This window comes from Cupressus sempervirens, chromosome 9 (genome assembly GCF_028749045.1).
Source record: "Cupressus sempervirens isolate cs-2001-9-10 chromosome 9, ASM2874904v1, whole genome shotgun sequence".
In the NCBI taxonomy this organism is placed as follows: Eukaryota; Viridiplantae; Streptophyta; class Pinopsida; order Cupressales; family Cupressaceae; genus Cupressus; species Cupressus sempervirens.
Genome location: NC_143126.1, coordinates 5,219,724 through 5,291,812, shown reverse-complemented (window position 1 = coordinate 5,291,812; position 72,089 = coordinate 5,219,724).

Genomic DNA, 72,089 nt, shown 5'->3' with positions numbered 1-72,089 from the left:
GAGCTCACTTGGGCATTGAAGGTAGATCATGTGTTAACTAAGTTCACTTAGTTACCAAAGGAAAGTTAGCATAGATCCTATGTTGACCGAGTTCACTTGCTTACCAAAGAAAAGTCAATTCAAAATCAATATTGACCGAGTTTGGGTCAGTTAACAAAGAGATTCTTTGAGTTGGCTGGGTACTCAATTCTATATTAGCCGACTGACAACATATTGAGTCTAGTAGATTTATTGATTAATTCAAGCCAACTTAGAGGATGAAATTTGTTTAATTAGAAGTATATTCAAGCCTAATTGACAAAATTATTCATATAAGTATAAGGTTAAGTTGAGGATTGAAGATAATAAGAATGGGATTGAAGAAGATGAATTAAGGAAGCAAATTGGAAGGATATATGCAAGAGGATAGAGTATTCGAGTTGAATGAGCTGAAAAAAATATTATGATAAAAAAAGATCAAGTAATCAAGCCATAATAGAGATCTAAAATTAGGAAAGATAGTTGTATTAGTAGTTAGGTCAAGTCATTGTTACTTTCTAATAATTGTATTAGTGAATCAAATCTCCTAATAGAGTTATTCTAACAGTTGTTTGGTAAATCCTCTAACAAGGTGGCATTTCTAGATTGGAGTGTTTGAAGACCTCTAAAAAGGCCACTCCTAACAAGGTGAATTAAATGCTTTAATAGGGTCACACCTAACAGTGTGTTTTGTAACTTTAACTGGGTTGGCTCCTAACATGACTAACTTCATAATAGTGAAAACTAGTAATTAGTTGCAATTGGTGGCTATCCCAAATTGGGTTTCCACATTAAATCTTGGTGTCTCATGTGCTCATGTTATTTTCTTTATGTTTCTGCAACTAAGTTAATTAGGCTTAATCACATTAGTATCTTAAGATCTTTGTGCTAACCGATTGACAGTAATGCGTATGTGCAAGATCATGGTGTGCCGAAATGTAGCGATGTGAAAAGAATAGAGTTTTAAGACATTTAAAAGTGCTTCAAAATCCACTCTGACTTTTTTTCACCTATCCAGGTACCAAACTTGGAAAGTAAGGCCGAGTCTTATCGGATATCCGATTTGATATTAGATATCTGATATTATCGGATATCTGATCTCATATTGGATATCTGATAATTAACATAATAATATTATCATAATATAATTATTATAATTATTATACTATAATATAATATTATTATTATTATATTATAATAATATAAAAATATTATATTATAATAGTACAATATAGTATGTAATATTATATAATATTGAGTGAACCCCAATGGAAATGAACAAGCCCCAACAAACACCGCACAATAAAACACAATACGTAACACAGGATATGATATAAAATCCACTCTTTATTCATCAAATAACTAATTATATTCAATGTGTTAGGTTGTAATGTCTTCCTAGTTATAGCCAAATACAAAGAAATTATAGTAACATTTCTACAATATCTCACATGATCCAAATTACTCCTAGCTAGTCTAGATCTATATCAACACAACAATCTGGTAGAAACACAAAGAAAGATCTAACATGTTCTCTTAAGCCACCAAGAAATCTCCTTGTTCCCAAGAAAATAATCAACCACTAGCTCTACTCAAAAATTCATAACTCTAGATTCTTTCATGAATCTATACTCTTCAACACATTGAATCTACTCTACCCAAACCCCTCTTTTATACTTGCATGACCACAAGCCAGCCTATTGCAAATAGAATCATCTAGAACCCAAATAAACATAACATACATTTGTTACCTACAACAAGTATTAAATACATATAGAAGAAAGAACCAAGACCCCAATAGGTCATCACACATCCCATGATTTATCCACATCATGATCATGCACAACACATAATAAATGCACCAAGTTGGCTATCTCCAAGAACAACCAGTTAGTGAACCAAACCACCGAGCATTGGTAGCAACCACCAATCATGCCAAGTATACACCGAGAATACCAAGAAATCACATACACCGAGCTCCCACAAGAATCACCTTGCACCAACTCCACCAAGAAGATCATCAACCAAGATTCACAAGAATCACCAAGTTCCTTCAGTCACCAAATCCCTTAGGCAAAAATACAACCAAGAACTACCCAATAGTGACTAAGTATCACCTCCTTCCAACTAAGTCCACCAAATTCAAGGTCAAAACCACTCAAACATATAGGATTTCTTACTACCCCAAGATGCTCCAACATCAAACACCCTAGGTGCGAAAAGATGTTCTTAATAACTAGAAGAACATCTTCCCAAGTTGAACACATAAACCTTGAACTAGTTCTTCACATACATGTCCTCCAAGTCTTCAACTTTTACACTCTTGCATTTGATCCACTTTTGTAAACCCTTTCCAGCAATAGACAAGTTATTACTCCACTTCTTTACATCTTTCATTGATGTACCACATGTCTATTTTCCATGTCGATCTCTAACCCTTGAGAATCCTTCAACTCAACTTTCCTACCAAAAATTAGGTTCCTCCTACCGAGTTCTACATTTTGCAAAGGAACAAGGGAAAACTTCTTGGCACTCTTCTCAACAATAAATATATTATTAACATAATCATGCACTACCCTAGAATCATATTGCAAAGGTCTACCAAGTCATATGTGACAAATACTCATGTCCACAATATCACATAATACTTGATCCATATACTATCTAATATGAAAATCATCAAGACACTACTCCCTCACTTCCAAATCATTTTCATCCTGTAACCAATTGATCCTATAAGGACAAGGATGTCCCTATTGTGATGTGGAGACTAATCAAACTTAGAGGTTTATTCAATGCAATTTCCCTCCATATTATTTGTACGGGGGTTTGGGGGTAAGGCCCCCAAGACAGGGTCAAGGGACAATGCCCGTACAATGTCTTGGGACAGTGCCCTAGGTCTGTTCCCTATCACAGTACAGGGTGCAGTCGAGGGGCAATGTCCCCATGGGGGTCCTGAAGCCAAAAATGACATTATATTGTAAAAGGCATCAGCTACTATTTTTTCCATTGGATGACCTATTCTAGCACTAATTGTGTAAGCAGTAAAAGCTTGTATAAAAAGGCTTAGGGTTAGGGATTTCATAATGAATTGTGATATAATAGCTTCTTGCAGCGATATTAAGCTATAAGGGATTATGGATTGTAATTAGGTTGTAATCACTGGATAATAATAATATTGGACTTTTTGTTGGTGGATGTAGCCTAGGGATTGGGTGAACCACATTAAATCTTGGTATCTTGTGTTGTCTTTTATGCGATCCAATATTTTTTGGTATTGGTTATATTTGCATGTAACTATTTTTTCTATCTAAGGTTAATCCTAACAGTCCGACTCTCTTCAAACCAAGTTTCAAAACCATCTCCTCAGCAACTAGGTTATTAGTAGTACTACCACCATCCACAATCACATTCTAATATTTACCTCTAGACTTACATCGAGTCCTAAACTAATTTATTCTCTAACAAGGTTCCAACTCCTTCTTACCAAATAATACTTGTCGAGCCAACAAGTTATCTTCCAACTCAGACTCATTCACCAAGTCCTCACTTTTATTATCACAAAACTCTTATATAACTAGGCCCCCCAAAAACATTTGGACATTTTAGGTTATTGTTATGCCAAAAGATTGATCTCTCAATGCTTGATACAACCACTCAACTTATAGTACATAGCAGGCAATTAAGCCCTTGTCATGGATTGCAAGGGGAGTGTTGGAAAAATTTCCAACGATCCCTCCCTAAATGTTTCCCAAGGGCCAAGGATCTAAGAATTTGAACCAGTGACCAAGATCTAATACCACTTGTAAGAGTGGGGTAGTGTTGTCATTGCACCAAAAGATCAACCTATTAATTCTTGCTATAACCAATAGTCTTATAGAACCACAAGAGGTAGTTAAGTAATTTCATGAATCCTACAAAGGATGCTGAAAAATTTTCAAACATGTCCTTCTACACAACATCTGTAGAAAGTGCCTTTAATTCCACCTCTTGCTACTCTTCTCCTATTCTCAACATGTTTCAATTCATCCTCAACAATCAATTTATCTTTGACCAAGTGATCTTGCTTCTCCTTCTCTCGAGAGTTACCTTGACATCTTCCCTTATAGCTTATCTTCTACCTTTAGAGCATACTAATAAGCATCCTCAACTGAATCAATCTTTAGCATACCAATCTCATCCCAAATCTTGAGTCTCAAACCATTAATATACCTAGCCAACTTTTCTGTAGAAATTTCTCTATGTCTAGAATGAATTATTAACTTGCAAAACTCCTTGATACAATCCTTCACAATCATATCCTTATATTTTAGATTATACAACTTCTTAAATAACTCAAATTTATAATCAATAGGAAAGAACTTGTCCTTCAACTTCAATCTCCACTGAGTGATTTTCATTACACCTTCTTCTTCTCTATCTCTCTACAATCATTCTCACCATAAAGTAGCATATGCTTTCAACTTAATATGTACCAACCTCACTCTAAGAAGATCACCAATATCCTCTAACTTGAATTAGTCTTCCAATATTCCAATCAAATCAATTAGCTCTTTAGGATTCAAAGTACTTGAGAAATTAGAAACATCCATTTTATGCTTTAGTTTCAACCGAGTGTCAGATCTATCTAACTGGCTAGTTTTGTCTTTCACAATTCTATCCATTTGGTCATTCATATCCTCACCACTAGATCAAAAAACTTCAAAGTCTTTAATAAATTCATCATAAGAATCTTCAATACCCATGTTCCTTGGTGCACCAACTATATCTCTCTTGCTCTCAATGACCATAGCATTCTTCATCAACTCCATCTTAGATCTAAAATCTTAATCTCCATAGTATCACAGATATTTCTAATTTCCCTAGGGTTGAATCTTCTTGGAGGTGTCCTTCAAGATCTTTGAATACCCAAAGAAAGAAATCAACTACTAGAGAAAACCTTCACTTTGATACCACCTGCCAAAGTGTGAGGCTAAGTAAACCCCCAATAGAGGTGACTAAGCCCTTAACAAATGCCACACAATAGAAATTTACAATACTCAACACAAGGTTTGATAGAAAATCCACTATTCATTCATCAAATAATTGATTATATGCAATGTGCTAGGTTGTAAGGCCATCTTGGTTATAGCAAAATACAAATCAATTACACTAATAATTGTGCAAGATCAAAATAACTCCTAGCTAGTCTAGATCTATAACAACACAACAATTTGGTAGAAACACCAAGGAAGATGTAAAGTTTCACGCTCGCAATCCACCAAGAATTCTCCTTGTTCCTAAGCCCACAATCAACCACTAATTCTTCTCACAAATTTGTAACTCTAGATTCCTTCATAAATCTCTGCTCCTTGATGCATTGACTCAACTCTACACAAAGCTCTCTTTTATACTTATACAACCACAAGTCGACCTATTGCAAATAGAATCATCTAGAACTCACATAAACATAACTTTCATTAGTTTATTAGAATTATATTCATGACAACTTGACAAGATTATTCATATGAGTATACGTTCAAGTTGAGGATTGAAGAGAGTAAACATGGGATTGAAGAAGATGAATTAAGGAAGTGAATTGAAAGGATATCTTCAAGAGGATGGAGTATCCAAGTTGATTAAGCTGTAAAGAATATTCAAATCAAAGAGGATCAAGTAATCAAGCTAGATTATAGATTTGAAATTAGAAAAGATATTTGTAATGACAATCAGATCAAGTCATTTTTACTCTCTAATAATTGTACCAATGAAACAAATCTCCTAACAAAGTTAGCCTAATAGCTATTTGGTAAATCCTTAATTGGTTGAATTATGCTATAGGGGCCAATCTACTGGCTATGCTATAGGAGCCAATCCCTTGGCTATTTGGTTTCCCAAACTGGGTTCAGTCAAAGTTTTTCCTACTACTCATGAAATATTGAACAAGTTGAAAGATATCTATGGAGGTGATGATAATGTGAGGAGAGCTAAGATAGAAAGTCTAAGAGGTCAATTTGATCAGGTAAAGATGAGATAAGATGAAAACATTGCACAATACAGTGAAAAAATTGAAGCAAGTGTAACTACAATCAGATCCTTAGGAGGGAAAATAGATGATGTGATAGTAGTTAGCAAGATACTTAGAACTCTTCTTCTTGTTTATGCAATTAGAGTCTCAATTATTCATGAGATGAGATGTGATCTTATAAATGATATAACTTTGGGAGCACTAATAGGAATTTTGATAGCCTTTGAGTTAGATAACTTTGATAACTATGTTCCTAAATTTGGTAGCATTGAGTTTGCATTTCAAGCTAAACTATTACTCAAGAAGAAAAGTGGAAAATCCAAAAGCAAAAAGTCTAACAGTGAAGATGAAGACAATTATAATGATGACCTTGAAGTTATTGAAGCCCTGCTTGCAAGAATATTCCCTAAATGAAAAGGAATGTACAAAGGTAAAATACCTCTAATATATTTTCCTTGTGAAGAGTTTGGTCACATTGCTGCAAGTTTTTGAAACAAAGAAGGTAAAGAATAAAAGAAGTATGACACATATGAAGGAAATAAAGATTTCAAAAACTACAAAGACTACAAGGATAAAAGTAGGAAATCTTGTTACATAAAGACATTGATAGTATTGATGAAGATGAAATGGTTTACAATGCTGTAAAAGATGAATCAAATGATTAAAATGATAAGATGGCCCTAATTTCTCATATTATCACAAATGACACATGGATTATTGATAGTGGTTGTTCTCACCAAATGGCTGGTGATAAATCTAAATTTGAGCACTTGGAACACTATGATGGTGGGAGTGCCTAATTTGGAAATGATGAACCTTGATATGTAAAAGGAAAAGGTTGCATTACATTGACTGATGAACTTAGGTGTGACAATGCTTATTGGGTTGAGGGTAGAAACACAAACTTGTGTCACACTTTTGTAAAGGAAAATGCTAACAAAAGTATAATTATTCGCCTTCAATGACATAATTTAACTAGTATTATTATTTAGAATTTGAAGATGAAGTAAACTAATGAAATGTGTAGAAATGATTTAAGTTTAGGATTATAATTTTTAATAATTAAGAAATTATATATTTTCCTAATTTCTATAGATAATTTTTTAGTTGCTGAAAAACATTGAAAATTAGGGGTTTAGTTCCCACCACAAAAATATATGGAAAAAAACTTATTGCCATTTGAACTAAAATTATGTTATAGATAACACGTATAGGTAGAGAAATCAAAAATAAAAATTGACTTTAGACTTATAGTTTCTCTTTTATAGTGATTTAAATTTCAACTCACCTGAAATCAATAGTTTTCATCTCCCACCACATTTTTGAAAAAAAAAATTCTAACCAGGAGAAAAATTATACATTCTAAAAGAGGGCTCTCTTCTCTAGAATGTCATATAATTTTTTTAAAAAAATTGATATGATTTAATATTTTTTTCTTTCTCAAAATTGACATTTTTTTTAGTGTTAAAATGTGTGCTTGTTGAATTTTTTAATTACAATATGCTATATCTAATTGAAACACTATAAACTGTATATGAGAATATTTTTGACTTTGACCTCTGCAAAATGGTGTTTTATATTTAGCTAAAAATATATCATAACAAATAGTAAGAGTTATTGAAATGTAAGTTTTATGAAACAATTTTATTTCTTTAGTAATTGGATACAAACTAGTATAAAGCATGCATGTCATAAACATTTTCAATTGGAAAAGTGTGATACCATATATAACTTAACTAGAATAAATTTATCTAGATCATATGTTTGAGTGCAATTGATTTTTGGATCAAAATACTCAAACTCGTCCATTGTGATAAGTCAGCCTAAAAGATGACACAACTTTGTATTTTTAGCCTTGAAGGACTGGAATACAATCTACTTAGTGTGGCATAGTTGAGTAGCATTGGATTCAAGGTAGAATTCATGAATGGGAAGGCCAAGCTATTGGATGGAAAAGGAAATATAGTTGGGACTGAAAAACAAAAAAAAGTTAATTTATTCTATCTAGATCTAACTAAAAGTTCATGTTCCTAGCTCAAGTAGAGGAAACTTGGTTGGAGCATAAAAGGTTGTGTCATGTGAATTTTGATAACTTGGTCGGCATAAGAAAGAACAAAAGAGTGAGAGGCATTCCAAGTATAAATAAACCTTATATGGGCATGTGAAAAAATTGTCAAATTGGGAAGATGCGAAAGACAAGTTTCAAAAGCAAGAATTATCATTCTGAAGAAGTTCTGGAGCTGGTTCATACAAATCTTTGTGGACCCATTAGCATAGAAAGCTATTATAGAGATAAGTAATTTTTTTTATTTGTTGATAATTATTCCAGGATGATGATAGTTATGTACCTAAAAGATAAATTTGAAGCCTTTCAAAAATTCAAGTGGTATCTGGCTAGAGTGGAGAAAGAAACAAGAAAGAAACTAAAATGTCTAAGTTCAGATAGATGAGGACAATTCATTTCAAATGAATTCAATGAATTATGTAATGAAAGAGGAATCAAAAGATAGGTATTTGCACTTGGTACATCTCAGTAGAATGGAATATTAGAAAGAAGAAATAGATCCATTATGGATTGTGCAAGAACATTGATGATAGAGAAAAATGTTGCAATCAAATACTAGAAGGAAGCAATCAACATAGTAGTTCATACCTTGAACCAACTTTAGCTAAAGAATGACTCAAATAAAACTCTTTATGAATTATGGTATGGCTATAAACCTAATGTCTATTATTTCAAAGTATTTGGAAGCAAATGTTATATCTTGAAAGGATCCAAGAAAGGAAAATTTGATGTGAAAAGTAAAGAAGGAATATTCTTGGGATACTCCAACAAGAGCAAAGCATATAAATATTTGAATCTTTCTACATACAAAGTCATAGAAAGTGCACATGTGAAATTTGATGAGCATGCATAAAAGAGTGAAAAACAAAGCAGAAAATAACCTAAAAACTACAAAAACTTTTTCTACTATGAACTTGACACTTTACCTGAAGTTCAAGAAAATGCAATTGGAAATCAGTTTTCTTTATCATCTGAGTTTACCAAATCTTTAGTTTAACCCAAGTTGTAGCCAATGCAACTTGAGTCATGATTTGAAGGACCCAAGTTGTAGTCAAAAGGACCCAATTTGTGGTTAGAAGGACCCGAGTTTCACCAACTGCAAATTGAGTTGCAGTCTAATAGATCCAAGTTACACATAGTGGGACCCAATCATGATTCTAAGCATGATGAACAGAATGAAACAAATTCTAAATCCAAGGAGAAGGTACTTGTTCTTTCTAGATAGGTTAGAAGGAATAATGCACCTGAGAAAATCATTAGAGATTAGTCAAAAGGCACAATGACAAGGAACAAATTAAAAGGTACATGTCTTCTTACTAAGTTTGAACCTAGAACTAGTAAAGATGCATTAGAAAATGAAAGTTGTATTGAGGAAATGAATGAAGAGATTGATCAAACTGAGAGGAAGAAAACTTGGACTCTTGTTCCTAGACCCAAGGAAAAAAATATAATTGGCACAAAATGGGTATCCAAAACAAGTTGAATGAAAATGGAGAAGTTTCAAGAAACAAGGCAAGATTAGTATGCTAAGGTAATGCTCATTCATAAGGTATTGATTTTGGAGAAACTTTTGATCCTATTACAAGACTAGAAGGTGTTAGACACTAATTGTTTATGATGTACATAAAGGATTCAAAGTATATTAGATGGATGTAAGGTCAACTTTCTTGAATGAAATCCTAGAAGACGAAGTCTCCATTGAGCAACTTGAAGGTTTCATAGATCTAACCTAAAGGGATATGGTGTACAAACTACATAAAGCTTTATATGGTCTCAAACAAGCCCATAGAGCCTAGTATAAAGGATTGCATTGTCATCTTGTAATGCTCCACTCGGGAACCCAAGAGAAATAAACCTAACATGTAACAATGTTTACTAAACTATTTTTTTTAAAGTTTAAACAACATCAAGATAACATTAATGTGGAAGTGATAAGAACATACACATAAGCAATTATGAATAAAATTTCAATTCCTCAAGGGGTCCTTCATGTTGAGTCACATTTAAGAATTTTAAATTAATTAGTTTATGTTTCAAGTACAATGTCTCCTAATCATAAAGATATAGCAGATACATAATCGCATAAGAAAATTCATAAGTATACATAATACAATGAAAGTACATCCAATAAATAACATCCACTAGACATGTTGCAAGGTATGTGAGAATAGATACAATACATCAAAATACATGATAACATAAATACATCAACTAGAAAGAAATCTTCAAGGTAGAAATAAGAATGATAAAAATACACCTCTTGCAATGAACATCCAATAGCTAGAAATGTGAGGGGTACCCAAATGGTAAGAAGACAGTACCTCCTAACCCTGTGGTTACTTAGTCAGGCTTCCACTCCCACAATGCAGAGAAGATAATGAACGATCCACATATAGTTAATCCATCATAAAAAATTCCTAGGCAAGGAATCGTAGTAACCACATCTACCTCAAGGGTAACACATACTACTCAAGAAGATTGTTAGAGTAAATAATTAATTATTAATTATTTATTCTATTTACTTAAGTTTACTTAGGTTAATGCATTTAGTTAATAGTTGTAGTGATGAGTTGTTGACAACATGGGAGTTTGTTCCCTTCTAGCATGTTCCACCTTTTTGTGGAAGTATGCTCAGTTGTCAACCTTATCTTCTACCACTTTCCAGCATGTTCTACAAGCTTCCTTGAGGCCTTTATATTTGAGCCCTCTCTTTGTATTTTCTCAACTCATTTTCAATAGCAATACATTTTTCTTGTTTGCAATAACTTCTCTCTCAAGTCCGTTTAGGGTTTTTCCAAACTCTGCCTCTTTCTTCTTTGGTTTGCCTTCGATAGGTTATTTGCATGTAGATGATCTTGGTGAGTTGTGGAGTTGGATTTTATCAACTCCTACATGGTATCAAAACCTCCCTACTGCTTCTTAGTTAAAGGATTTTTAAAGCCATGATTCAAAGACACAAACCCAAATTTATTTGTGCATTTTTCTTTAATCCAGGGGAAAAGCATTTTTTTGGAGCACTTTGGGCCCAAAGAGACACTGTCGTTGGATCTAAAAGGCCAGTTACAATCAAGATTCATATAAAATTTGTCAATTTTGGCGACTAGAGCTCCGAGAGGAAAAACAATTTTAGTTAGGGGGCCATATGGACCTATTCGAATGAATTTTGGGCAAATTTTTTTTTTTTTAAATCAAATTTCAAACCATCGTCGAGTGGCTACCACCACACCACTGCAAGCCTACTACAGCTAGACATGCCACCACAACGCAAGTAGGCCCAGCTATCGCTAGTGGGCCACAAATCCACTGCCCCCACCAGTGATGACATCGAAGGCCACCACCTCTGCCAGTTTTGCACCTATTTCCTCTGCTCCAGCACTGCCACTTGTAGCACCCTACCAACTCACTAGCCTACATGGCATTTTTTCCAGTCAGCAACAATTGGCACACACAGTGGGTGACATGTGGCACTAGTGCCACATTGGCATTTGCCACATCACCTTCCTGCCATCCGGTATCCACATGGCATCTCTTTTTGCTATGATAGCTTGGAGGCCATCAAATTTATTGTAGTAGTTTACTGATGTTAGCATGATGTCACCCTACATTAGCACCCCTACTAGGCTCTCTAGGGTCTTTTTTGACCTACTTGCAATTTTTAGGCCATACCTTGAGCATACAGAGATATTTATTCGATCTGAAAGAAGTTTCAAAAAGCTAGTTCTAAGATGGAGACATTGGTCTAGGTATTTTTAGGTTTTGATGTAGTTTAGTTTCTTGTTTTTGTAGTTAACATCCAAAGTTCTATTTTTGACTCCAACATGCATATCTTTTGCATCCCATGTCCATTTTTTGAAAACGTTATATTTTTGGAAAGCTGGTTTTGTCATCTTTTCAAAAATGTTGTCATTTTCTTTAGATTCTACCCTATACTCTTTCTATCATTTTTTTGGCATTTTTTCTCTATGGTGGATATCTTGGGTGTTCTCAATCTGAGGATCATTTTCATTGCATGGGTTCTTTTGTTTTGGGCTATACTATCTTTTGTACTAGCTTTTTTTCTTTTTAGATTATTTGAAGAAATTTTATGTAAACGCACTCAGATAAAGTGTCACTCTTGAATTTCAGGTTCATGAACATTGTTTTGAGATAGTTGTACTTGCACTATTTTCATAAAGCACCATGGGGGGGATAGTTCTTTGCCATTTTTGTGCCCTCTTCCTTTTGTTTTCCCATGCAGCATTGGTGTGACCATGTCTTTAGAGGTGTTTGTACCTCTTCACCTCTCTCATCATTCTTGGTTCTATCTACAGTGGATATTGGCCCACCTTCTCAGTTGCATGTCATCTCACCCTGTCTACATTAAGGGGGGTTATATTTTTTGTTCTAATGCTTCTTTGGTTCAATGGTTTGATAGTGTGAGCTATGTATTCAGTGGTTGATCCTATATACTAGGTGATTGCAGTGGCTAGCTACTTATGCATTTCAATGAGATGGATCATCTACCATATAGACACACTAAATTCATGTCTTCTTCTTCAATGGAGGTTCTTCAGATCAGAAGTTTCTTTTTGATGATAGAATTTTTGGCTTCTTCATGCTTCAATGATGCTCTTCATGATCACTTCTTGTTCCTATTTTATGGGACATTCCTCTAGTTGGAAGCTTCTTCAGTCCTTCATTGAATTTTCTTATCTCTTTTTGGGGGAGAGTTTTTCTGATGTAGTTTCTCTCTTTCCCCATTCTTAGAGGTTTCTTTGTATTGTACATGAGTACCTAACATGGCCTTGTTGCCAAGATCCATTCTGCATTTCATCTCAATTTTGTGAGCTTAAGGCATTCCCCTAAGTTGCACTTAAGGGGGGGTGTTAAAGTAAAATGTTAATTATTAAATATTTATTCTATTTACTTAAGTTTACTTAGGTTAATGCAATTAGTTAATAGTTGTAGTGATGAGTTGTTGAAAACATGGGAGTTTGTTCCCTTCTAGCATGTTCCACCTTTTTGTGGAAGTGTGTTTAGTTGTCAACCTTATCTTCTACCACTTTCCAGCTTGTTCTACAAGCTTCCTTGAGGCCTTTATATTTGAGCTTTCTCTTTGTATTTTCTTAACTCATTTTAAATAGCAATATATTTTTCTTGTTTGCAATATCTTCTCTTTCAAGTCCATTTAGGGTTTTTCCAAGCTCCACCTCTTCCTTCTTTGGTTTCCCTTTGACAGGTTATTTGCATGCAGGTGATCTTAGCGAGCTGTGGAGTTGGATTTTACTATTTACTTAAGTTTACTTAGGTTAATGCATTTAGTTAATAGTTGTAGTGATGAGTTGTTGACAACACAGGAGTTTGTTCCCTTCTAGCATGTTCCACCTTTTTGTAGAAGTGTGCTTAGTTGTCAACCTTATCTTCTACCACTTTCTAGCTTATTCTACAAGCTTCCTTGAGGCTTTTATATTCGGGCTCTCTCTTTTTATTTTCTCAACTCATTTTCAATAGAAATACTTTTTTCTTGTTTGCAATATCTTCTCTCTCAAGTTCATTTAGGGTTTTTCCAAGCTCCACCTCTTATTCTTTGGTTTCCCTTCAACAAGTTATTTGCATGCAGGTGATCTTGGTGAGCTGTGGAGTTGGATTTTATCAACTCCTACAAAGATAAAACACTTCAAATAAAATGAACACTAATCCAATATCAATGTTGCATTCAAAGCATCATACATAAACCAAGAATAGATCAAATCACCAAAATCATGAGATAAAATCAATGAAAGATATCCAACTCAAGGAAAAAGCCACATGTTAAAAGTACATCAAGGATAAATCACCAATCACCATTAATGAAAATAAATAACCACATTAAATACATCCAATAATAAGTACACCACTAGAGGTACAAACCAAATCTATTGAAGAGACTCAGGATACATATTAGGGAGTGTCATTACATGGTCAAACTACTTGAGTTACCTTGGACTAATCTCTCAATAGACCCCAGACCCTCAAGTGTTGAGTTACCCTAGACTAGTTACTATGAACCCAAAACCCTCAACATGACACATGCAAAACTAAAATACCCTCTCAAGAACATAAGGAAATCCATTCATACCTCTCACTAGGTATCATTCCATTCCCATCCTTAGTTTTTACAAGCACTCGAGGCATAGGTGGGGAAAGTATCTATAACTTATCTTTTTAGTTTTTTTCCCCAAAATATTAATTACTAGATTATCACTTATTACATAACTTACAATAGGTTACCCTAGTACTGACCACTTTAGGTTCGGGCCCCTACTACAATCCACTCCCAAGGACATGTACCCAGACAAGCTCTCCAAGCACATAAAACATAGTTGTGTCCCATACAACAACACCCATAAAGATCAAACACGGTTCCTTAACAGGTAACCCAACAACAACTTTGTTCTCCCAACCCAAGTAAGCATAAATTGCACAACATAGAAAAACTCATATATGCAATTTCTAGTTTAACACATAAGCCCAATACAACATCCAAAACAAATAAACATCATACAAGAATCACAAAAGCCTCTGGTATATGCCTAGTTGGCCATCTAAACATCTTAATTATAATTTCAATTCAATTTAAGCAAGATAAATTATTGTTTAAATTATAAAAAATTCTTTTTTAAAAAAATTATAAATAAAACCTATTTAAAATCATAAATTAATTAACTTAATTTACTAAATTCTATGTAAGTTATCATAAATTAACTATAGACTAAATAAATTATAATTAAATATAGAAACAACACATATTGAACTTCAATTAACTCAACTTTAAACCAATTACATAAAAGTCAATTTTATCTAATCAAAACATAAACAAGGATACGTTGCATCGAGTTCCTACCTTAAGTTTTCAATTGTTGAAAATTAGTGCAATACATGTTTGACCAAAATCCAAGCCAACAAAAACTTGCGATGAGAAGCATGCTTGGCAGCCTAGAAGAATGGACTCAAATAGCTGCTCTATGAAGCTGTGTGTATCCACCCCCTTTATAATGGTTTGCAATATAATCAACAACTATGTTTGAAAAATATAAGGTACATGGGACATTGGCAAAACAAACCCAATTTCAATTTACAAAGAGAAACATTTTTGTTTTTGTGGGAAAGCATTTTTGCAAAATAGATCATAGCTACAAACCTATTCTGATAGCTCAAAGTGTATTTATAACTTTTTACCATAGTGGATTCATTGTCTCCTACCAAAACAAGGCAATTTGTTGGGCCATTCCATTTTCCAGCCCTGTAAATGCTTCATCAAAATTAGATTACCACTTAAAAACAAACTACCTATATCTTCTTTAGTCACCCATAGCAAATTATTTGGAATGCAATTCTATGAAATATTTGATGCCACATTAATAAGACAACCCAAGATGTGGAAGCATAGATAGAACACATGTACGGGTGAAAAATGACACAAGTTGAATTTGCTAACGAAGCCAAGCGGCCTCACATCACCATTACACGATAGTACTAATTTGGCGATGATAATATCATCATCATTTTGAGAATGCTGAAACAATGTATTTACTTTTGGTGTAATTTTAACTATTTACAGAAAAATGTGATCAATTTAGAAGACACATCCCTCTTTTGTTTGAAGAAGTTATTAAAAAAATTAAAATAAACGAATGATTTATTCTGTTCTCCTTTTATGATTTTGGCTATGCTTAAATTGTGATATTATTCTTAACCTAATTTTCTTGTCGATTTCTATGATATTATGCTTAAATTGTGATATTGCCTTAGCAACTCATACGAAAATTAAAGTCTATTGTAGAGATCGAAATTGGCTATTAGCCATTAAATATTGACAGCCAAGTTTTTTTTGTACACATGCTTGAATGTTGTAAATGATATACACCTCAAAATATTGTGTAAAATCTATGATACAACAGAATGAATACCCATAAGCAATATAGCCTCCACATGATCCAGTAATATAGTCTCCACATGATCCAAAAGATTTACCAACAGCTCCTATACTATGTACTTCATCCAGATATATGTAAACCTAATTCACAATGATATATAAGGACGGGTCGTTGGACACTTGGAGATGTTTATGAAACCAAATAATAGAAACCTCATCATATGAAGAACAATTACTAAAGGATTTTGGAAAATAATATAAACTAAAAATAGTAAAGTAGCCAATGAAATGTTGTACTTCTTGCAGATATGCACAAATTTTGGAAGCTTACAAAGTTCGAACCACAGCTTCCAAGTGTAAAGGTGCTAAAAGTATCAAAAAAACTGATAAGCTTTAACTTTTTTCAAACGTTTATATACTAAAATAGCCAATGGACTTTTGCTAGCTATTTAGTAAAGCAAAGACATTGAGGATAGGTGCATAGTATAGACAGTTGTGCTGAAAAACAGGAACTTTTGACCCAGATGCAAATCCCATTAATTTAGCAAAAACAAAACAGTAAGATTTGATTCATCTTGTAGGTGATGACAAAAAAGAATCAGGTGAGGCAACGATACAATTTCTCAAATACATTTCAATCATATCATTTGAAATATTGTCCCTTAGCCCTAAGGCTTGTTGGCCAAAATGTGCTTGTTAATATGTATGCAGACCTTGAGAACATGGCATTTGACGCCCAACTTCATAAAAAAATTACTAAATACACCAATCCATGCAATAATTTCAAGTGCACACTAAAACTATATTCTTTCCATTGTCTGTCACTAGAAGTAATGTTTCAATGCATGATGAACAAAGTAAACTAAGCAGGCAAGGAAGACATGAAATTGAATAAAGAGATAGAAAGAACAACATGGTGTAGTTCATAATTGTCCATGAAAATGAGCTGACTGACTATATCTAGAGTGAACCTATATAATATGCATAGCTTACCAAATTGATGATGGTAGCAAGGCTTTAAGGCAACTATTTCCACCCAGTTCAGAAGTCCTTTAGTGTTGACATTGTGCATGTAATACTGTGGATATGCAGAAGACTATTTCATTGTTATATATTTTTATCTAAATTCTTTTCATACATTACACATCTTGATCATATGACAAGGGAATTACTTATATTAAGACTCATATCATTTGTATTCAGAAGACAAGAAAGCAATGATGTGCAGTAGAAGTCAACTAATTATTTGGACAAAATTTTGTATTTAGTTTCAAATGAGCAAGTTATTGAAAAATTAAAACCCTGTTTACCCTAGATAAACTTTCATTTTCACAAAAAGAAGAAACATATTACTAAAGCTATTCCAGTTTGATATAGAAAACATCAGATGATGTCTATGACAGACTAATTGATTCTTCTGCGGATACAAAATTATTAAGCTCTTTTATTAATGCCAAGAATACTTGTAGAAGTAAACCAAAAAAATAGTTTGCGAAGTAGACATTTGAATGTCTAATAAACATAGATAACAAGTATAGAAAACAAGTATAAGTTTCTGTAGCATTACACAGATATGATTTCTAAGTATGTATGTTTCTTTCTATATACAAGCATTTAGCAAAATCTAAGGATGAGTTAAGCTAAGATTGAACATCATGCAGTTATTTTTTAGCACTTGTGTTACTGGCTCATTATGCCACTAACTGCATTTTTCTTAGGAATTCTTCAGTTTGGCTATTCTTCTTTGGCCTGCAGAATTGGCATATAATTAGTGTTAAAAAACTTTGATCAAGATATTAGTTTTAGAAAACTGAGTAAGACATTCAATGTTATTGAAGTTGCTCTATTTTCAAATGCTTGTTTCATTGAAATGTTTGACATACCTTTTCACCTGCGTCAATGTTCTGCATTAGACTAACATGGAAAATTGCATTTGATTGAGTGAGTGTGAAACGACCTTCAATGAAGAGTTGTTTGAGTGAAGACAACCTAGGATTTGTTTTGCATTTATTCTTCATACTTGAGGTTGTGGATTGCTAGGATTAATTTATCAATCATTGAGTCATCAATGGAACAAGAGATTTTTTGTTTTTTTTTAGTAATGAGCACTATTTTTAAATGTAACTTGTTCACATAAATGATGTTCTAGTTACACTTGGTACAATGAGTTGTTCCATTGTCAAGAAGTCTGCATCCTTCAAATCTGTGTTGACAATTAGGACAAAAGGCACTGTATGGAATAGAGAATGGATTTGCGACTTTCAATAAACCATTTACCTATTATAGAGTACAATTTGTAAGTAGTAGTTGTAGTGTAATCTATGAGCTATTTTGATTAAGTGCAGATACATTACCTCTGTGGTTTTTTGCATTATTTCCTGTAACATCTGCAAGGTAATTTTGTCATTGAGCTTGCATATGAATGGTGATTGGCCTGTACGGAGTGTTTTTTTTTTATTTGTTCTTCTAACCATGTTCTTGAATAGTAATGCTGTTATCTCATTTTGAGCAAGTTGATCTTTGCTACCATGTAATGGTGAAGAAAATTGGGGTGTATTTCTAGCTGCAAAGACAATAGTCAAAAAGACATATGTAAGTGTTGCATGGAAAATATATAGTTTTATGTCCTATTGATTATATTAGTTGTATTTGTATTTATTATAGTCATTTCATGTTACCTGTGCATAATCTTCTTCTGATTGACCGTCTTTATTTCTAGGAATTTGACATTCCCTTGTTTCAATGTGCCAACCACTAATGCACCCACAGTTCCAATAGGATAATTGATAGTTCTATTTAGCAGACTTTGGATTGTGTTGTTTGGAATGAAGTTGTATTCATTACATATGCCATTGATTTTTTCTACTATACTTGAATCTTTGAGCACAAGTATATAGTCACAATCACCTCTATCATAGTCTGATTTTGGTTCAATGTCAAAATCTTCTATAAGAACACCCATTCCTAGAACTATTTTATCTTCAAATTGTTGTATCAAATATCCATTAATAGCTAATGTTATTGTCATTTCTTCTTTTTGGTCTATTAGATCTGCTCGTAGCACTTCACGTGTCTTGTTGACCTTGTCAAGAGTGGCCTTGTACACAACCAAAACATCTCCTTCAAATGTGTTTCCCTACTTGCTTGAATTGAGCTCTTCAATTAAGATGTGAGCACTAGCTTTAACCCTTGTCCTGAAAAGATTGTTGTATTAGTCTCTCATGCATGCAAATATTGAAAAATAAATGATATATATGGGATGAGATATGAAGAATACCTTTTAGTAGATTGTTCTTGTGTTGTTTGTGTAGACTTCCCTATTCTTTTAGTTGCATCCATTGATTCCTGTAATTTTTGAAGAGATTTATTAGTGCATTTTTTTAAGTCAACTATTTGGTGGAATGTAAGTTTTGTTTGGTTTGTTTCAATTATAATCTTGTAAGCAAACACATAAGATAAATGCCTAACATAGTGATTTATTTGGAAACCCAATTTGGGAGAAAACATCAGTAACATAGTACCTTGTTTCTCACCCTTCTAAAGTGATACCCTATGAAAGGCATTCGTTGTTAAAGGCTACAAGACACTATTAGATGTGACTTGGTTAAGGGATTCCAAACACTCTATTATGAGTGTGCCTGGTTCAACTGATACAATTATAAGAGAGTAACTTTTAAGAGATTTTGACCTGAACATAAATTATAAATGAACTCAAAATCATCGTAACTAGTAGTCGAACTCCTCAGAATATATCTATAAACTCCTAAAAATAAATAAAAATCATCCATGCACTGAAAAGAAATTTTCAAGTCCATCTCTACCTATTAAAAATATTAATGATCAAGTGAGTATTTTATAATCTCAACGTATAATTATTATTAATTATAGTAACATTATGTAATAACTATCTTTATAAAATATAACACCATAACATTGGAAGCATTTGATATGTCATTAATGTATTTTTATGTTAGATTTGTAGTGGTTCATTTATAATCTCTCTATGATAGAATCCTTTTGTTACTTTGCATGTACGAGAAATAAAATAACATGTATATTAATTTATGAAAATAATATTTGTTATGTCAAGACCGTATATAATATAACTATATATTAGGAAAAATAATATTTTATTAGTTTAGACTATATATTTATTAAAAATTATGTAATTAATTAACCAAATATAAATATTTTATATTTGTAAGAGATGGTTCTATGTAAATTTGAATAATCAAGAAAGTAAAATTAAAAACATTGGCATAACATATAAAGAAGAATGATTTTTTTGAAAATAGCTTTTGGTTTACATTATGTAAGATTTTATTTTTTATGGTCAATGTCTGAGATCACACTCTATGATCCATCATTAGGGTGTCAAAAAGAGATGATATGATTTCACACATCTCTTTCTAGCATCTTGATGATGGATCACGAATTGTGATCTGAAACATTGATAATAATAAAAATCTTAAGCAATCTAAACTAGAAGTTGTTTTCAAAAATTCTAATGGATTGTGGAAAATTGATAACACTTAAAATATAGTTTGATTGAGTTTTTATATGCAAAGGTAGAGTAAATAATGAAATAGCTACATTCATTATTATAGATAATTTGGGTAGAATTATTTAATATCTCAATGTTTTTGATATTTAAATAGAAATTTTTATTTGAAGTTCCGTGCAATAAAAGATTGCAATGATCTTAGTGAAAAGGAAGAAAGAAGAACATTCCTATACATGCAAAAAGAAGAGTGACATAATGGTAAATCAAATAAAGTGATATACCATATATTTAGAAGTGACTAAAAATTCTAGCAATAGTGATAATTTTTTTTAAATATTAGAATAAGGTTACTGGTGAATTGAAGATGATATAAGATATATTTTATTTGATTATTTACATGTCATTAATAGTTGAGATATGTTTTTAGGACTGAGAATATTATACATTTTTTTGTTGATGTGAACATATTGAAAAACTTTAATTGTGGTTTTTTTAATTCATATATTTTGTTTTACTAATATAGATGCATTTAGTATATTCAAGTAAACTAGTTATCCAAAAGAAACTCATGATTGTTAATTTTTTCCATGTAAGACTTATTTAATTGATGTAGTAGAAATATGGAGTAAGAGAATTGTGATGGCCATGAATCTTGAAAAGTATTGACATAATTCTCATTATAATAGATTTAGTCAAAGTTTTATATGACTTGATTTAATAAAGACATACATTTAATATTGTCTTTCAAGTTACTAAACATTTGTCTAGAGATAATTTATGTATTTTACTCAAAAATAAGTTAATCACAATGAAATTATTATCAACATATAGTTTACAGTTATAAACTGAATCAGTTATTTACTTTTGAAATAAACAAAACTAGCAATACATAAAAATCTATTGTACAATTGAAAGAAAATTTCTATAATACTCTATGTGTTATGTTTGAAACCTAATAGAAAACTTTTTATTTTATATTTAAACGTGTGTTTTATATTTCAAATATTTAATAAATGTGTAAAAGTGTGATAAATAAATTTGAAAAATATATAGTGAAAAGTTAAGGTGTTTGATTTTGTTTCTTGCTTAAGATATATTGTTCCCAAAAAGTTCTTGATAATGAGTGAAAATAATTTGATGCCACCAATTAATAATGGTACCTAGTTTAAGTGAAGAGACCTAGTAGACACCTAGACTAATTTCACACAACTCGATCTCCTAACTATAGGTCAAATTATGTTAATTTTTCTAGTGTACCTTTGTAAGTGACTAAAGACGCTAAAGCTAAGGTTGAAATATTTGAGCATTTACACATGTCTTTGTAGACGACTTAGGAAAAAGAGAGAGAGAGAGTTGCTTTTGGCATAGATAGACCAATCAACAACGAAGAAAGCTACAAAATGATCAACTATTAATACATGTGTGATTGATTATTAATACATAGATTATCTACTATTAGTACATGTGTTATGTTTTTTGGGGGCTTTTAAAAGTGGTAATTGAGGGCATGTATCATAAAACCCTCATGGTCATTGAACCCCTACTTGGTCTTTTCACTTAATATTTGAGAGAAACTTTATTAGAAAAATTTGCATTGAAGTAGTTAAAGTCTATTATTTTAAATTAAAAGCAAGAGACCTCATCACGATTTTTTCAAAATGAAATTTGCATCTCAAAAGTTATACTTCACTATAGAATTTTATGAAGTCCATTGTTAATAGATATTTAACAAACTACAAATATGAAAGAGCATCATATTCTGAGAATCATACCTCTGTTGTATGGATACAATAGCCATTGGATGTTATAGTTGACCAAATACTTTTTGAAGAGATTGATTAGTGCATTTTTTTAACAAGTCAAGTGTTTGGTGGACTGTAAGTTTTGTTTGCTTTGTTTCAATTATAATCTTGTAAGCAAGAGGTGAAGAGGATTTTTTTTTGGGTGTTTGCTAATTATCTGAAGTAAGCATAGTTGTTGAAGTAACTAGCTTATTGTGTTAGATGCAATTGTAGTAGTATTGGGAAATGGTATGACCGATTTGCCTCTGTTCTATGGATACAACATACATTGGATGTTGTAGTTGACCAAATGTGATAAATGAGTGGTTTGTTGATGGCATGTGTGTTGTTTAGAAGGAAGTGTAATTGAAGATGTTGCATATGTGCTATTAAGGCTTTTGTGCTTTTTCTAGTAGATGTTATATCAATGTTGAAGTCTCCAATAATGTATGTATTCATATTGTCATCTATTGTGTTTGTGATATTGTCCAATGCTTTCTTAATTTCTAGTATGGGAGAATTTGGTCATGCATAGATGTTTGAAATGTTGAATATATTGTTTAATTTTGAAATGGTCAATGTTATTGCTTCTACATATTGTGATGTGTAATTTGTTGTTCTTCCTATTGTGATTGAATTTTGTACCATTGTCATGATGCCATGTATTGCATTGTTACAATGAATAGTGAATTGTCCATATAAGCTGTGATTTTGGGGTGCATAAATGTGAACTTCTTGTAAGCATAGTAAATTAGATGACATAATTTGAAAGTCATTTAGTAGGTCAGCTTCATGGGCATGTAAACTTCATGAATTTAATGTGCACAAGAGAAAATGTGGAGTTGATTGTGGACATGTAGGATCAATGTCAAGGTGCCAAGATGCAATTGATTGCAAGCGCTCCATTTCTATATTTATTTTGTTTTTCACTCGAAAATGTTTAGAGCTTAAAGGTCTAACAAGGAACAAGTTTTTGATTTTTCTTGTTTTTGATAATGTTGTATATGTTATTCCATGTTGTCATATAGCTATAGGATCAAAAGCTAATGTGTTCATTGTTAAGCCTTGTGCTCTATGAATTGTGCATGCACATGCTAGTTGTATGGGAAATTGTTTTCTAATAATTATTTTCTTGGTAGTTGATATTTTTTGAATTGGTCTTGAGATGCATAAAATGGGTATCCAATCTTTTTCAATGCATTGGTTATAATATGCTACATATTTCTTTCTTTGTTGATGCCCAACATTAGGATTGTTAAACTTAATCCACACAATGTCGAAAGTGTCATGTTTGGTGTATTCTTTGAAGATACCATCAGAGCCATTGACTAAGCCATCACCAGTGTTGTAATTTCCTGAATATAACTCTATGAGCATGTTTCTTTTTAGTTGTATTTTTCTTGGTAGAGTAGTTGTATGGGAGTAGAGTCAAATACCATCAATGTTGTGTTCATATTCATCAATGCTTTTTAGAACAATAATTTGTCCAGCCATAATTGTAAGCATTTTGTTGTTGTGGGCATCTACATAAATTTTTCTATAAAAAAGAAAAGGGAGTGTTGGGTCAATTGGTATTGGTCTAAAACAATGATAGTTTGAGGTAATCTATGTCTTATAAAGTTTTCTTGACTTTGTGGGTCCTATTTAATATTTGAATGAATTTTTCATCTTTTTGGCGCATGGTCTTTATGATCCAAAAGTTGTATGGAAACAAGTCTCTATCTGTAGGCCTACTTTTAAATACATTGGAGTCTAACATTGGTTGTGCTTGATATAGGTCACCACAAAAAATTGTGTCCAAATTTCCAAAATAAGTTGTAGGTGTGTGCATGATTTCTCATAGTCGTTTGTCTATGAAACGCAGGAAGGATGAACCAACTAAGGAGATCTCGTCAATCAAGATAAGTCTAAGTTGACTATAATATTTTGACATTTTGTCAAGTGTGTCACTATTGAGTGGTAAAAATTTAGATTTTTTGAAAGGAATGTGCAATGTTGAATGTATTGTTGCACCGCCAATATTGTATGTTGATTTTCTTGTGTAAGTTGTAACTAATCCTTTTGGTTTATCAGGATCATTGTCTATATTGTTGTTATACATGTGTAGAAGTGCTTGATAGATGGCCTTTGCTATAAATGTTTTCCCTGTCCCAGCACCTCCAGTGAGAAATAGGTTAATTGGAGTTTTGTCATTTTTCATTTTCTTCATAACAATGTCTTTGAGTATTTGTTGTTGCTCTTTGTTAAGCTTTTGTCTATGTTCAAAGTAGTCAACATTGTTGAGTATTTGTGATTGCTTTGCTATTTCAAATCCTGAATATGTTGTGTTTTTTATTTTGTTATGTGATCTTGTTTCAATGTCACTATGAATGTCATATTGTTCTTGAGGCCTATAGGTTTGTATTTCGTCATTGTTGTTATTGTTATCCATTATGGGCATGTTTATTTCATTGGCTTCGTCATCAATGTCACCCCATGCAAGGGTAGTTTTGAAGAAGAATTTTGAGTGATTTATTTTTACTGTGGGTTCGTAATGTAGGAATGTTGATTCCCATGATGTAAAATTTTGTTTGAGATGAATTTCATGTTCTATGAATGGTACAAAAAGAAGTAATTGCTCTCTAAAGTAATTTTCAAGATCAATATGTTTATTGTAATTGATGAATCGTATTATGGTTTCTTTTTTTTCTTTTTTTTTGCATGTCTCTAATATTATACTTCGAGACAAAATCTTTCAAACATACATGGGAGATAGTTGTTGGTCAATTTATGTAATGGCCTGTTAGAGATTTTGATATTACATTTTCCGATTCGTCAAGTTCTTGGTTACTTTGAGCAGTTGGTTTTAGAACAAAGATGCGTTCATTATTTGGTCTTGTGTCAATAAACATACATCTACATGAACTTTTATTGAGGGGAAGTGATAGAACTAAGTGAGCAACTTGTTGTGCTGACATTTGCTGCAAGTTTAATAAAGCATTTCCTAGTTTCCTTATCATGTCTATTGCATCTATATTTTCTCTTTGGTGATCATATCGTATTCTTTTGAAAGCATGTGCCATAGACTTGTCTACTTTTTCTATGTACGAACTACAATACATTGTTGCAGCATAAGCATTTAAGATGAATTGAGAATCTGTGTTTGCTTTCCAAAGGTTTGGCATTTGTTTGCAAAAACTATTGTGGTATATCTCTAATGGTTTTCTCTTTAGAAACAGAGTTGATTTGTGTAACGTTGATCTTAGTGAAATAATGTATTAAATATATGTTGTTTATAAATCTACTAAAAACATTTTAAATTTGTAGAATGCATCAAATTGCTTGGTTTCTAAAGTTTCAAGTATTTTTGAAAATGGCATTGTCACCATCGTGTTGTTATCAGGCAATGGATTTAAAATCATGGTATATGGTAGTGGAGGTATTGGAAAATTGTATCTGCATTTTTTCTTTGATGATTTTTTGCATTGTCTTGTGTGGTGATAGTTTTTGCAATTTAGCGATATGTAACTGCAAGTGGTCAGTGTTGCATGTTATGTGGTTGTCGAAAAATTTGATAATTTAATCATTGCTTTCTCTTCCATATATTGGAGCATTTTGAATCCAAATAAGCATGTGGTCATGTTCATTTTCCCTATTTTGAAATTCTGTAATTGAAAAGTAGTCAACAACTTTTCCAAAAAAAGAATTATTAGTGAGAATTAGTTTCCTTAATGTATTAATCTTATGTCTATAATACCTAGCGCATGTAATCAGGTCCTTTCTTACTATATGGAAAATGTTCATGTCATTAGATTCAAATAATGTTGTATCTTGCATTCTGTGTTGATGCAATTTGTGCAAATATTGCAGTGTTGTCACTATAGTGTCCCAATTTTGTTCAGCACTACTAAAAGTGAGGAAGAAGTAGGTGGTCCAAGTTGTCAGATCATTGCAAAGATGTTTTTTTTTAATTGATTTATGTAGTCAGGTGATATTCTTATTCTTTTGAAGTCTACATATCCAATGTCAGATTTTAATAGTTTTTCTAGGTTTGGTTTTTGTTTGACATCCTTTGCAAGCAACTTCCTTCCTTTTAGCTGACCTTTTCTTATTCGTATCCACATTGCTCACATCACTTGGTGTATGAGTAATTTAATTGTTTTGAAAAAAAGGTTTGTTGTGTGTAGTGCAAAATCTTGATGATAATGTAATAATTCCCATTGTGCCAACTTTTGGTAACTAAATTTGTTTGTAATGTTTGTACTTCGTGGCTCACCATAGAAGAGTGTTGGGAAGTTCATTTCTTCTGAATATTTGTCTTTGAAAATTCCAATTGGATAACATTGCTCGAAAATAGCGATTTCAATGATTTTGTCTTCCATGTTTTGAATACTCCTAGAGTCTGTATACTCATGAATTAGAGTTTCTGTTGGATTTTCAATTTCACTATTGCTTTGACTTTCTAAATAAGTTGAATCTAAATTGTCTTTGTCATCAATGTCAATGTTTTCTTTTAATGTTTGTATCTATTTATCATTAATTTGTACATTTTGTATTTTATAAAGTGTTGTCTTAGTCAAATCAAATAAAGCGTGCATGATAATGTTTGGTCGCACCATGCCTTTTTGAAAAACATTTTTATATTGTAAGCATCTTTTAAGCGAGACTGCAATGGTTGATGTGTTTGCTAATGACAAGGGTAAAGCACTTTGAACTATGTTTATATTTACTGGAACATTTATGATGGAACCGGTTAAACCTAACTGTAAATTTTTGTATCCTAGTTCCCATATTTGTCCAAATGCAATTCTTAATGACACCAAGCACTCTTCTAGTTGTGTCAATTTTTGTACACTATTTAGTGGAATGTTTTTGCTAATGTTTAGAGGAACAAAATATTTTGGGACATTGTTTGTAGTTAAGGCATTCGCGCATGTTTTACATATATTGTCACTACAAAACATGATGTTTTGATTTTCTAATTTGTGATGTGTAAGCTTATGACTTTGTTTGAATTATTTTACATCTTTTTAAAAATTGAGGAGTTCGCATATTGCACAAGGATTTTTTGGTGTGTCTTCTATCGTAGATAAATATTGCTGCACAGGTGTGATGCTTTTTTTTTTAATGCTCTTTTATTGATTGTGAGAGTTGCTTGCGCCTCCAAGTTGTTTTTAAGTTCATTTTTTATTTGAGAGGGTTTGATGTTGTGGTGATTGGTTGTATTTTGATCCATTTTTTTAGCTTTATTTCTAATGAATTTCTTTTTGCACGCAAGTTTTTATTTGCAAGGTTTTTGGCATTATTTAGTTTACCAATGTTGGTCAACTTGGCATTTGTAGGTTCATTTTTTCTTTTCCTATTATTGATTTCTATTTCACTTTTGTTTCTAATGATTTTTTTTACTTGATGCAAGTTCATGCTTGGGCTATGTCTTTTTTTGGTTTCTATGGTAACCAATGGCTCGAAATGACCACATAGAGGATTTGTATCGTTAAATAGCATGTTGTATGCAATAGAATTAACTGAGTTGTTGAAGTCAAGATATCATTTTCCAATAGTTGAAGACCAAATAGAAATATGAATGTTTAGCCATTTAGACAACTAGTGAATACAAAATATATCACCTCATAAACCTTGATCTTCTTTTGAGCTAGTTGCTTTTGTAGATAATTACATTATTTGTAAATATGTGTTAGGATCAACTATATTATGTAGCTCCTTCAATGCTTTTGGATGCAATTCATGAGTAAAAGAGCGTATGGCCTCTTCATCAGAGTTTTTGAGGCAACTAATGAAGAAATCTATTACTCCTTTGCATATTTTAGTTGAGGTGAGCTGGAAATTGAGTAGAAATGTGAATGAATCAAATAAACAATCACCAACATTGTATTTGAAGTTATCATACCTACATAATCCATGTTGTTGAAGACTTTTGTCAATATCACATTTCTGTAAATGGAGTTTTGTATTGTATTTGTCTGCTTCCATTTTGCTTTTATCAGCAAACATTTTTAGTTTTGTTGGTTTAGCATAAAATTGTTCTCTGTAGATTTGATGTGAGAATTGTTGATATTGTCATGTGCAATTTTGTAAAAATAGTTCATGTGTATTTGATTGTGTACGTGGTTGTATTTGAGATTGTAACTGTGTGACAAAAAATTAAACGCAGTTTATCAAATTCAGTTACTAATTGACTTGCACTTGTAGAAATTATAATTATTGTCAAATTTTCATATATGTAGTTCAAATAAGTATGAAAAAAGAAATAGTTTTGTTAACTAGAGGTTTTTCTATTTCTAAACTATTGTGGTCAACTTTTCAAAAATGATCATGATATGCACAATAATTTATAGAAGCTTATTGTTTGATACACATTTTCATCTATGCACAAGGAATTGTCTTTCTTTTTCAAATGTTTGATTTGAAATGAAAAATATGTTTATAGTGTTTAACTACAAATAACTTTATAGCATATTCAATTATAACTTGTGTAGTAGCTAGAAAACTATTCAATCAACACCAATCTGATGGACACATCCTACTAGCTTTATATTTTTACAACACAGTTGCATTTGTGTTTATTGCATATGTTGCATACTAATTCCTTGAAAAATTCACTCATTGTTCTAGCTATCTTTGTTAATCAAAAAATTTAAGAAAATATTTATAAGTTGTTTCTTGCTAATTATATACTAGGATCCATAAGTCAGTCAATTATGTATAAAATTACATAGAAGAGCATTACAAAGCAAGTCACAAAGAACATGCAAAAGGATGTTTGTTCCAGTGACAAATAGAAGAGTAAAAGAATAAAAATTTCAAAAAGAATTATTGATTCAAGTACAGTCATTTTGTAATAAGACGTATTTGTGGTATCAAGCTGAAGTTGCAGTAGCAACTTTATGCTTCTAAAGTGTTATTGTCCTGCATCATCCATATTCAAACTTTGTATTAATAATTGTAACTTGTGTTCAATTTCATTTGCAAGCGAGGCCTAATAGAAAACAAGTAATGAAAATTAAGGTGCAATGTTTTGACAATTAATGAAGACCCATGGAAAAGAAATTCAATATCTCTATCTATAGTATTATTAATATGTGACTAATGACTTTGACATTTCTTCATAATGTCATTAGATAACAATTGATAATTTTTGCATATTACATGCACACATTTCAAAAGTGAAAGGTACACATATGCATGACATGCAAAAGGTTGTTATTTAACTTTAAATATATTTACTTTAACTTGTTATTGAAATATAGATTATGGCTCAATGTCAAGAGGAAAAACAAATTTATGTTATATATTCCATTTTACATTTTGCTTTATTAATTGTCCATTTTGATCAATAAAGGAGGCATTTTTAATACCTATGTACAATAGATCATCTTCCAATATCTTCTACAAGATGAAGGCCAGGTATAACTACACCAAATGTTCTTGTTGATATTTGTACAGACAGTAAACAAAGACAGGTATTAATATTTTCAAAAACTTAGTCAAACAAGACCTATTGATTTGTACTAAAAACCAAGATATTTTCTACGTTGAGCATGACCAGTGTTAAGCATTTAATGTAGTTTTTAGAAAAAAAAGGGTCTACATTGAATGTATGTTGGCCATTACATTGTGAATTCTAACATAGTTGTCATCTTTGAAAGATTTTTCAATCCCAAAGTGAGATGTCTAATTCATGGTTGTAAGTCTTCAAGCGCCAATTGTTACCATTTCAAAATTATTATTAATTTTCTTCTTTTTTACTGTATAGAGGAGTTTTAAATTTATTTCATTATATTATGATGTATTTTGATTCCATGACCCATCTCTATAAATCGTCCCACATTTTTTGGAAAAATTTCCAACCATTTCAAAATTATTATTAATTTTCTTCTTGTTTACTGTATAGAGGAGTTTTAAATTTACTTCATCATATTATGACATATTTTGATTCCACAACCTGTCCCTGTAAATCATCCCACATTTGTTGGAAACATTTCCAAATGAATCAAGATCTTAACAAACAACTTCCTCTATATTTGCTACCAATTCTTTGTATTCCTCTGTCATCATTTTGAATTTTGCTACAAATGAGGCACAATGCAACATAAAATTGGCATCATTGTGTTTTTTGTATAAACCAATTGCAGGAAAAAAGGATGATTCATGATTTGTAAGGCTCCAATAAAAAAATACCTAAATTTATCAGAGTAATTTGATGGAGTTTTGTGGTGTTTTAGTTGCAGGTGCTTTTTAGGTTTGAGTAAGTTTTTATATATATTTTTTAAATCTCTGAAGATTGTTTTGTCTTTGATGCAGATGATAAATTTAAAATCCATTAACCAAAACATAACTACAAAATTTATCCAATGGAAAAGTCACTACTAAGTGGGAGTATGAGTATAATAATGTTACAGTCCAAAGATTCCCGCAATCAAGTCACTTTGTTAATGGCTGTAAAATTTGGTTGCAAAAAAAGTTGAATAAGAACTGGGTGAAATTTTTTGCAAAAGTGTAATCTCATAATAAAGAGTCAGTAAAGCTTCATTTTACAAACAAGAAAGAAATCCAAGACAAGCCACCACTAAAATGAATCCAAAGTCCAAAATAGTCTGTGAAATTCTTGAATGGGTCATTTTCGTACAATCGCAAGGGAAAAAAATAATAATTTTTTTGAGAAGCAAAGAATCTTGTTTGAAGAAGAATTGAGAATATATTAAGAGGTTTGATAATTTCCTTGCCTAAATGCATAATTGGAAACCACTTCTCTTGGACATGCCAAATATGCAAATTTCCTCTTTAAAACTTATGCAAACTGAACAAGGAAGATACTATTTTGTAAATAGCTTGCAAGGGTTAGTACTTGAGGCTAATAGCAACAAATATCCATTGTGTACCCAAGCATTTTACAATTGTCAAACTTTTGTTTCTAATATGTCTAATCAATCATAAAAATTTTGACCAGTGATTCGACAAATTATCGAAAAGCTCAACCAAATCTATACAACCACTATGCCATTTTTGCAGGCACACTGAACCTAGTTGACACTTGACCAAAGCCTATAACTATATTTTCTATTGCTTATAAGAAAAAAGGCAAGCCATAGCACTCTTGCTTTACAATTTAATTTTCCTTGATCTTTTGTCTTTTAACCTTACAAAGTGTACTCACAATGTATTGTATTACAATGCATTTCCTTTGGCCTGTTTAATACTCTAAAAAAAACTAATTGCTTGCTTGCAAAAACATTTTCATCTGAAGTGATTTCATCAATTGTCAAAATGCTCAACCAGACTTATACAACCACCCTGCCATGTTTGCACGCACAATCAACTATGATCAGGTTTGACCAAAGCCTATAACTATATTTGTTATTGCTAGGCTCGCCATAGCACTCTAACACATATAATGGATGTAGAACACATGCAAGTGGAAAATATTCTCTTTTTCTATTCACTTATGTACTTTTTTGCAAACAATGTTTTTATATGCTATTGACAAAGCTAGCATCAAAATTCATTATTAATTTTGCTATTTTATTGAGCATCCAATTCAGCCAAAGTCTACTTGACCTACCATTTGCTAATAGTTGACCTTGATATCTTGCTTATTTCATTTGGTAACCAACTTAAATACACTAACTAAAAAATTCTAGTATAATTATTAACAACAGGAACTAGACAATCATTGTTCTTGGTATATAGAAACTCTATGGATTTAGTTTAACATAGTCACTAATTCTTCTAGTCACTAATTCTTCTAGATAGTTTTTATTTCTTGGTGGAAGAAGCATTGGTAGATATAGACTCTGTTACCAATGCTTTTTTTCTTGATTAAACTTCACCCTAGATTCTTTGTTCTTTTTCTTTTAACATCACCGTGTCCCATTAATAACTCTTGATTTTTAAGCTTCAAACTCATGAATTTTATGGGAATATTTTTCATGAAGTGGATTAAGTTTCTTTTAGGCTAGAAAAGTTTTCCTTATTTTTCAATGTAATGAATATTCAATGTAGAAATTCGCTAACTCTATTTTTTGTGAGCTATTCATATGATGTACACAAGCATGAACCTTAAAAGAAAAACAACATGGTTATTTTACCCAAACTACTCATCATTTCTTGTCGTTATTTAATTTCGTGTTGTTTTTAAATTTTTACCTAGTAATTCTTTTATTAAAAATTATTTTGGTAATTCTTAAAATAGGGTCGACACATACTAGATAGTTGGTTTGTGTTTAACTTGTATTTAGAATTTGTAGTTGTTGAAATAGGCTTTGTGAACCTGTCAAATACGATATAAAGAAACAAATCAATGAACCAAATATCTTTGATTAGGTGAACAATATGTACAAATTACTAGATGCAATTGGCATAGGAAAATTGAAAAGAAAAATGATAGAAGTAAAAACTTTTTCACAATTGCAATTGCATCTTCATATAATAGAGACAAGTAATCAAAACTTTGTCACTACATAGGGATGGGTAGAGAACATGCAGTTAAAAATATATGAGATCATGTAATAAAACAATAATAATAATATATCACATGATATAATCAAATATTTCAATTTGCTAAAATACCAATACTGTGTACTGTTAGGTGTACAACACATTTTGTATATACAATGATGACAACATAGTATTTAAAGTTCATGAATATTAGTAAAATGACCAGTAGTATAAACAAAAGCTCGAGTCAACAAAGATACTTCACTAGATATAATGTTTACTATATACATATATGCACTTTACGCTCATGCATGAGAGATAGTTTTGAGAAATCTTTTGTACCTTAAAGTAGCTCCCTACTAGAGGACATAATCATGGAGCAACTAGTATTTGTGTAAGGAAGCACTAGAAGAGGAGACATATGAATTTGCAGGAATATCATTGCATCACAGACATCTAAAATTCTTGATACATTTTGTTCAAAGAGTTGGAAACGGTGAACGTGCAATGCATGGTCTACAATAGATTTGTACTTAGTACTAATGGCAATTTTGACAAAATAATAAAGACATTGAGTAACGTTGCATGAACTTAAAGATTCAAGGGAGAACAAGCCACCTATGAGGGCACTACTCATCTCTATGACATATGCACTGATGTATGGGTCATAGTCTTCAAGAGGCTTGAACTAATGCTTCACATATGCATTTGCCATTTGCTTCACAATTTCTACATTCTCAAAAAGGTCCATGCAATTGGTGAGGAATTTAGAAACAATGTCCTTGTACCTTATGGAACTAGGTCTATTTTGTATAAATTCTTCACCTAGAAAAATGCGCAATGACTTCTCCGCACTTGGACATTTTATCACAAACACATTTTCCAAAGTTTGTGTTTTGATTATGCTAATGATTGGGCAATCCCAATCAGCATTTGGGCTCGGAATATAAACTCGGTCACACATTTTTAGAACACAAAATCTACGACAATACATTACAATATTACATAAGAATAATGTGATACAAATCATTTGGTATAAGAAATGGAGCTTACTCACTATATTTGTGACTTGACATATGATAGTATTAAATATACCTAAACCAAAAATTAGCAAGTTATTTTGTGTTGAAGATTTAAATATTTGTATTCATATATTTTGATTAAGGTGTTTTTTTGGTTAGAAATACGTGTTACAGATAATATAACTATTTTCATTACTAACAAATTCATTTAGATTAATATAGACATTAATACTATTTATAAATATAATTACAATTAATAATCATAAATTAATGATAAAAATAATAGATGATATATTTTTAATAATTATATTAATCATAATATAATTAATAATTTCACATCATTTTAAAATTGAGATTACAAATAGTAATTTAGTGCATTAGTAATATTTATATAAGTAAAAACTTCTTAAATTTATCTAAGAATCAAAGAAGCCATTTATATGTATTAATTGATATATAGATCTTTTGTATTTAAATTTTCATAATCATTGAATCCTTATGAAGCTGTATAATAAACATTTTTGTTGGGGAAGCTAGCAATTTTGTAATATTTTTATTTAGTTTTATTTAAGGATTAACTCCAAGATTTAGATCTTTAAAAGAATTAGCAAAGTGTGTTTATTTATTTTATCATTTATTTCAATTTAAAACACCAAATAAATGTCACCAGACAACATTGATTGTCTCATTTTTGCAACCATCGACTATGGTGATAGATACAATATTACCGTGCTCACTCCTTTCTCTTTTCATATTGTGAATCTCAAATCTTCCCCAAATATTTTGTCTATACATTTATAATAATATAAAAATGTCCATTCAAAATGGCTCATTGCTTAAAATTTAATTTTTTTCAGTTTAAATTTATTATTTAAATTTTACTTTTAGCATATATCTGTATTCCCAAAAAAAAAAAAAAAATCTATATGAGAAATATTAAAATAGTACAGTTTAAAGATTTACATATTTAAAATATAAACATTATGATATGATATTTTTGTTTCCTACTTACATCATTACAATAATTATTTTCATTATAATTATAAGCCTTAAAAATTCAATTACCCTTTTAGCATTTTTTTACTTATCATAGATGCTCTCCCTTCGATTTGTATTGCAAAAAAAAAGGCATCATTTATATTTTACTGAGAATAAAAAGGGCAACACAACCAAAAACATTATCAACTATAGGATGCAAGTTTACTTGGCTTGCAATACCATCTAATATTCATGGAAGCCAGATCCTTGTATCAGATTCGATGCTTGCCTATAGGCTTAGAGACATTTATATGTAACTTTAGGCTTAGAGTAATTATGGATTAAACCCAAAAGTCCAAATTGAAACCAAAATTGAAATCATGTATAAGCCCAAAAATACAAGTTGTGTGTAAAACTGAAATTACAAGTACAGCCAAAATTGTGCCAAATTTTTGAAAATTATAATAATAAGAAATCTAAAATCAACTTGTAAAAGATCTAAGAAACCAAAATCCAATTATTAAAAATCAAGATACAGTTAAGTTAGGTTCCAAGAAGTTAAGTTAGGCTCCAAGATCACTAAATTTTAACAATTTTAGGAAAGCACTCGTCTCATACGATCTAGGGATTACTGGATAGACTTTCGTCAAAAAAATGATTTAGTTACAATTTAATCATAGACAAAAAAAAATTGATTTTTGCAAGCAAAGACAATTGCGAACCATGCTATTTCCCCTTCTAATAATTTGCAACACATGATGATGTTTTAACTCAGTCCTTACCATAATTGTATGAATTGTGACTTAGAAATAAATCCGAATAGAAGATAAAAAAAATTATTAAAAAAAATTAACAATTAATGGAATTAAACATATTTTATTAGATTGATTATTTGCATTTAAAAAATAAAGAAAAGTAAAATCTGTATATAAAAGAGATTAAAAAAGAGGGTGGGGGTGGCAATAATCTACAAAAATATTTATTTATCAACGAGAAGCATTAGATCCCCAAAATCTATATGATTAGTATATTTTTGCTTCTAAATTCAATTTTGTAGAAATTATTTTGTATGACCATTTCCAATTAAATTTCATGATCTATCATTAGAATAGGAAAATTCAAGATCTACAATCTTATTTCATTCTATACATTTCTCATTCTAATAATATATCATAAAATACAATAAAAAATATTGATACCAAAAACTTCTACACGTTTAAATAAAATGAAATAATTCTAATTAATTGCGTATTAAAATAACTTACTAAAAATAGAAAGTACAAAAACTAAAACAACTACATCAACTTAACAAAGGAAACCAAAAATTATGGTCAACAACATTCATTTATATTCTATCATATCATAAACTTATATATCATAAACTCGCATGCATTGGAAATAGATTTACATCCACCTATACTAAGAAAGAAGAGACCCCTTTCTCACTATGCATTTGTGCTTTTCCTCACTTCCAAATCCTTAGAAACTAGATGTCTAATAAGCAATTTGTTATCAGTAACATGGACAATTGTCTTGCTGTCCAAGGGATAGAGAATGTTTATAACGATCTTCCCACATAATGATATGCATTGCTCCCCTAAAACCACATAATGTCCTCTCCCAATGGGTCCATCTATAGAAACCAACCATTCCAAGAATAACCCACCTCTAACCTTCTCATTTACTCAACCAATTTCCCTTTACTCTCACCAAGTCTACTTTCTCTAGAACTCACTACCTCCATAAAAAAATGTAGCTTTTTATTACAGAACAGGTCACAAGAAAGAGAAAGGAGAGATGATGCATTAGGTCTGTATATTGAATAGACATTTATCCACCATAAATCATGTGTGGATGTAATTTTATTCCTTTTGAAATGACTCAAACTCTTTTTCTTTTGGGCAACACCAAGAACATTGTTGAGGAATTTCAAGATAGCAAGTCATTTTTAATGATTTTTTCCATATTTATTAGGAGGAATAATAGCTTAGTAAGTTTGAAACTCTATTTATGAATGGAAAACTAAAATACAATTTCACTGTAATCATGAAATCGAAAAAGCTTTTGTCAAAAGTCACAAAAACAAGTGTTTGTTTGCATGTTGAGTTATGTGTTCAACATAGCTATCCAAAGCAACCAGCTTGAAACTCGACATTTGTGTACATAGTATCTGTCAGACTCTGTGTCACACTTTCATTTAATGGAATGTGCATTTTTAAATGTAGAAGAAGTATTGATGATGACAATATGCAAAAAAATAGGCTATATTCATTGGAATCTGTAACGAGATATGAATAATTGTAATTCATTGATGCATCCTGCTGCTTCAAGGTAAAAAATGTCTTGATGAAATGACTGCTAAGGACATAGTAATGGGTTTCCTACTCTAATTCAATGAGGGCCTGGTAGATTGTGGCTTTGTGTGCTTTGATTTGGCGGAGCCTGCAGTCAGAGGTACGGAGGCAATGGCTGTGTTTTTTAGGTAAAATTCGACCATTGGATTTTTGGAATGGGAGGGGTTTTTTTTTGAAGATCCTGCGGATGAGGAAAATGAATAAAGGAGGCGGCATCCCCGAACCCTTGGATTTCTTTATTTGGACTTTTGAGGTATTGCTATTGCTTCTTTTTTTTCATTGAATTCTGGTTTTGTGATTTGCTTTGGTGAGGTGAGCAAAGTACGACTTTGTGGAATGCGAAAAGTAAGGATTTTTGTGGATTGAGGAATCATTTTTGAGGGATTTTAGGATTTTTAGCTCGCAGTATTGGCAGGAACTTGACACTTTGCATCCTGATATCTCTTGGACTAAGAAGAGGTAATTGTCAGGGAGGCAAAGGAGATGTTGTATCATGTTGCAGATAAGCTTGGAGCCAATTTTTTGGTTTTGGGTAGTCACGGTCATGGCTTTTTCAAGAGGTAAAACATTTATCTGTAAGCTGAAATGTTTGTAGTATACAAAGTGCATTCTAAGTATGATTTGTTTGTTTTATTTTCCTTCTACTTAATTGAGCAAGACAAATGAAAAAAGTTTGTGATTGATTGAAACATAAGTGAAGTGCAGGGTGATTCTGAGAAGCGTGACTGACTACTGTACTCAAAATGCGGATTGCCCTGTTATTGTGGTGAACAACAAGGTCTGCAATGAAATTTTGTGAAATGAAAACTGAGGAATCTGTATTCAGGGAAGAGAGTGATTTATTAAAAATAAAATTTAAATACATCATAGATTGTAAAATTAAAATATTATGATGTATAAATTTTATGTTCACTTTGAACAAGTGAAATATAGGGAATGGTAGTTGGGAGAAGTGGTTAGAGATACAGATCTTTTCAAAGTGGTCTCAAGTAATAATTGAAGGGTATTCATTATGTTAGAGATTACTCGCTGTTGTTTTTCATGAAATCAATATTTATATTTCTGAGGATCTTCCAGAATTTTTGAAAAATATTTCAAAGTTTCTAATGTATTATGCATTTCTCTTCTCTCTCTAGCCCAAAAATTGAGAATTTCATAAAAAAGGATGATGCAGCCATAATAATTGGGAGTAGAGTAAAGGTCTTTTGGCCCCTGGATGATGACTTCTATGCTAGAACAGTCGACTCTTTTTACAAAAACCAAAAATGACACCACATAGTTTATCATGAACTTAGACGAGAAAATTTTAAGATCCAACTTTTCCCAGATGATAGCTTTAGGAAAGCCAATTCTTTAGTTTGTTCAGATAAACTAGATCTAAAAAAGTTAAGAAAGGGCAAAAACTAGATCTAAAAAAGTGCATGGAAGACCCAGTTAAAATTTGCCACTACAACTACTTTATAATCCTCTCCAACATTCAGTAGAAACAAGAGAGATTTCCATAAAAATATCAAATATCAGATATCCAAAATTACAAAGAAAATTCATCAATACAAACAAACATTGTCAGATCTCAAATTCACAAAACCATACCTTTAACAAACACACTTAAGTTGCAATCGCCTCACTACAAATATGCACAAGACAAAAAAGACATAGAATGAGTAAGGATGTGGTCATATTACACAGCAGTTGCAAACCTAAAAAAATTGCGATGCTTCACTGCAAAAACTTACCACTTGTTCTACGCACAGCACGAACAAGATCATGTGAACTAAGAAAACCAGCTTTCCTTTCTATAAATGCCACCAAGACACATTCTCTCATGTATTAATTTCCTTATGACCAAATCGAGACAGGTGTATCCAATAATTACTGCCAGCTTGCAACAATGAACAATGAAATGAATTTTCAATCCACAAAAAAAAGATTTGATCAGATTTTGCTTCATTCATGTCAGAAGAAAAAGGATGACAAGAAATGCCGAAGTCAAAAAATAACAACTCGATCACCTAATCCGCATGGTCTCAAATTAAATGAGTACATTCTGCGCAGTCTAAAATTAAATGAGTTGTGGAAAGATCTAATTAGATTTTGTTTAAAATTAAATTAGTTGTAGTGGAAAGATTTGATTAGATTTTGTCTCCATTTGTCGGCCAAAGACATATTACAGTGCACACAACAAAAATGAAACCCCTATTGTTTAGTTATTTGGCCAATAGCCAATTGACACATAATCTTTCCAATAAAGATGTAGCTCAACCCAAACCAAAAATATTATCCAAAAGGTTTGTGGATTTTAAATAAACTATTGGTATTGGCCAGAACAAAATTGAAAATAGCACCCAGTCGAATGCTATAGTATCCTGCTAGGCAGGAACTAATAAATTAAATAAATTAAATAATACTAAAACTATAAAAGGTGCCTTCTTACTTTTCTTTTCATTTTTTAAAAAATGTAAATAGGGAAGGCCCACTTCTCCTTTCACCTCTTACATATGTGGAGCAGGAAGTACATAAGCTTTGATCTTTTAAAATAAAAGGAATAAATGTTAGTACTCCCTTTTGTAAGTTTATCATCCAATATGTAAGCTTTTGACGATGTCTCCACTTGTATATTTATGGTAGGATTTGATTTTTTTTGTTATTTATTTATTTTATTTTTATTGAAATTTATTTTATAAAAGGCTTTCTAATATTTTTATTTTTTAAATTTTTTCCTGTGCGGGTACAAGTTTGGTACAAAAACTTTCCAGCAACGTAGTTTCTTTTTGTGTTTTTTTTTTATATCAAATTTATAAATATCTATAAACAAATACATATGTATATATATAAATAAGAAGATTAAAATCTAATTTTAGATCAAATCTATGTTTTTTGTTTAAATAAACAAGAGTAATTCTAAAATAAATTGTAAATTTAAATCAATCAGATTTCAACCAAACCCTAGCTCACAATTTCATTTTCTCTATAAATTTTCTTCTATAAAACAATGAGAAACTAATTTCAATCAGTCAGATCTGGAAAACAATCAAGATGATAGACAAAATTTCAACCACCTAATCAAGAATGGAGCAAACAGATCTTTTCCAATTGAAAATGCAATCATGGGATTTCACACCCTACCTCACACTGATGCTAAAGTATGAGAGTTGGTGAAATTCCTATTGCAACAAAATTCCTTCAAGCCACAAAATTTCCCTTCTTTTCCAAACCCAAGAGTTGCTCTCCAAAACATTTGTGTGCAATAATGACCTGAAAACCCTCTAATATAGGACTCTAATTACCTTTTAGGGTTTTTATTTACATAGCTCTAAATTGCAATTATTTTATTTTATTATTCCTTTCATGCACACCTAAATCATTTTTTTATTAAAATATTCTTTTCTTATAATTTATTTATTCCTCAACTTTATTATTTAAAGTAATTTCATAAAATGATATTTATTTATTATTTAATTAATAAAGATAACTTAAGTGCATTATTTAAATGTCACTAGTTTTAAATCTTTATTAATTAAATAATAATGCTACACCAAAATTAAAGTTTAATATATATAATATTTAATTTTCAAATCATTTTAACATAGTTTTCTAAAATTAGGACTTTTAAATTAAATCTTTTAATTTAACTAAAAATCCATATAATCCCAAAAATACCAAAAAAACAAGATCATCCTATTTTAACATTTTTTCACTTTTAAATTAAATAACATCTAATACATCAATACCAATAATCAATCCAAGAGTCATGAATGACTAGACTAATAGGCAAATCACTAGGTTAGACCTCAAGAAATGCATAAGGAAAACCAACCAAAGCAAGAATCAAACCACATACTCACAAAAGACTTATGGGTTTCAAAAAGGGTTGACAATCAATTATGAGCCCTCCTTGTAGGACAAGTATTTAGGCTATGTTTGGGATTGGACCTAATCATTATCTTCTCCTTCTCACCGTTTGAGTATATGTTAATAGGACATGCTCATCCTAGCAATTTAGGGAAATCAATGCCCAGTACCTACATCCTACATAAAAGATGAGCATGTACATGTATATAAATATATCTAAACTAAATAGGCAATGGTAGGGAGTGGTACATTGTGTAGATCCCAACTAATAGGTGACTACAACTCCCTCTCTTAACCACATCAAACACATCAGACAAAAAAGATAAAATAGACATGTGTACCATACACATGCAAGTATGGGGTAAGTATCATAATAATCACAAGTCAAACATCAAATGCTCAGGTATAACAATGCATCATTACAAATATGAAATAGTCATCATTAAAAACATCATCTCACATCGCTATGAAGAAATCTCATTTATTAACTAAAAATCATTAAAGCATCATTAATGTACTAGTAACCACAATCATTAAACAACATGTGAAATATAGTAAACCAAGTAATCATCCAAGTCATGAAATAATTTCACAATACTCTAAAACTAATCGATGCATAAAATTGACCAAAAAGAGTTTGGCAATTAGAACATAAAAGCAAGCTATGGGTGGGCATTACACATCTGGTAAAGATTGATTTTCAAAGGAAAAATGACAATGGCCTATACATCAAGGAAGGACAAGATACAAAAATAGTACTAGCAGAAATCTTTGTAGATGATACATTATTCAATGGACATGATGATTTATGCAAATATTTTTCTAAGGAAATGAGTAAATAATATGAAATGTCAATGTTTGGAGAGATTAAATTATTTGTTGGCTTGCAAATTCAATAGAAGAAAGATGGTATCTGCATTACTCAATCAAAGTACATCAAGGAGATATTGAAAAAAATTGGAAAGGATGATTCCAAACCATTAGGAACACCTATGTCTACTAGACATAAGCTTTCCAAAAGTGGTGATTCCAAAGAGGTAGATCTAACTATATGCAAATAAATGATTGGAAAATTTCAATATGTGGTATACACAAGACTAATATTGCATTAGCAGTTGGTATGGTGGCAAGATTTTTTGCTAATCCGAAGGAAAAGAATTATGAGGTATCTAAAAGGTACTAAAAATTATGGTTTGTGGTATAAGAAAGGAGGCAATATTGAATTGAAAGCCTTGACTAATGTTGATTGGGCAAGAAGTATTGATGACAAGAAAAGCACTAGTGGTGGAGCGTTCTTTCTTGAAAAGATGCTAGTGTCTTGGACAAACAAGAAACAAAATTGCATCTCTCAGACTACAAAAGAAGAAGAATATGTTGCAGTAGTAGTCAATTGTTCCAATATCATTTGTTTCAGACAACTATTGTCAAGTATGAAGGAAGAAATCAAGGATCCAATAGTTATCTTCTGTGATAACACCAATACAATTAACATATCCAAGAATCTTTTGATGCATACCAAGACTAAACACATTACAATAAAATATCATTTTTTGAAAGAATTAGTGCACAAAATGGAGGTGAGATTGGAATATGTGAATACAAAGGAGAAAATTGTAGACATATTCACCAAGACATTGCCTAAGGATGCATTTTTATATCTAAGAGGTAAGCTAGGAGTCATTCCCCTATCTAAAGCTCACTAATCAAATTCTAGTGATGCATCAAACAAATATTTGAAGATTAGACAAGTTGATGTAGTATTGTCAAAGACTATTACATATGCATTAGTACATCAAGTACATGAAAAATACATTTATTGTTGCCTTTGGCATGAGATGTCAAAGAGGAGAGTTTGATGTCATATCAGATCAAAAAAATTGTATCAATAAAGAAGGAGAGTTTGTTGTCAGAGGGAGAAATTGTTGGTGGAGAAATCAAAGAATCATTCATGAGGAAGAGATTGATGTCAGAGGGAGTTCTCATGGATGAGAATTAGAATGAAAATAAGGATATTATCCTTCTATTTTTCACTAAAATCTCATTGTACTACGACATGTTGTATTTCCATCAATGCCAAAGAGAGAGATTGTTGAAAACAATTATTCAATTGTATGTTGTCTTTGATGTTACACAAAATGTCAAACCTTACCAAGAAAGTTAGTGATTGTTGAGCTCACTTGGGCATTGAAGATAGTTTCCTATGTATGTCGAGTGTTCCAATTATAACCAAGTTCAAAGTTAGTTCTTATCGAGCTCACTCGGGCATCGAAGGCAGATCATGTGTTAACTGAGTTCACTTAGTTACCAAAGGAAAGTTAGCATAGATCCTATGTTGATTGAGTTCACTCAGTTACCAAAGGAAAGTTAATTCAAGATCAATATTAACCGAGTTTGGGTTAGTTAACAAAGAGATTCTATGAGTTGGCCGAGTACTCAATTCTATATTAGTTGACTAACAACATATTGAGTCTAGTAGATTTATTGGTTAATTCAAGCCAACTTAAGTTATGGAATTTGTTTAATTAGAAGTATATTCAAGCCTACTTGAAAAAATTATTCATATAAGTATAAGATTAATTTGAGGATTGAAGATAATAAGCATGGGATTCAAGAAGATGAATTAAGGAAGCAAATTGGAGGGATATCTGTAAAAGGACACAGTATTCAAGTTGATTGAGCTGAAAAGAACAATCTAATCAAAAAGGACCAAGTAATCAAGCCAAAATAGAGATCTAAAATTAGAAAAGATAGTTGCATCAGTAATTAGGTCTAGTCATTGTTACTCTCTAATAATTGTATTAGTGAATCAAATCTCCTAACAGAGTTATTCTAACAGTTGTTTGGTAAATCCTCTAACAAGGTGGCATTTCTAGATTGAAGTGTTTGAAGATCTCTAACAAGGCCACTCCTAATAGGGTGAATTAAATCCTTTAATACGGTCACACCTAACAGTTTGTTTTGTAACCTTAAACTGGGTTGGCTCCTAACATGACTCACTTCATAATAGTGAAAAATGGTAACTAGTTGCAATTAGTGGTTTTCCCAAATTGGGTTTCCACATTAAATCTTGGCATATCATGTGTTCATGTTATTTTCTTTATGTTTCTACATGTAACGCCCGGCCAAGAGATCCAAAAGAATTAACCTAAAGTTTTAGTAAGTTTGCTAAACATTTTTTTTTTAAAGTAAGAATGTATAACATACACATCAAACACATTGTAGCGGAAGCAATAACATGTAATCATCAACAATCATACATAACAGGTTACATTCTTTAAGGATCCCAAGACGTTGAGTCACTTTTAAATTTAATTAATTCTAAGTCTAACAACTACCACATCCACATGAAAGAATAATACTAAAGTCCAATTTCCACAATATACATTTGTTTTGAATGCCTCTTGGCAAATTAATTCGAAATGCTCAATCATCCACTGTACATGTCACAGGGTAAGAAAGGCTTAAAAGAATATACATATGTAAAAATAGAAATGCATCAACCTCCATGAATCCATGATACAAAGTACAGTAAAAATATATGAAACCATTCACCATACATGACACATCCATACATCCATAATGATAAAACATCTATCATAAAATTTAACCATCCATCATAATAATCCAAGAACATAGTGAAGGTAAATGCCAACCAAGAAAGCTCCAGCCATGGTGACTATGGACGGATCTCAATGGTAAGAGTAAAAAGCACTACCACCCAACCGCGTGGAACCTAAATGGTCCACTCCCACCACGCTGAGGAGATAGTCTCAAGTCCCAAACAGGATACCAAAACACAAAACACAAGTACTCTCTAAGTCTGGGAAATCCTAAAAGTACACTAACTCAAAGGTTCCAACATAGATAGACATCTAGACCCAGAGGCACCACAAAGACACGTAGGAAACCTACTATGCAAGCAGGAAAGTATCATCACAAAAGTCACGTTGGAAGTTACCTGAGCAATCTCTTAGGAATCTCGGGTCCCCTGTGATCCTGCGGCCACTAGTATCCTCTCGTACTAACGAGGCATACTACAAAATGCAAGGTCGTAACCAAGAATTCTCTCTACCCCATCCTAGTCTGTACTAGCACTCAAGGCATGGGAGAGAACATACAGTTTTCTTATTAGGTTCATTTAAGTCAGTATTTAGGTGAGATGTTTTGAATTATTAAAACAAAAAACTTACAATGAGTCATGCCCAGAGCCACTTCGGATCTCTCGTCCCTCATTGCAAGCCACTTCCCAACACTACACATAGATAACCTACCCTAGGCTCATGACAGCACAAATCAAAGAATCATAATAAATCACCTCAATCCTATACAAGTGACTGAAAGCATCATAAATATAATCCACAATAATTACATCAGTTCTTCATGAGCAACTGATAAGCATCAAATAATAATCATATGATCACAACAGTTCTCTATCAGCAACTGAAGGCATCAATGATAAAACACAATCTCCAAAGACTCTCCAACAAGAAACCAAAAAGTATCCCAATAATAAATCACAATATTGATCGAAGACTCCAAAATGGTCAAGTCACACATGTCACAACATGACATCATCAAGAGCATAGATATAACACTTCAGTCCCATCAAGGCAACTGGAAAGTAACCCAAGTATAACTGATCGATGACTCAAAAATGGTTAAGTCAGGTAACTCAAATACATACACCATCAGCTTCTCACAAGGAAACTGGAAAGCAATAACAAATAGTAAATACAATATGTCATAGAGCATACTAATCACATTACCATGGTTGAGTTAAGAAAGATCGAGAACAAATCATCATAACGTCACAATCTCATAACCCCCGAGCCTCTGGTAACAACCTAAATTGGTCAATACTAGAACAAACCCAAAAACCTCAAAACATAGACAACAAAATAATCTCATAGAAAAAAAACAGAGTCATCACACAGTTGGGTCTGAACGATAATATATTGTTGAGTTAAGGTAAGGTTTCCATTTCTAGTTGAACGTATGTTTTAAACAGATAGAACCCATAGTTCACCTTTACAAATTATCCCGTTCCTATATCCAAATGAAATGCATAATTATCCCTAATTGAATTCAAGTTAATGTCTAAAACAATCTAAGGGTAATAATTAAATTATTAATAATACTTGTTGATCTTTAATTATAGTAATCTACGCTTTCATTAAAATTAGTATTATAATATTAAGCTTGTTTTAAACAAATTCCTGATTTAATTAATCTTAATTAAATCAAACTTTAATAAAATAAATTAATAATACATAAAAGAACCATATTACATTTATTAATTATTTATTTATTTATAAAATTATTAATAAATAATAATATAATTTTAATATAATTTAAAATTTAGTATAGTTTAAATTAGATAATAATTATATTAATTAAAACAATTTTTAAATCGTTTAAAAAATAAAATAAAAATAAATCACAAATAATAACAAAAGGCATGTTTAAAGGCCCGTCGGCCTGCCACTAACTGTGGCCATCGCAGCTCTCTGCTGCTATCGCAACAGAGTACACTATGACAGCAGTAGAGTACGCTACGATAATGGCAAGCATACAGGGTTGGGCGTGCATGGGATATTCCCCACCCCCACCCATATTTTATTTTATTTTCTTTTTTTAATGACCATTCAAATCGATTTTAATTTTATAATAATTGTTTTAAACAATCCTCTTCCTTCTCATAAGCACATTATATATATATATATATATATATATATATATATATATATATATTTTAAATAAATAATTACCATTTTAATCTAATAGAAAAGATAAATTGAACCATTCAAATTTTCAATGTAAAATTTTCATTTTAATTTAAAATTCAACCCTTCTCCAATTAAATCTCGATTTCTTTAGTCTAACAAACGAGGATTCTTAATTAGTTTTTCAATCTAGATTCATAGATGGAATTGAATAGCAAAAGATCCAGAATGAAGAATTCACAGATTCGAGAAGACAAGTTCTTATAATCACGAAGTATACAGAACATATTAAATTTCTTAAATCATTTAGGGTCAAATACCAGACCCTACCTAAACCTGATGCTAATACGTAATTCCCAAAATTGTAAGAGGACTCGCTTCTCTTCAATAACTTTCTCTGATAATCTTTCCTATCATTCTTCTTCTGAATTTGCTTCCCCAAAATTCTTGTCTCCCCCCAAAATTCCCAGTCCAAATTCGTGTTTTTCTAAAAATGAACCCCCAAAGTTGTGATAAGGAGTTTTCTCCTCAAATCGGGGCACTAATTGTGCGTTCATCCGAGAGGACTCTTTGCTCCACTGAGTTAACTCAAAATTAACTTTCTTTATCTTTGCTTTATCTTTTTAATGCACATTAAGTTGAATTATTAAATAACTTTATTTAATATTCCACTTGACTTCTATTTTAAATTAATTTATTACATTAATCTCATGTGCACTTTATGAAATTTAAAAAAAAAACATTATTATTTTCACTTATTTTATTTTTTTAATTAATTTCTTTTATTTAAACTCATGCTTAGATCATGCGATCTAGAAACCTTTAATAATTTAATATCTTTTCCACTTTTAATTTATTTTAGAAACTTTAATTGATAAAATATTTATTAATTCAATTAATAATACTATTTAGCGTTTATTTAAAAATGAACTCTAAATATATTATTATTAAATTAAATAAATATTATCACGTTCTAAATTTATACTTAAAACTTTTATCTCCAAATTCAATTCTTTTTTATTTAATTAATTTTTTAATTAATTAAATATAATTAATTATTAAAATGTCATAATAATTTTCTATTAAATTAAATCATTAATTAATCTTTTTAATTAGACTTAATTAATAGAAAACACATCAAGGACTCATAAGGCAACATGCGAAAACCCATCGTAGAAAAATACATACTAAATCAACAAAAAGGGTTATAATCATGAAATTACATCATTTGATGCATTCGGAGGGTACTTAACTCAGATACTTGTCCTAATTATCAATTAGTACAATTGGCTAAAGGGTTTGGGATTTGGACTTAAGAGTTTATCTCCCCTCTCTTACCATTGAGATAATGTGATAGGGTACACTCATCCTGGCAATTCAGGGAAGTCGATACCCAGTACCTGCAACCTGCATAAAATCCACGCATGTACAAACACAATATTCTAAGCTAAACAGACAATGGTAGGAAGTGGTGCATCGTGTAGATCCCGACTAGCAGGTGACTATGACTCCCTTCCTTAACCACATCAGAAACACCATACATAAAGAAGACAAGCACGCACACCATACACATGCAGTATGGGGTAAGTATCCATAAGGAAGCACATGTGATATAAACCATCTAACTAATCATCATCAATAACTGAAAACATTGAATAATCATCATACATGCAAGAAATATAGAGTACCAAGTAATCTCATCATATAATAAACTGAGTGTAAAACAACATCTGATAATCTCTAAAATAATAATACTAATCATCAAACATAAAATTGGCCTAAAAGAGTTTGGCAAAGATAACTGAAATGTGACTTAGGTGCAGGCACTACACTACAAATAAGTTAATTAAGGTTAATCACATTAGTGTCTTAAGATTTTTGTGCTAACCGATTGATAGTAATATATTCAATGTTAATAGAGTTAAATCAAAATATTCAGTGTTAACCGAGTTACAAGTTATTGGTTTTATATTATTTTCACATCTTAAAGGGATTTTTGGATTTTTTCTTGTTGTAACTAATTCACCCCTCCCCTCTTAGTTACTCCTTTACATTTCCAACAAGATGGTCTTTGATGCCCCTCCCTACAATAATCATGAGGTTCTAATATATTTCTTAAGGAAATTGTATTGTGATTTTGTCCTTGGGGAGATCCCCAATTATTTTGCCATGTTAGATTCTCATGGTAGAGGTTGAGGGTCATCATTTGATAGGTTGGGGGTACATCATAACCTTAATGTAGTTAGGGCACCTGTTGTCAAGCCACAAGATGAGCATTTCATTATTCCTTTAGTTGTGAAGGAACATGTAAATATTGGTACTCGAGGGACTATCAATGCTTTGACACAGACCCTCATTTATTGTGCCAGTCCATTAGTTGAGGAGGAGCCTTCTTTGCACCATGGTCACATGTGCATGTCATGCGGATCCTCATGCACATTTGGTAGTCACATTGGGGACACTATGGATGATGGGCTAGTCACTGATGACTTCTTGAGTGAGATATTTGTCATTGACACATGGCTAAATTACAATTATAATAAACTAATTTGATCATATTTAATATGTACAATGAATGAATAATAAATTAGCATGTTGACATTGTTCAAAAATTTAGGGTAAGAGTGTTGATAGCCCTAGTACAGATTCCTCAGCCACATTTTACGTCTCATTGATGAGTCAAAAGGTATGTATTGATTTAATCATTTCAATTAATACATATATTTATTAAGTAATCATTTGAAGGATTGACATGAAAAAATTATCCATGTCATTAGTTCTCTACTAGACCATTGACATTCACAAGGGACTTTGAGCCTCAACATGATACGAGCTTCATAGAGGTACATTTTTCATGTTAATTTAATTCATTTGATTATATTATATTCTATAGAAAAAATATCTAAATTGTATTATATGATTTGTATTTGTTGATGTTAGAGACTCCTTATCTTCGCCAATCCATCGATCATGGAGTTGTTACTGCGATGGCTAGTTCAAAGCCATTGACTGAGGTATGAAAGAGTTTTCATAGTTTTAATTGTTATTTATAATAGTTAGTATTGAAATTTCAAATGATATTTATAAGTATAATCAATTGATTATATTTATTGAATTTTTATCGGGTCTTGGTACTCTTGACCATCTATGAGCCTTTGAGGTGGATGTACAAAGTGACTATTTGATGACGGTAAGAAAATAATTAATTTTGTGTGTACATATATTTGATTTCAGTGTATAATGATTATTGATTCATATATACTTTATTTGTATCATTTTTGATAAGAGAGGATCCTAAACAAGAGGATGAGTAAGTGTGTGACGAAGACCCCATCATCCCCATCATGTCCTTCCATGCAATGATCGAAGACCTCTAGGGATTTTTTTTCTTCCCCTCATGGGAAGGAGAAGATATAGGGATAGACACACGTACAGTCATTACTGGACATATATCTTCAATTTTATGTTAGTGGACATATTTGATATACATTTGATGTATACATGACATTATATATTTCATGTATGATATATATTTGATGCAAGACATTATTAGATTTACAACTTTGATGCACCAATTTGTTAAATAACTTGTCAAATTATAATGAAATTTGTCTCAATAGTAACAAAGAATATTTAAAAAGGACTACACTAACCTTTTCTATACAAAGAATGTTCAAAAACCCTTCAAATAGTCTATCCAATGATAGAATTTGGTGTTTTCCGGCTTCCAATACCATGAAACCCATATTTTCTATTAGAATAGTAGAACAAATAATAGAAAAAAAAGAGAAAATGGGTCAGTAGGGAGCCAAACTTTCCTTGTAACCATTTTTTAGTATTTTCATATAGTGTATACACACTATGTGAAAACTCTCTCCATCCACCTCTCTCTCTCCCCCTACTCTCTTGAGCTCTATCTCTATTTATCTCACTCTCCTCCCTCTCTTCCTCTCCATTCCCCAATCACTCTTACTTTCTCACTCTACCTTAATCCCTCTCTTTCTGCATCCTATCCTATGCTCTTTCCCTATTCCCTTCTCTCTCTAGCATTCTCTCTCCATCCTCTCTCTTACTCTACATCCTATCGCCTACTCTCTCCCTATCCTATACTCTCTCTGACTCTCTACCCTCTCTCCTTTCCTCTCTCCCTATCCATCCTCTCTATTGAAATACAAGGCTTAGAAAGTGTGTGCACACTATTTAAGCCTTGAATTGAAAATTCTTTAAATAGAACGTACACACTTTATAAAGCATTGGATACCACCAAGCCTAAGGATTGGATTTTCCTTGGGGATCCAACCCAAAGATTTGGAGCCTCTAAATTGGTCTAATACATGTTTTGCAACAAGCATACAGAATATGCTTGATTTTTCTTTTGTGCTCCCCTTCAAGTTTCCTCGTGGTTGAGCATCGATAAAATCAAGTTACATGATATTATAGATCTTTGTGTTAACCATGTATTTTATTTTGAATTCATACTATTTCAAGCCTTTCAACAATAATTTCTTTTGAATGTATGTCAATTTTCTCCCAAAAACCATGTACTAATTATGGTGTAGATTTTAACTCATTCATCAATTTTTACAACTTAGTTTTTTAGGAACTAGACTCCATTCTACACACTTCGTGAAAAAAAAATTGATTTTGGATTAGTTTTCAATAATTTCTAGGGGAAGCATATAGATATTTCATTTTTTGGGATTTGTCCAATTGAAAAATTCATAAATAAAAAAATACAGATTATAAAATTACCTAAAAAATATGGGATATACTACATAGTATTAGGTAACTTTTCACTAGAGTGATTAAAAAATTTCAAAAAATTAAAATTAAAATTTTATGGGGGGCACACTTTACACTATGTTATGTTTTTTTTTCTAAAAAAATAATACCACTTTCTATGGCCCCCTTTTTTGAGGACATAAAACTAAACCATTTTGAAAAAAAATTAGATATTTAGAAACTAGATTCAAAGGGCTACTACTTTTTTTTTAATCTTAAAATTTTGAGTGTAACTATCTTCAAATTCTTGTCGAAGTTCAAAAATTGTTGATTTCAAAACAAAAAAAAAATGTGGCCACTTATACCCCCTTTTAGCACCACATCTTTATGCACTTACCCACCACTGAGTGCGTCAAGTATACACTAAGAATATCGAGCAAGTAGATCTACTGAGATCCCACAAACAAGTATCACTAAGTACTAGTTCCATCCAGAAGATCATCAACTAAGCTCTGTAACCATCAATGAGTTCGTTCAGCCATTTAGTCCCTTGAGAAAAACTACAACTAGGAAAATACCCCAATAGTGACCAAGCATCACCTCCTCACAAGCGAGTCTACCAACTATAAGGTCAAAATCACTCCAACATACATGATTGTCAACTACCCCAAGATGCTCGTGCATCAATAATTATGTAAATAAAAATCAAACTAGTATAGATGCATATATTATGAAAATAAATAAAAATTTAAAAAAAATAAAATCATTTAATAATTATCTAATTAATATTTAAAATAAAATTTTGATTTTTTTATTTTCAATTTATATTTCCCTCCTTTTTATCCCAAGAACTTACAAAGGAAAATAGCCACCATGGATTAAGGTAACAAATAGAGAAGAGTAATATCTTGGATGGACAAGTAACCCAATGTTATGCTAAGTTAGGCTATTATCTATTAATCTCAAATTGGTTTTGACATATGAGTGACAATCTACTTAAGTCATTTACTTAGTTCATGCCAAACAAGTAATACATGCTAAGCATAAGTTGCCAGATTGTATATGCGGAGTGAGAAATATTCAATATGTACCAAGTAACTAGTAAACACCAAGTCACTCAAGTGTCAAGTAGATAGTAAGTGTTGAGTCATTCAGATGCCAAGTGATCAATGGATGTCGAGTCATTAAGAGGTCGAGTTACAACATTGAAGTTGTAGTTGATGTTGAGCATCAGGGACTTCAAGTGTTGAGTAATACAATTTTTACATAGTTGTTTGTAATAGCACAAACTACTATGTAAACCATTTTGAAGCTGACTTGAGGATTTTTTTGTGATCCTAGATTATAAGAATGAATCTTTACTGATAATCCCTATGTAGTACATGTAGCCAATCATAAAATGAAAGGATTAAGTGACAATATGGGTGAATCACAATCATTGATTCATACCTAACCCTAAGCCACCTAGGTCTTCTTAATAGGAAAAACCCTAAACTTTTTATGAATGTTGAAGGAGAAAAGAGAGAAGTTTGCATGTGCAAATAGAGCATTCATAGTGACTGAGGTATTGTGAATTGAGATACATGAGTGATAATCAGTTAGAGAAGAGCAGAGAAAAGAAGATTAAAGAATAGAAGAGATACATCTGATCAGTGAGGATGAGGTACACATCAAGAAAGAGGTGATCTATTATCTAGTAGTAGATTTCTAACTGAAGGATCATTGCAGAGACATTCTAATAGGTGAATCAGTCAAATCTCTTAATAGAGTAGTCTTAATAGGCTATTGTAAATCCTTTAATAGGGTGCTTATTTCATTTGTAAGTTAAAGCCCTTTTACCAAGAACACTTCTAATAGGGTGTTGAAATCCTTTAAAAGGGTGAGATCTAATAATGTTGTAAGCCTTTAATAGGGTAGACCTTTCATAGGGTAGATCATGTTTCATGATCAAACATTATAACCTTCATTGGATACACTTTATTACTATAGTAGTGGAGATTTGTGGGTGTCATCTCCACCCCAGTTTTACCTTCTCCTTGGAGGGTTTTTGGGTAACCAAATATCTTTTGTCGTACATGTTTTGAATGTTGTTTACTTTCAAGTTATGGATGTATGTTCTTAATTTGGTATTTCAGTTTACATGCATAGATTGTGAGATGGATGTGTGGTGAATGATTTTAAGGTTGCAATTTTAAGTGTTGATTCACCCCCTCCCTCTCTCAAAGTTTACTTTTCCCATTGTATTTCCAAAAATTGGTAATACAGTCTTATTCTTTAGAAAAGGAGAGCTTTGAAGCTTTGAGAAAATATCTTTAAAATAGAAGTCTACAAGTTGGGAAAGACTATTGAGAATTAGAAGAATGAAATACAACTTGTCCTACATTAGCTAAATGAAACAAGAAATGAGTTAAAACTATCATTGAAGAGAAGGAAAGAGATAGCTATTGAAGAGAATGACACACATTACCAAGAGATTGACCATACTAGATTATTTGTAAATGGAAACACAAGTGAATTTGATGCAATAGTTATAGATCCGATGAAAAAGAATGGAGCCCTAATTGAAGAGGTTAAAAATTTCAAGATAGAACAAGAAATCCAATCAATATTGTTATGTGGAAAAAGAAAGCTGAAGAGGACAAAGTCATGATTGAAGATGACAAAAGATATTGACCAATAGACTAGAAGAGAAAACATCAGAGGTGAATATGATTTCTCACATGCAATTGGAAACATTGAATCAAATGGTGATTGTAAATCATGAATTGAATGGAAAAGATATTGAGATCACAACACTAAAATTGCAAAATAAACAACTAAGAAATTATCTAAAAAGAGAAAAAGAGTTTGCTAAAAGTTTCAATAGACCTAATTGTTGGTAAACAAATTTTTCTTTTGATTTAACTCTTTAAATGCCCAAATTTTTGAACAATATCTGGTTACAACAGTTGAAAAGTTGTTTTGAAATGACTAAATTCCCTCTGAATTTCTAGGCATAGCTCACTACTATAGTATGATTTGCAATGACTTATGTTTATTTCTAAAATTGAAAAGGGGTATTTTTCTTAACCTGAAAATAGGAGATGTAAACCAAGTTATGCCTAAGAAAGAACTAACTTAGGCAAGAATTGGTATTTTAAGATTGATTAAGTCTATGAATTCACACATCTTATGAACTCACAAAGCTTAATAATTTAGTATTGCATACTAACTAATACTAAACTAATATTAGCAAGAAACTAACTATAGAGAAAGAAAGACTAACTTGAAGGGAAATACAAAAGGGATTTCTCTTGAACCTATGATAACAATACTATCATCTTCATCTTACTTCTTCAAAGAAAGGGAGTGAAACTTTGTTCATTACTTGATTTAATTCAAATGAAAGAGAAAACATAAAATTAACACAAAATTGAATGGAATAGATAATAATTGACACAAAATACCTTTCTATTGTCTATGTAACATCAAGTATTTCACACGAAAAGTTAGCTTACCTTTATTAATCTTTTATTCTAGTACATATAGGATTCTGAGATGACTGTTACAAAGGAATTTAAATTAGTTCATCTCTTTAAAAATTACAAATGGCAAGGAGCTAGTTTCTCTATTACAATAATTACATCAAAATATGAAAGGGGTGGAATATGAATCACTTCACCTTCTTTCACTTTTCTAATTTTGTCCTATAGGCCTTAACGGTGACAATGATTGGAATCAATTCCTCATGCCTATGTGCATGCACATTAGTGTATCTTAAGAGCCATTTAGAATGTTCTCTAGAAAAATCTTTGATAGCACTTAACCAGTCTTTTAGTTCCTCCATGGCCACGTGTATATGCCCACCAATTTTCTGGAGTTCAAAAACTCTGTTCTGGTGACCAGAAGATATCCCTATCAAACTATCTATTTAATTGGAGAATTTCATTTGAATGAAAATTATTCCAATTATTCCCTTCCCTTGTCCCCTAGTTTAGGAGTCTATATGTAAACCTCTTAGGATTTCATAGTCTCTATTTTGATCCTTCTTCACTTTAGCTTATGTTTCTTAAGCCCTTCCTCTACTACCATGATCATCTCAGACTTGAATTGCATGCTTTAAAGTCACTCAAATAAAGGTTCATCTCCTTTAGGCAAGATCTTTGCTTTAATGGCCTCCTTAGCCTTCATATGGATAATCATCTTCAGTAAAGAGATGTAATCTTCACTTTTAACCTTTTTTACTACCAAGGTAGCTCTATTAGCTGAAATTTTATCCTTCTCTATTTCAAGCCTTGGTATGGCATTGCCAATCTATTCTATAATGGTGAATCCCTCCAACTTGAGTTTCTCACTCCGCTCTCTACCAATTTTCCTAAAGTGTTTATCTTCTTGGAGCTAAGAGATGAGTGGTTCAACATTGGCAATAGTAGGATCACTAGTAATAGGCATTTCATAGATGCTTGCCAATAGGGTAACCAATTGTCTAATGAAGCCATTTAGTTCATGGATTTCAGCCTTCATTTTGACCTTTGATAATTTAAGACTTTCAAGTTGTCCCTTTATTACCTCATTTGTTGACTTCCATAAGCCAACCTTGGTGTCATGTATGGCATCCCTAAGATCCATAGAGTGTAAGACAAAATAATTTGTAGACATATCTTCAATTCTTCCTTCTTTAGTAGGCTTTGCAATCTCCATTGTCAGATGTCCTATTTCAAGATCTTGTCTGGGGATGGACAAGGTTATCTACTTTTTAATCTTTCTCAATGCTGATCTAGAGTGGATAGCAAGAGATAAGGTATCTTTATTAGGATCTCCTTCATCTCTCCTCCTTTTTCGTTCTAGTGTGCCCTCCAGCCATGAATTTGTGTCTATCACCTTGCAGGTAGTTCCAAGAGCATCTATACTAAACATCTTTCTCTTGGTAGAGATAGTGTCTTCGAAACTAAAGAAAAAGGATTTTTTGGGGCTTGTGAAATGAGCTTTGAAGGATATGGTCCCTTATCTACCTCTAAAGTCTCCTTTGTTGCCTCATTAGATTCAATCAACTTACTCTCACTATTTACACCATCTCCTAGATCCACTACTTGCACTTGGGGACTACTTGGCAAGAAAAGTGTAGCACTTATAGATGGGATTGGGTTGCTATTAGGAAAAAGAGAAAGAGTGACTACACCATCTTTTGATTCCTTCCCTTCTTCTTCTCAGCTTCTAATGGAATTTTGATTATTAGCAGGGAGTCATCCTGACAAGTCTTAGCTAAGGGAATAATTTTTTTGGGAGGTTGATCACCTCCATCTAACGGTTGTGTTGGCCCTTGGATAATGGCCAAAGTTGCACTTGATGTGCCACCCTAGGAGGAGGAAGCCACTACATCTATTGGGGAAGCTTGAGCAATTGTACTTTTTCTTCTACTCTTCTACTTGTGGTCCATTCGACACATTTTTTGGTCCTTTTGATAATCTTATCCATCATTATATCTAGCTCTTCCCCTAAATCCTCATAAGGTTCTAAGCTTATTAAAGTGTGTCTTATCTTGGTTAGGTAAGTGTCACTATACATGTTCTGACCATCATCTTCTACTCCTTCTACATCAATATTGACTTTATACATTTTCACTTGATAAATTATTAGTCTAGCGAAAGCATGATCACGACTCTCAAACTCATCCTTGCAATTGGCCTAGTAGTCTTCAATGGTGGTGATGTGCCTGATAACACTTCCAATTTGTAGAACATCCCTTTCCTACCTAGTTGGATCAAACATGGGCCTCAAGACTTTGTAAATTTCCAATTTATACTTTATTTCAAATACCTTCAACATGTTCTTAGCATCTAAATAGTTTCATAGCTAAAGGCTCCCACTTATATGGAAAACTCATAACCTTTCTTCTTCAGACTCCCACTCAGCACGTTCACTTGAGTACCTTGTTGCATGATCTCGATCAACATGATCATATCACTAGGATACCTCAATAGCTTCAAGGGGAAACCATTGAAAGCTACAAGATGCAAATAAGAAAAGGATGAGAATTGGATGAAATAACTCTAAAATTAGCTAATGGCTACCCTGGCTTTAGGACTAAATGTCCTCTCTAGACATCCCTGTAGCTCCCTATAAATTCTCATAGTGAATAATGTTGTCACTTAGGTTTGCACCCTTGTCCAAAGCCTATGCATGAGGACAACCTAGTGAAACATGGAAACAACCTCCAAGCTGTGGGACTTGAACTATGAAGTTGAGTCTCCAAAGAAGGCCGACTTCCTCTTACTATCAGGATGCACCTAACTACTCTTGGAGAGGAAAAGGGAGAAGGAGAGCATGAAAGAAAATCTACCTAATCTAATCTAAAGAGGTGATGCACCAAAATAGAGTGTTTAGACCAATCTCTGCCCATATATGCAGTTTTGAACTAGAACAAAACTAAAGATATACACATTTAGACTTGTTTAAATCTAATAATCACATCCAGATCAGAAGACCAAGATGAATGACACAAGGAAAGAAAGATTCACTTATATTATCATTCACAGGCCATGGAGATATAGTCATGCAAATTATAGATCTCTACGAAACATCAGTGAGAGGCAAAGAGTTCTTTCACTTTCACACCAATGGCTGAAGGAGATAAAGTAGAAAATCATGCAGTTCAGAGGCACAGGGGAATTTACACTAGAATTGTAGAGCAAAAATAGAGAACAACATAGAATGATCAACCTTAACAAAATCTACAAAATTTGCCTTTATAGTGCAGGCATAACTGAGATTTTCCCTCCAAAACTATCTTGCAACCACCGCCATCAAGTCTCTACCAAGAATAATCATGGGGATCCCTGATCTGGATGTGGATCTAGACGTAATGATTTCTAATCTTGGTTGGAACAGGGGCTTGAGAAGATAGAAATAATTCCATTAAGCCATTCTAATGAGGTAGATAGATTGGATCGGGGTGATAGAGTGTTCTCCCGCATTTACCATTCATTCCCTGGTGGTTGGAATCAATCATGAAGATCAGATTCATGTAAAATCCTAGCTTTCCCTTGTTTCTGGTTCATGAATCAGCATGATCAGAAGGCCAACATAACCCTAGCACTGGGATGAGCCACATGGACCAATCAATTTACCTCATTTTGCCACCTTGCAGGTCTCCCCATCGTTGACCATGCCTTTCCTCACTAATCGCTTTGGCTCCATATTAATACCTTGGTCGGGCCTGTTGAGACACGTGGCCTCCACTCACTTTCCTGCATTTTTTAATTTCCTTGCACTTCCATAATGCAGGAAAGCACTGATTATTGATCTCCACAAGATCAATGATTGAGAAACTCCTTCGTGTATTGCGCTTGTTCCTACCCCAGACCCATCACACCTGGCGCCACCTCAACAATACATAACACACATGGCAACACATGGCGTCCAACTGGCGACCCATAGAGAAACTAGTCCCGAAGAGACACGTGTCAGCTACCCACTTTCTTGCATTATTTAAAGTCTTTGCATATTGATAATGCAGGGAAGCCTTGACCATGGATCAGATCATATCGGATGGTGAGGGCTCATCAAGTACTTAGCTGCGAGGAGGGTAAGCAAATGACATCATATGGGACACGTGCCCTCCACCCACTTTCCCACATTATTTAATTTCCTCACATCTCCATAATGTGGGGAAGCAGGGACTGTAGATCAACCTACATTAGATGATGCTCAGAGATCTATAGAACTATAAGCCAAGTCAACTAGACTAACCAATGAGATGCCTTCGTCATACTCTGACTCATCTGACAACTGCCACAAAAGACAAACTGTCGATACCTTCTGAGAAAGTGGGCCCATGACATCAACTGGGACAGGTGTCGCCAAACTTCTTCCTCACATTATTTAGCTTCCTCGCATCTTGATAATGTGAGGAAGTGCCAGCCCTTGATCTGGGGAAATTTGATGGTGCTCGTAACTTGTACTTTTTGGATCTTTGAAACATCTACCGTGACATCATCTGGATGCATGTCAACAACCTAGTTTCTCACATTGTTAGAAGGTCTAACAAATCTCAGAATGTAGAGAAGTGGGCACCAACCGATCTACCAGCTCAGCCACCACCTGTCTGACAAATATGTGGCCCACAAGATAGAAATAGACCCACCATCTATTCTTTTACCAATCAGGCACTATATCACTAACGGCGAGAAGAACCAATTTCTCAATAGTGGCATAGTGCCCTCTAGTGCCATAACTTGCAGTTGAAACCTGACGAAGACCTCGCATGATGTCATGCTATCCATGAGTTAGAAAGGGGCATTCCCACATTTTTTAATTATCTCACATCTTGAAAATGTGAGAATGTGTCGACCGTTGATCCTTTGAGATCTGACGATGCGCAAGGTTGCAAACCAGTGGAAGGAAACTTAGGAAATAAGGAAATAACATAAGGCTTTTTCATTCAATTTTTTTGATATCTCCTAGGCATTAAAATAATATAAAGCTAGGAGTGACCGTTGGGTGGGGTTGAGCATTTGAATTTGAATTTTTGGCAGGAGACAAAAAATGGCAACAAATACAACATTAACTTTCACATACTCTGCATAGCTATTTTCCAACTATAAGCATGGATAAAACTCATAATATTTCACATCAATAGTAAAATTTTCCACTCTTGGAAAGCCTAGCCATAGTTGTAATGAGGCAAACATATAGATGAGGAAAGAAGACATATAGAATGTATTGTAAAACTTTGTGGCACGGAGAGCATTGGATAGAATTTTGCTTACCTTGTGAGCCCAATCAATATATTCGGTGTTAGAGAAAATGACTTGCACTAAAAAGAAATATTTCTCAATGAAATTCAAAGCTTCTATCTTACCTTTTAGTCTATGTAGAAGGACCAAGATATCAATGATCTCTAGTTTGAGATTAGTCCCAAACAAGGTCTTAGGAATCTTACACTTGGCACTCTATGATTTTTGGAACCATGTCTACACAATTTCCTTTCTCCAGATCATCTTCTTTATAAAGAACTTCAAAATGGCTCCTTTAAAGGTCAAATCTAAGAATTCCTCTCATTCTAGTACTTGTAGGCAATTCACCATAGTTTTCCTATCAATTGAAATCAGCATTGTATCATCTGGTAGCACAATTTGCCTTGTGTCTGGGTTGTAATGACTTATACATTCATAGATCAACTCTAGGGCCTAAACTACAACTATAAAACTAGCTACCTTAACCAACCCACATCCTCAAAGCTTCTCAATGATGGAATTAATCCATGCAGACCTCACTCTCTTTTGAAAATCCTACATGTCGTAGAAGCAGAGAGAGGTATCCATGAAATTCTACAATTGAGACTTGATTATGTTCAACCCATCGAAACCCACAAATCTAGTTGCCATTATTTTGAGAATGAGTTTTGAATTAAGAAAGTGAGAAGAAAATCTAATGCAATAGATACTAGCTTTTTGAAAAAGTTATGCACATTAATAGAATAACAGTTCAAGAGAAAGAGTGGTAGTTTGTCCAACTATTCATGTTTCCATATATATAGGAGACTTGATTCATCTTTTGATCTTCATAAGTCATGCCATGTGAATGAATTGAAGGAAAGATTCATTGAAATAGTAAATGCATGGTTTTAACAGATATCTCAAGGTCTTTTCACTATTCTATTGGCCTAATGGTAACTTTCTATCTCCCCATACTTACTTTCTTGTTTTCCTTTAAGTTTTGGGAAGTTACCAATAGAGTACTTTGTGGGAAAATATCTACTGAGATGAATTTTTCTCATTAACTCTTTCCCGTAATGGTTAGATTCTTTCCATTATCATTCTAAGATGTTTTATGCATGAATTATGGATCCAATATGATTACCAAATTGATTTTCTTTAAAATTCAGGAAATTGTCTTCATGGATTGAAAACCCACTGAGGAGAAGAAAATTCTTTTTTCCCACCAACTCTTCCTTTTTAATTGACATTTAGACCATTATCCTTTTTGGGTTCAGAAATCTCTAAGTGAGGTGCAAAATTTTTGTCTAGGCCCACTTATCATTTCTTTTCACTTTAAACTACTTTTTTTTAGAAAACCAACTTCATGGGTTGAAGGCCCACTGAGGAGAAGTTCATTCTAAGTTTTCTACGAGGAATTATTATGAGAGCTGTGACTAATCCTAAATATTTTCTAAGGTAATAATTAGAAAGGGAACATGGATTCGCCATAGGATAACTTGCTATTTTCTTTCTTTTAATCCATATGTATCATTTGGTGCCCTTTGTGGGAAATCATCTTCATGGGTTACAAACCCACCAAAGAGAAGACAAATCTAGATTTTTGTAAGCTTCTATTTCTATTGAGAAAGTGATAGACCAAAAGTGGATATAACTTGTAAATGATCATTGTATGGTCAACATGAATTTCCATCAGACCAGGCACTAACCTACTTGTAAGATCATTTTGACAAAATGGAGAACCACTCGGATAGGAAATATGGAGAAGGGGAAAAGGGGAAATCTGATGGAGATTCATTTCACCTAAGAGGGCTTAGACCTAGACTCAAACACAACTAGGAACTCACTATAGCATAAGTATTCAATTATACTAATTGGTTAGAGGATGAAAAGTGGGGCAACACTAATGAAGCTATCAAGTATTTTGAGCAATTGATAACATTTCCTAGAACCAACAGTGATACTACTGGATTAGGGTACATTGGAAATTCAGAAGGAGAATCATCTAAAAGTAGTGAAGAAAGAAGTAACAAAGGTAAGAACTCCAAACCTACTTTTCATAATTGTGGTAAGATAGGTCATACTACCAATTTTTATAGGAGCAAGACTACAAATTAGAATCCCGAGTAGAAGTTCATGGGTCACTACCAAAAATGCAACAAGCAATGACATCAGGCACATGAATGCAGAACCAAGCCCAAATAGTCATCAAACAATAAAAAAAAGGTAAAGAAAAATGAAAACTCTTATGATTGGGATTATAATACTAGGTATAGTTGTCACTATTGTTAAGAATATGGACATGTTGCTGAAAATAGCATAAGAACACATTTCAGAAGTGACTATAAAAGATGGTTGAGTCAAACTACATGTTTTAGTTGTTTGAAGACGGGTCACATAAGTAGGAATTGTCAAACAAGGTTAAAGACACCTAGTAGTGAATTCAACAAAGGAAAAGGAAAGGAAAATGTTGAGAACATCAAAAATGAGATGAATAATACATGGAAGAGAAAGGAAGATTGCATCACATCAAGTTCAAATGGGATCACTTCACCCAATGGGTCAAGTGATCACACCACCTTCAATTAATCAATCAAGAGGTATGTGTGGGACTAATATTTAAAAGATATGATATACATCAGTTCTAAGGATTTAGTTCTAAAAATATTATATTTGCATGAAGAAATATGTAAAGTTTTGTTTAGAATCTGGAAGAAATCTTTAAGTTTTCTCAGCTTTCATGCTACTATTGAGCATGAATAATTTCATTATGAATGCTGAGTGAAATATAGTCAATGTCAAGCTATCACAAGTGATAGTAGTGATTGATCTCATAGTGGTTTATAAGCTTAAAGAAAACTACATGGAAGCTAAGTGAATTGAAATTTCTATTCAAGCTGAGCTTACAGTTGTGTAAACACTAAGCATTAATTGTGAAGTTTTAAGGTCTATATGATTGATTTTTGACTCATTTGAAATCATTCAAAACTAGAGAGAGCATGAAGAGCTAAAGGAAAATTAAAGAGGTCATTCCAAGTGTTTGTAGAGTGAATTAAACCACCCTTCGACACCATTCATCAGATTTGTGATGGTATTTATCATGTGTCGAGCTACGCTATTTGAATTTGTGCAAACCCTAGGTATTAAATATGGTGTCTAATTCTTCTACTGCTAAGGTCGAAGAGGGAAAGGAAGTTTTAAATAATCAGTTAATTATCAATGAGATTAAACAACCAAATTTAAAGGCAATTCCTAACATTTCTTATAAACAAGACCCGTCTGGTGCATTATCCATGATACCACCACAAGTCTTAATGATTCAAGATGTGAGATATTGTTACACATGCAAGGTGGGTAGCATAGGTGATATGGAAATCAAAGACCTATATGGAAAACTATGTGAGAATGGTGTACTGAAAGAGGAATACAAGATTGTAGAGAGAAAAGGGTTAACCTATGCCTTAGATTTTCCAAAAGTTTTTAAGACAATGGATAAATATTTTTTTAAGTAGAATTCATGAAAATTTTGTATGGTTAGAAAATGGACCTATCAAGATTACTATGAAATTTGTATAGAGGGTAATAGTGTATCCAACCCTAGATAGACCCAAAACCATGAAAAGTGAAGCAAAAGAGGTCATTGAGAAAAACATAGGGGCACTATGGAACAAGAGAGGAATGACAATTAATACCATCACAGATCCCCTAATTTCTTTTGTAGTAAGGATTATTTCACACATATTCTTTCAACCAAGTAGTTTGAATAGTGTACCTGGTATGGTTGTTGATGCAGGCTACAAGATAGTGAAGAAGGATAATTCTTAGGACCTTGTCAAGCTAGAGTTGCAAGAATTATTAGAAAACTTGGGAGCCATAAGGAAAACCAATAGTGCACAATGAAAATTTGCATCAATACTTGTATGTATATTTTTCTATATGTAGAACACATTTTCTTCCTTTGGTAAAGTTAGATAGAAGACAAATAGATCTATTATAGTACAAATAGGTGAATTCATTGAGCAAATGGGAGAGAATTTTGAGTCTATTATGACTAGTAACTTTGAAGACTTTAAGAAGTCTATGAAACAAAGACATGAGATTCTAGTGTCACTAGTTGAGAAACATTTTAATGATGTTTTCTTTATAGTTGATACTGATTTTACATGTGTACAAGCTGCAGCTCCAATAGTAAGATGGTTAAAACCTCTAGGATATGAGATTAATGTGGATGAGGCATCTATAGAAATTACAAATTTTCTTGTAGAAGAAGTAGCTAATAAGGCTACTACCTTTGGCAATTATGATGTTGCAAAATCAAAAATAACTATGGACTTTAAGACAACATCAGTGATAAGAAAGAAGAACAAAATTGTTAAGAAGCTTAAAGAAAAATTTGGTGAAGGAGCAAAGGAAGATGAAGAAGAGGAAGACAATGAAGATGATGAAGAAGAAGATGTTCCTACTCAAGCACCACTGGCCCTAACACAATGTCAAGGAGAAGATCAAGGTGAAGAAGAATCTAAGCTTGAAGGTGTCAAGGGAGAAGAAGCCAGTGAAGCACCTGTAGCCATAGAGAAGAAGAGAGGAAAGCATGAAGCTCTAGTAGTCAACAAACCAAAGAAGGTTGTAAAACCTAAGCCTGCATTTCTAGCTACTAGAACCAGCACAAGAGCTACAACCAAGAAATCTCAAGAAGTGGAAAAGCCAAAAGAAATAAAGACTAGGAAAGCTATACAAGTTAATGAGTCTGAGAAGATACAAAGGATAAAGTACATTGCTCTAGCCAAATTAGATGAGGAGAGGAAAAAATCTTATGATAATAGCCAATTCAAAGTGGTAAGTCACAGTCCTTCTGATTTGGATAATCCATGTGAAAATATATAGATCAATGCAAATTTAAGTGGATTTTAACATATTGAATTTAATAAGCTTGGAAACTTAGATATGGATAAGGTATAAGAGTCAGTATATGCCATGATGGAAACATTTAAGATGACTCCAATTGAGGTTGTCAACTCTCTACCAAATATTTTATATGATAGAGTTGAGAAAAGATGGAAATATAGTATCACAATAGAGAGAAATATAAGAGAAACTACACTTGCAAGAGTGATGCCAGATTTAGATAAATCTAAGATGACAAAGGCCATTAAGAAAGTATGCAAGAATATTTTCTCCAAAGTATCGAGCATTCAATATTTTGCAAAATAAAATTGAAGATGTTGTTTAGAAGAGTACTCAAATTTGGAAAGAAATTTATGGACTGACAACACCTAAGACAATTGAGAAAACACCTATTGAGGTAGGTGATGAAAAAGGTGAACAAGAAGTAACTGAGGTTACTAAAGTTGATACTGAGGAAGATACACATGTGAAAGGCACTAAGAAAAATATAGATACATAGGCAATAGTCGAAGAAGAGAAACAACCAGAATAGAGTATAATAAATATACAAATGTTAAGTGCCAATCCACAATATGTGACAAAAGTAGACACTAAAACTATAAAGATCAAAGATGCTTTGGAAAATGTGCCTCATAACATTGATCCCCCAACAAAAGGAGACATGCAAAAAATATTGCGAGACACCACCACCAAGGTAAAACTATGTAGTCATCCTATATTAGTGAGTGTATATGAACTTAAGAAGGCAGAGAAGACATCTGTAGAGGTGGAAACACAAGACACATCAAAAACTCTTGAATTCACTATGATACAACCTACATTACCCATTGTAGTGTATCAAAGAAAAGAGACATCCATGACAAACATCAAAAAATTGGTGCATATTATGTTTATACTAGAAGTTGCTACAGAAGCATAGGATGGAACATAAGTTCAAATAGGTCAGGTAGATACTCATGTACCTATAGCACAAATTCAAGGTGACATTGAAACTAAAATACAAGAAGAGAAGAGGACTAAAGAGTTTAAGATTTGACTACAAATCCTGAGGAGAAATTAGCAATACAAACACTAGTTTCTTTTCCAACCACTACTACTCCTTCAAGTCAAGCACTTCATAGGACAAGTGTAAAAGATACACCATTGCAATCATCAAGGCCTATTCCTAGTGCATCCAAGGTAGATGAGGTTACAAAATTTGGTGATATAAACTTTGATGAAGTGATTGTTTTACCAAAGTTTGATCTTGCAAAAATCACTATTGAATAAATCGGCATACTATAGGATGTACTTGAAAGGAAAAATCAGCAAGAACTTCTTAGAAGGGAGCTTAGGTAGAAGCAAGCATTGCAAGACATCAAGGATATCTTTCTTGATGCATTCAACTTCCCAGTACTTGAAGAAGACAAGCCTATCATGGAGCACTTGGTAAACATTGTAGAATAGATCAATGGTGCAAACTTGGATTACAATGTAAAATTACTTGATTGGTTTGAGAGAAAATTTCAAGAAAATTCAATGAAAAGATATCAAGTTCTATTTCCCTTAGTTGGGTTGAGTTAGCAACCAAGATTGAAAGTGTAAAGAAAGTATTAGAGAATATTTTCTCACTTTACACCAAGTTGTGTGATACAACTCTATTTACACAAGAAGTACAATGCCATAATGCAAATCTAGAGGGAGATATGCAGCTAACTAGTATTACTCTACCTCATTCTCTAGCTCAGAATCAAAAGCACTTCAAGAATTTGATGAATTCTCAAGGTTAGTTGGCAACTCTACATGCTCAAGATACAAATATTCAATCTACATTGATCAACATCCAATCCATGTTGGCCCCTCACATGGAAATACTTCATAAGGAGCTAGCCTTTGTAGAGATATTAATGAAGAAAGATCCCCACCTTTCTACACTTGAAGGCTTAGTTCATCTTGCTACCGAGTTAGCCATCCAAATGAAATCATTGGAGGTAGCTTGTGATAAGTAAGATGTAGCTCTAAAGATAATACTTGAGGTCCATAAAACTTTCTTGGACAAACACACTATAAGTGTACAGCCCATGACATAAGTGTCAAAAGGGGGAGAATAAATAAAGTGGGAGAATGCATGATAAGGAGAGATAAGTTTGTAAATCAAATAGAGACAAAGTTATGAGTCAACATATGTAGAATCTATTTAGGAGTATTCAATTTTTAGTTTAGAATGGAACAATCAATTCAGGAGGGTTATTGAATTTTAAGGTATGACTGATGAGTCATAAGTTTTCCAAAATTTTGTATGTAAACAAATATTATCTAAGTTATGCTTGAAAGCCTAAGGTTATTCATGCATGACCAAGTATTTTTCCACTCATTTCAAAGGGGGAGATTGTCAATCTCATATTAGTTTTGATATATGAGTGACAATATACTTAAGTCATTTACTTAGTTCATGTCGAACAAATAATACATACCGAGCATAAGTTGCCAGATAGTACATGTCGAGCTAGAAATACTCAGTATGTGTTGAGTAACTAGTAAGTGCCGAGTCACTCAAGTGTCAAGCAGATAGTAAGTGCCAAATCATTCAAATTTCAAGTGATCAATGGATGTTGAGTCATTTAGAGGCCAAGTTATAGCATTTAAGTTACAGTTGATGTTGAGCATCAAGGACTTCAAGTGTTGAGTAATACAGTTTTGACATAGTTGTTTGTAATGGCACAAACTACCATGTAAACTATTTTGAACCCAACTTGAGGATTATTTTGTGATCCTAGATAATAAGGACAAATGTTTATTAATAATCTCTATTCAGTGCATGCACCTAATCAGAAAAAGGAAAGGATTAAGCAGCAATATGGGTAAATCACAATCGTTGATTCCTACCTAACCCTAAGTCACCCAGGTCTTCTTAAGGAGAAAAAACCCTAAAAATTTTATGAATGTTGAAGGATAAAAGAGAGAAGTTCACATGCACAAATAAAGCATTCATGGTGACTGAGGTATCATGAATTGAGATACATTGCAGAATCTGTTAGAGAAGAATAGAGGAAAGAAGGTTAATTTATGCAAGAAAACTTGCAGTAAAGAATAAAGAAGGTTAAAATGTCAAACCTTAAACTTTTTATGAATGTTGAACGAGAAAAGAGAGAATTTTGCATGCACAAATAAGCATTAATGGTGATTGAGGTATTGTGAATTGAGATACATTGTAGAATCAGTCAGAGAAAAATAGAGGAAAGAAGGTTAATCTGTGTAAGAAAACTTTCAATAAAGAATATAGTTGTTTCCATTTAACCCATAATAGATCAAAAATAAATGTGCAATTGAAATCCACATGCAAAAGAATAAGCCACATACCCACAAAAATGTGACACGAGATATACCTCGAAAACCCTCATCAAGGGATCTAGGTGCAACACTACATAATAAAATAAAGTAATACAATATAACCAATATTATGCAATGTGTACAACACTCATAATCTCAACAATCTCCCACTTGTTATGTACATTGCATAGGGTCAATCTGTAGCCACATAAATGAACAAGGGAATAATCCCTCCAAGCACATCCACCATCATGGATCAAAGTACACAAAGTGCTCCATCTTGGTACTTGCAACAAGATCAAAGTATCTATTATCTCAAACATGAATGATCTCACCTCCAATTATTCCACTACCATCGGACATACATAGAAGCCATCCAAAGAGAAAGCCACCCAACCTGTCACATTTGAAGATCATAAAATCCTATACCAACTAAAATGCCAAGCACAAAAAACATGATCGAAAGGTAATCCCATGTATCTATAGTTGTCAAAGTATCCATAGTTGAAATAGCACCCACAACAAGTGCCAAATCCATCCAACTATCCATACCTCCAAAGGTATACCAAGTGAATCTCACATCATCAACATATCCAATCTATAGCCTATAATCATGAGCCCCAAGAGAAATACCTACCATGTATATACCAAGAAGCTCCCACTGCAAAGGATAATGTCAAAACTATAACCAATCCACTCACAACATCTCAAAGAAGTGAATCCATATAGTCTCAAGGACATCCACAACACATAAACCAATAACCTGCAAGAACAACTCTCATAACAAATCTCCAATAGTCTCCCAAGTTCTCCACAACCAACAGAGGAAAGAGATAAGGAAATAACCATGTCATTTCTCACATGACATACATGAGCACAAACCAATGATCAAAATCTCTAACCAATCTCAAATCCAATGTAAAAAAAACTAAACATCAAGGAAGATAACCAAGACCAAAGAGAAATCATGAAAATCATAACCTATATCATGTCCTTGTACACACCTTTAGATGTAAATTGTGCAAGTAAAATCTCCTCCATAAAACCCCAACAAGAAGCCTCAACAACACCCAAACCATAACATATAAATAATCATGGATGTAAGCCTCTCACAAGAAGATCAAACTCATAAACCATTCCTAATCCAAGGAATAACCATTCCTAAACCAAGGAATTTGCCCAATATAAAATCATCTCCCAAATTAACCAACACAAAAACATATGCAAAAGGAGATAACCAATGCTAAAACCATCTCTCAAATGAACCCTCCAAAACTAACTCGTGTACCATAGCTGAAGATCCATATCTGTGAAAGACAAGCATAAGCATATTGTACCTAAGAGAAACAATAGGTTATACCTCTCAAGTAGCAAACTACTGAGTAGACCAAGAGTGGGGAATGAGAATTCTTATCAAGATATCCAAGTCTCCAACCAAGACTCATCTAAGAACAATCTCCTCTCAAGTCCATATCAGGTGAATGCCCCTTAAACTCTTTGTTGAAACCAAACAACTATCCCAACAAACACTTCTCTAATTCAAGAGAAATTAGCATCACCACCATCTCTAAGTATCCATGAGCACCTATAACCAATCAATCCATGCCAACTCCAAATGCAACATAAAAATATTATGAAGTATCCATCTTATGACCAATGTACTCAATACCAAGAAACTAAACCAAGATCAATGTTAAAGTTCCAATCATGACCTTATGAACATAAACATGACAGCATGATCTAACCAACTCAAGTAAAGAGATAACATACTCCATATGAACATACTATAATAGGTCAAAACTCTAAACATGTATCAAGAGTGTATTATGAAATAATAATGAAACCATCCTAATCACCAACGATAACATGCTAAATGAAAGCATAAACCACACCTCTACCAAGAACCCCATGAGTTCTTAAGATGAAACCATCTCCACACACCATTTAGATAACCAAGAACCCCATGAGTCCTCAAGATCTAACCATCTTCACACACTATGAAGATAACAAGTGAACCATGCAAATGTCAAAGGTGCTTCTATAGAAAAAAAAATCTAAGACAAACCTCTAGCATCTGCAAACAGTCAATAAATATATCAATGCCAACAACTCTCACTCAACTGCAGTACCAACTCACCTATGGTATCATGAAATCCATCTCCTACTTGAAAATGCTCTAGGTCTACACTCACACAATCAAAGTACCAATACCAAGTGAAACCAAGATCTCCAAACCAAGAAGATACAAACCAAACCAAGAAATAAACTTGCATTCTCACCTCATTACTGTCACAAGCTCCCACTAAATGATGTATCCAAGATATCCATGAAATCATGATGAAAAATCATCGTATAACCATGAGAATCAACCAAGGCATCAAACCATCAAAGAACTCAAAGTGCATATCATGAGCTCAAAAAAAACCAAATAACCATGATCCTCAACCAGGAAGATATACCACCATAAGAAAATCAGAAATCCAAACTAATGAACATCAAAGATGTGCCTGTATATCCAATCATGTCATGCCAAAATCTATGGCACCATGATCACATCTATGAACTAAGCATCTAACTCTCAAAGTGTCCAACTTGTCAACATAAAATAGTCAACCACAATCCTCCACCATGACTATACCTAGTAACAACATCTAATCCCTTCTACATGAAGAAAAATCAATAAATCATGTGACTTAGGGCATAGAAAACCCAAATCCAAGCCACCAATCTGAATATGCATCAATAATGAAAGATCAATGGAAAAATATAACTCATAACCAAGCCATAAATGCAACCTATAAGTATAGACTGCTTACAACACTGCACAACTTGTAGACCCAACAAGTCATCATACATATCCAAACCAAACATTGATAATTATATCATCATGAGACCAATCTAAAACATGAAATGAGTATACAATGACATCAACTCTTAAATCTTCAAAATATACAATGTCATAAACTCACAATGCTACCATAGTCAATATATATCATAAACTATTTAGATTAATATATCACCAAATAAACCATGTCAAATCTACACCAAATCTAAACCAATGTATAGAGCTCTCCAAGAGCTTTTCATTGACTACTCAAAGTCTGAAATTCGATATCCTGAGAGAAAGTTATGGTCATTTTAATAAGGTGGTTTTTTTACCATTTTCACTGCGATTTCTTCTTTTTTTTTTGTGATGAAAATTCTGACGGGATTAAATTTGACGGCCATCATTGGCTTAAAAAAACTCTTTCATTTCCTTTAAACATGGCCAAACTAAGGCATATTATATATTAAATTTTATGGAAATGTCAACCCGGATCTAATGGTGAGGTTTGTTTTTGCCTAGGAGGTCATTTCTGCAAGCCTCATTTTCTTTTCTCCAACAATTTCACATGCCTAAAATCTACCAATATCCCATCACAATAGAAAATCTAGAACCCTCAGATCTACAATAAACAACTCATATATTTTGACCTTTTTTTTAATCCTCTCATGCATTCTTATGGATTCAATCTAGGGTTACAACAAAAAAACCAAATCTCTAATACCACTTGTAAGGAAGCTTACAATAAAGAATATAACAGTTTCCACATAACCCATAATAGATCTGAAATAAATATGTAATTGAAATCCTAATGCAAAATAATAGACAACATACCCACAAAAATGTGACACAAGATATACCCTAGGAACCCCTCATTGAAGAAAAAAACCCAGCCTCCAAAAGCATCCATCACTGTTAGTGAAATAGGATTGATAACTTGTAATAGCACTTGTGGATATTTTATGTGTTTTCCAAGTTACTATATGAACGAATATATGTGT